Source organism: Rattus rattus, chromosome 10 (genome assembly GCF_011064425.1).
Source record: "Rattus rattus isolate New Zealand chromosome 10, Rrattus_CSIRO_v1, whole genome shotgun sequence".
Lineage (NCBI taxonomy): Eukaryota > Metazoa > Chordata > Mammalia > Rodentia > Muridae > Rattus > Rattus rattus.
Window position 1 is genome coordinate 60,755,890 of NC_046163.1, and position 60,077 is coordinate 60,815,966.

A 60,077-nucleotide genomic window follows, 5' to 3' on the forward strand; every position below is an offset into this window, starting at 1 on the left:
AAGGCAGTATGTCTGTATGATTGCTAGCATTTTCCCCAGACCATGAAGCCAGCTTGGTTGTTTTAAGAAGGATCTTCTGAGCCCTGTTCTCCCAAGCCGTAGGCACTGTCCCTGGGGTTGTATCACGATTTTCTTTCAGATGGCAGACCTGGCTCAGTTGGTCAGTCAAATGATCTCATTACTCGCTACTTGTAAGACTTCAATGTCTAAGGCCAAATATGGTCAAGGACTTGAGTTTAAGAGGGTTTGCTGTTCACAAAGGTGTATAAAAACCATCTTTTGTTAGAACCAAATGATGGAAACATGCCTTTTTTTTTTAATTGACATTTATTTTTTGAGATCAGGTCTTGCTAGGTAGCCCAGGTTGGCCTTGTGTCAGATACTCCTGGCTCCTGGATTCTTTAGATACCTCCATCAGACTGGATTTTTTAGATGCCTCCATCAGACTGGATTCTTTAGATGCCTCCATCAGACTGGATTCTTTAGATGCCTCCATCAGACTGGATTCTTTAGATGCCTCCATCAGACTGGATTCTCTAGAAGCCTCCATCAGACTACTTTATCATTGTATTTCCCAGTTTGCTGAGGGCAAGCGGCAGTCTCTGGCCTGCTGTGGCAGATGTCACAACTGCATTTTAAACTTTTAAATTTCTTTAAATATTCCCATCAAGGCCTTGTGGCCTCTGAGATCGATTTGCTATTTGCCCAATTACTTAAACCTCTCAACAGTCCTTCCTGGTTTAATATTGCTATGAAGAGACGATGTGTAGAAGTAGAAAGGATATACTATGTACAGGCATAAAGCTCTCTCTGACCTTACCGAGGGTTATGCAATTCATTTGCATTTGGTTAATGGTATGCAGATCCGTTACTCTGATATGTGAAAGTTCATCCACCTCCGACGGTTAGAGCTTCAGTTACAATCACCCGATGAAGTAAATGCTCCCGTACGTTCAAGGTCCAGATACAAAGTGTTTAAGTGTAGGCATTGGCTGTTTTCTTCCACCAGAAATCTTCAGGCATGTAACTTCAGAGTACTGAAAAACTCAGCCACTGCATGAAGAAAAAGAACCGAACGGCCATTCAGGGATGGTGTTAAAATGAAAGACCTTATAGGCGGTTTTGAGTTATTCTGGAAGATGGCTGGATCTGAAAGCTTACCAAGGACTAAGACAGCAGTGCCCTAGCGGTTTATTCTGCCAACATTCTGGAGTCTACATTTAGAAGTGTGAGGATTTGGGTGACTTGAACCAGCAGCTGTTGTAGTATTGAATACACGAAGGGTGGCATCCGGATAACATGTGAACCAGCTTTTCATACCTCTGCCTCAACACACCACATCAGAGGTTCATTTGGGGCTAGTGTGGTGGTGCATACCTTGAGTTCTAGGGAGGCAGAGGCAGGCAGATTACTGTGAATTTGAGGCTAGCCTGGTTTACATAGAGAATTCTGGGACAGACAGGGGTCCATAGTGAGAACCTGCCCCCCTCCCCCTCAAAAAATGGTTTGAGATGTGGACACTGTTTTCAGCCTTGGTTCTATTTTTGGTTCTATATTGAAATAACAGGAACTCTGGCAGACTCTAAATTGATTGGAAAAGACCTCCGGGGTGATGTAACCCACAACTGAGGTTGAAATCATGAAAGTCACTGCATAATTAAGGGGCAACTTTCTAGACATGGCTCCTCCTTGGCAACGTCTCCTAAGGATCTTTAGGATCCTGGGAAGGTAAGTGAAATGGAGGGTATGTGTTCCTTAGGAGATAGGAGGGGGCTGATTGCAGACAGGCCAGTATGTGTGAGCAGGGACTGGGTGGGGACCCAGAATTGGCTATCCAGCAGGAATGAGAAACAGACCAGTTTCTGGAACCTAGCCTGGCATGTTTCATATTCTAGTTGTACCGATTTCCCTTTAAATTGCTGGCTCAGGCTAAGGATGCTTTCCAGGTGATAAAACATATAAAGCTCTAAGCAGCTGGGCATTTGTAACTGGTTAAAAGGTTTCCACTCAGATACGTGTACTTTACAACATATAACAGAGCAGTGAGCAGCTGTTTGAGCTCCGGAGTTCAAAATTCAAGAAAACCAAACAAATGGCTAACCCTGCCTCCCTGCCATTCGGCTCTCCTGGGTGACATGGAGAAGTAACGAACAGAAGTACTATTCCCACCCAGTACTTCATCCTTCTGTGCAATGCCCGGCCAGGCTCTAGGACCAATTGGACTCTCTGCTGATGTTGATGTTTTCTGCAGGGCTGGGACTTGAACCTGGGGCCTTATAAGTGCTCAGCAGGCTCTCTGCTACCCAGCTACTTCTCTGTGTGTGAGCCTTCTGTTAGCAGGACTAAAGGGGATGTCCTCTGCTTCGTTTTTGGTGAAGTGGCCTACCATACTGCCTTAGATTGATCTCAGAGATGTGTTGTGTTCCAGACACATAAGCCTATCATGACCTGTGACAAATATATGCACAGTTGTCAGTTTGCTTTCAAAGGGGAGAGAGAGTAGAGAGGAGTATTTGTCCTAGAAAATGCTTTAAGTAGGTATGTCCTATGAATGTCCCAGAAGTCAGCCTGGATTCTACACTAAGGGTTTCATTCTACAAGCACACTCCTTCAAACGCTGACCATTTCTTTCCTCAGCCATCTGGTATACCCAACCTTAGTTTAGCCCAGCGCTACGCTCCAGTCAAAGCTCATGGGACAAGAGAGCCAGGTGTGTTTTCCTAGGTTGGAGAATCAGCAAGTAGTTCAGAAATAGCAACTCAAAGTGCATCGTGGGACCTCCCAACCATTTACAGACCTATTCCCAACAGACCAGAAAAAATCCAGAAGCAAGTTTTCAAAAGAACGTTATCCTAGGAGCAGCCTATTTAGGTCGCCCTAGGAACAGTCTGTTCAGGTCAGTTACCCCAGGAACAGTTTGTTCAGATAGCCCCCAAAATAGCCTGTTCTAACCCATCTTGCAGCAGCCTTTTCGGGAGTCAGGGTTGGTGTTGACTTACCGAGATAAGGTCGAGCTGTATCGTTCCAGTGTTCTCAGGGTCCAGCTCCTTGAATATCTCTGTGGAGGGAGGTCAGGATGTGAGAAACGAGGGAGCAGGGCTGCAGCAGTGTCCAGGGCTGCAGCTGACTTTTGTGGGATGCCACAAGCTACTTACTCTTTCCTGCTTTCCCCGTTTAAGGAAAGGGAAATCTATTCTCAATTCACAGACACATCAATGACTACTGCACCCCCGGTGAAGGACAAGATAGGTCAATGGGTCTCAAGCACCCTAACTCTGCCACCCTTTAATACAGTTCCTCATGGTGTGGTAACCCTGGCCATAAAATTATTTTCGTTGTTACTTCACAATCGGAAGTTTGCTACTGTTATGAATTGTAATGTAAAAAAAAAAATCCGTGCTTTCCTATGGTCTCAGGCGAGACGTGTGAAAAGGTCATTAAACCCCAAACAGGTTGGGAACCACAGGTTGAGAACCACCGAGAGAGTCCTTAACTCCAAGTAAATGTTTAAAGCCACGTACTGAATAGTGTTTCCAGCCGAACCAAACACCGCACAAAGTTGTCAAAGTCGATGATGAGTTCGTCATCTGCAAACCGGGCAACGATGACTTGATGGAGTTGACAGGGCAGCTTGAAACCTGGAGGAGAGTGGACAAGGGACATCTGTGAGTTGTCAGGCCCACTGCTTGGCTCTGTCAGTGTCAGGCCTGCCATCTAGCTCTTCTCACGTGCTGTGGAACCAACGTGACTCTCTCTCTGTCTCTCTGTCTCTGTCTCTGTCTTCATTACTTTATTTTAATATTTTTATCATGTATATGCGTGCACCTGCTTTTCTATATGCACACCGCCTGTATGCAGTGCCTGCAGAAGCCAGAAGAGGGTGCTGGATCCCTAAGAGCTGGAGCTGTGCTTGTGAGCTGCCCAGTGTGGGTGTGGGTAACCAGTCAGTCCTCTGTAAGAGCAGCAAATACTCTAACTACTGAGCCATCTTTCCAGCTCCCGCACCACGTGACACTTTACACCTGCTATTGCTCTTGTCCATGGGCGGCGGCTGGTTGAACTTGCAATGCAGCCCCTTCTGATGTTTCTTTCGTTTCTAAGTTATTCCGTCACCCTGGTCTATTTCCTCGATAGCAAGTGAAGCTCTGGGTCTGCTTTTCTGCAGTGGTCTTGCCACTCTGTATTGATAACCATGATCCCATCTTTTGTAGTTAGTTCTAAATCAGCTTGGAGATTAGTCTTAGGAAGATTTAGCTCTCCCAGAGGACTGATTGTGACAGACTAATTAATTTTAAATCTTCCTTATGAACTGAAAAGGAACTTCAACAGGCCCGTGGCTGTTGGCAGCATTTCCCAGCTTCCCTTGCTGTATGAGACCCTGAGAGCAAGTTCTGGCCGATAGTGTGTGAGCAGAAGTCATGTTGTCCCAGATCCCTAAGCAGTAGACAGGAGGAGCCTGGGATGCTAACAGTAGAGGCTCCACCCCAACCTTGAATGCCTGAGGGAAAGATGCATCCTGTTTCAAACCACTGTTGTTTGGAGTCTCCTGTAGTCAGATTTGTCCTCAGAGCACAGAAGTCTCCTGTGTTGGTCTTTGCTAGGTTCACACCCTAGTCACCAACATCTGTTCTCCTAGGACTTTCCTGGGGCTGAGCTGATACAGTCAGAGTCTACCACATCAACTTTGCAGGGAAGAGTGTGAGGAATATAGACACACACACACACCAGACAGACACATACACACACAGACACACATATACACACATACACACAAACACACACACACACCACACACACATATACACACCACACACACACACCACACACATATATATATATACCACACACACATACATACCCACACATACCCCACACACACACCAGACAGATACACACATAGACACAGACACACACACAGACACATACACACGCACACTAGACAGACAGACACACACACCCCACACACATACTCTCACACACAAACCACACACACCACACACACATAACACACATACATACATATATACACACACACAAGACACACACACCCCATACACATACACACACACCCCTCATACACACACACACACACCAGACAGACACACACACACACAAACACACCACACACATACACGTAGACACACCAGACACACACATACACATACACACCACACACACACACCAGACAGACATACACACCAAACAGACACACACACATACACCATACACACACACACACACACACACACACACACACACACACACACACAGACACATCAAGAAAGACACACACACCTGAAAGCTGACTGGCTTCACCTGCTTGCTCTGCCAGGCTGTTCCCGGGGATAGAACTTAGGGCCTTGTGTATGGTGTAAGAGCTCTACCTCTGAGCTCCATTTCCAGACCCAGAAGCAAAGCATCGTTATGCAGTATGCAGGAGCTCAGCAGAAAACACGGGCTGGGAGGTGTGGGTCTAAAGCATTACCTGCTTCTTCCAAAGCCTTCCGCATCTCATAGGAATTCATGGTTCCCGACCCGTCCACGTCGATCTCTCGGTAAATTTTCTGGAACACGAAAAATGCTTATTAGAACTGTGACCCAAAGCAAAACAGGTGAGGTGTCAAGGTGCCTGTTAGGTGTGTGCTGTGGGCTCGAAGGACTTCTTTCTACACAGCCTTCTCGGGAAACTCCTGACAGTGACCTCATTTCTGGTCACCAATCAGGCAAATGATAGGACAAGGCTATGTTACTTCCTAAGTCCTCGCTTTGCCTGGTTGGTCAGCATACAAGCAAACTTCACCTCTGCTGAGTTCCACGAAGTTCAATTCCCTTGGAAATGTGCCCCTACTCTCCAGAACCATTACACCTTAAAGCATATGCCTAAATGTCCCCCAGCACTGACCTACCCACCCCGGGGTACCCAGGGCCCTACTTGGTATTTCTGAATCTTCGTCCAGAGGATGTAGAACTCCTTCAGCCCCAGCTTGCCGCTCCCGTCTTCCTGCCCTCGGTTAAGAAAAGCTCTGCAGTAAGCGGTCCCTGGATACAATGCCATCTGGTTGGCCTACAGGCTGGGCCTGCTGGTCTTCCCAAAGCAAGCACAGGGGGGTTTCACTGAAGGATCTGCCTTTTGCTTTTCACACCCTTGAGTTTCCTCAAAAGGGAGCAGCAGGAAGTGTGTGTGTGTGTGTGTGTGTGTGTGTGTGTGTGTGTGTGTGTGTATACGCTGTCTGCTGACCGAGGGGCTATAGGGCCCCCAGATCTTGATAACAGTTTGTTATGAGGTGACAGATAGATCTGGGCCCTTGAACATTATTCGAGTATTTTGAATGGGCATCTTGTGAAGGGAGTGGTGTCATAGGTACATGCCGTGTGGCCAGTAGACACAGTGTCATAGAAGTTTGGACTGTTCATTAGAAATGGAGAGAGAGTATGATCAGTCTGCTCCATGGACAGGTGGGCATCCCCGAGAGGCTAGGCCAAAGAGAAGGAATAACAATGGAGGCGAACCTTCATCTTCAGGTCTAGAAACTTTTCCGTTTGCTTGTTTGTCTGAGAGGATTTTTCTATGTAGCCCAGGCTGGCCTTAAACTGGAAATCTTCCCGCCTTGGCCCCAACCATGTGCTGGAATTAACAGAAGTGTTCCACCACACATGGCTTTAAAAGGAAATCTTGCTAAGGACACAGATTCCTGTCAGGCCCACTGTGGTTTAGGGAAGCTCTGCTTAGGAAAAGTTGGAGAACGATGTCACCCAGGAAGTCACTGAGTCTGCTCTGGGCAGAGATGGCAGGTGTAGGGTCCAGGTTTCTAGCCCCAGACCTGACAGGCTGCCTGTCCACAAATCAAGCCTCTGAAGGCAGGTGGGGAGTGGACTCCTTTCCTTTATCTGAGGAGGCAGGCTCCACTCTCTGGAGCGCACGAAAGGATACATCCAGCATGTCCACCATGATCTTACAGGTCTCGATGCTGAAGCCATCTGACTTGATGTCTTGGCCTAAAAGATAAAATAAAGAGTATAAGGAGCCTCCCAGACCAGCACTGTCTCCCAGAACTTCCTGCAAAGATAGACATGTCCTTCCTTTCTGCAGGCCACTACGACAGCAAATCGGATTACTTTAGCCATGTGTGACTGGCTGTCAAACGGGAACACACAGAGGGTGTTAAATGTACTTGATCTCTTTGTATAACTGCCACGGACAAACAGGGTTTAATATTAAAGTAATATTATTCTTTTAGAATAAGAAAGTGACTGGACTTTTTAAGCTTTGCGATGGAGTTTGGCAGGCTTCAAAGTCAACACTTCTGCCTCCCAAGTGGTGGGACCGTAGGCATGTGCCAGCACGCCTGGTTACAGCTGAACCTTTAAACGCTGACAGGGTGGAAAACTGCCTATGGTCACACACAGCCAGAGAGCACGTGCGTTCATTGTAGGCTCTGAGCAGAGAGAGGAAGGCCGAGGGTCCACTGGTCCATCTGCAGACTGGTGTGTCTCTGTCTGAGGTGACAGAGAGATTGGAGGACTCAGAACCTACTCCACTTGACTAGGTTAGCTCTGTGTCATTGGTGGTGGCATGTGGTCTGAGACTCTCGTCACGCTCCCTACGGACTTCACAAGGAGCAGCTCTGCGTGTGTGTGTGTGTGTGTGTGTGTGTGTGTGTGTGTGTGTGTGTGTGTGTAATGAGGGTGATAGTGATGTGTATGTATGATGTATATGCATGCGTGTGAGTATGGACGGGTTTGTACCATGACACATGGTACAAGTCAGGACAGCCTGGGGTGTCAGTCCTCACCTTTCACCTTGTTTGAGACAGGGTCTCTTTGTCGTTAGCCGCTGTGGGTGCTAGACTGAGATACCCACAAGCTTCTTGGGTCTCTTGCCTCCATCTCCCATCTGATCATAGGAACACTGGGGCACAGGTGCATGCTACTGTGCCTGGCTTTATAGAGGTTCCAGGGATTCAAACTCAGGTCCTCATAGCAGCATGGCAAGCACTTGAGCCCCATAGCCATTTCTGCAGGCCACAAGGAATAACACTTTTGGTGATGTCTTTGTAGAATATTTGGGCCTACACTGTATTAAACTTATTCCACTAGACAGCAACCCATTGTTCCATGTAGGGTCATGAGGCTGTGTGAGGACACTTGGGCAGAAGGCTGGAGTCACCAGACAGGCAGGGGAGGGGCCTGAGCTCAGCAGCCCACGCTTTCCCTCAACTGGGAGCAGGCTGGACCAAGCATGGCTTAGCTCTTCTGCATCCCAGCTGTGAGAGACAAAGAGACTGTCTTCTGCATACACTGCAGCCAGCAGAGGAGCCCTCTGACCATCCTTGGGTCTGGCAGTCACTATTCTCCTGTTTTAGAAGAGGAGCGTGGAGCCCAGCCCTGGCGAAGCCCTGTCTGGATGCTGGCTCCAGCCACCCTCACTGACTGCTGAGTGATCTATGAAGCACAAATGCTCTCCTATAGCTGTTTGTTCAGGAGCCACAGGCTGTGACCCATTGTCTCCCATATCTGCAAGGGACACACACCATGTCTGGAATACCCTCCAGACCTTGGGCTATTCTTTAGCTCTAAAACACGGATTTCTTTTATCCCGAGGGGTCGAGCGGGAGGTCGTCTGGTCTGGCGTCAGATGGAACGGCAGCCCCTGGAGGTCACGAACGTCCCTGATGACTGATAGAGCTGATACTCAGGATGTCACAGTGTGTGTGTGTGTGTGTGTGTGTGTGTGTGTGTGTGTGTGTATGTGTGTGTGTGTGTGTGTGTGTTTGTGGTCCGCATGACTTCAGGCACTACACGCTAGCTAACTACTCCACTATCATGTCAGGACCATCGTGACTTGTAAGGGTTGAGGTGGGAGAGGTTTATTTCCCCTCTTCTCTAGGGATGAGCAGCAGGGGAAGTGAGCATCAGTCTTTGGATAATTTCTTACTTAAGGAACAGCTAGCAGAGCTGGCATGGTTGATCACACCCATAACCTCAGGACTCAGGAGCCTAAGGCCGGAAGATTGCTGTGAGATCAAGACCAGCCTGGGTTACACACTGAGTTCAAGGAGGTAATTCTAGGCTACAGAATGAGAGAGACCCTATCTCAAAGCCAAAGAGGCCATCAAGATGGGTCAACAGGTAAAGTGCTTGTCAGCAAGTCTGATGACCTAAGTTCAATGTCTAGAACCCATACTGTGGAAGGAAAGAACAGCTCCTGCATATTGTCCTCTATGTGTGCAAGGTGGCATTCATGTGCACACACACATATGTGTGCACATACATGTGCACATATATATACATGTAAAAAATAATACCTATGTATTTTAAAAGCAAAAAAATTAAAAAGTAATAGCTATAAGATTAAAAAAAAAAAAAAAAAAAAGCTGACGATAACCTTGACTCTGCCTCATTCTCCGGCCTCTACCCAGTGTTGTTCCCTGCTTTATGGAAGCCTCTGACCTGGGCCTGAGCATGTATTTCCAGAATTAGACACCATTTACCTGGTCCCATTGGCTCAAGTGAATTGAAGCTCGTTTAATTCAAGGTGGGGAGTTGAGACTTTGCAATGTATCTCTCCTAGTCTGTGGGTAAGATGGCATGTTGTCCGCCATTCTGGCCAATCAGTGACAGGTGCCCTCTCCCCTATGTAGACAGAGAACTTAGGAACTCAGGACTCTGGTGCCCACCCTCTGGGCTGACTTAGCCTTTCCTTACCAGCTAGTCATTATAAGAACTTCTATTTACAGCATGCAGGCAGAGTTTTACATGTTATCTCACAAAGTAATATTTACCCACTGGGAAGAGGAAGTCACAGTATGTCTACTTTGCAGATGGGTTGGGGGGAATCAGATGGGTGGTCTAACTGGGTTTAGGTCACAGAGCTCAACCATAGAAGAACTTGGATTTCCTCTGTGATCTCTAGACCCGGGAACCTTTGCTCTAGATTATGACCTCACTCAGAGCCCGCTCCATCCTATTCCTCCCGTGTTGGCAGTGCAAAGGCCATGCTGTTCTAGGAACAGAGAGTGATGGTCTAGCCACAGCTGCTGACTTGTCCCATGTCCCCTCATGTCTAAAGTGGGAAGAGTAGGATGAGGGATTTGTAAAAGGGACACTTACGCTTGGCTAGAACTCTTCTCAAGATGGTCTGCAGCTCAAAGGCAGAGATCTCCGCATCCTGTGGACATATGACCAGAACATCATTATGGGCTTCCCGGTAGGCATTGGGCGAACCACTGTGAACACCTTAAGTGGTTAGCATCTTTTTTTTAAAGATTTATTTATTTATTTTATATGAGTGCACTGTTGCTGTCTTCAGACACACCAGAAAAGGGTGTCAGATCTCATTACAGATGGTTGTGAGCCACCATGTGGTTGCTAGGAATTGAACTCAGGACCTGGGGAAGAGCAGCTAGTGCTCTTAACCACTGAACCATTTCTCCAGCCTCCAAGTGGTTAGCATCTTAGCAATGCAATCTTGACTGCATTGTTAACAACCTAAGTGATGTTGGTGCTGCTGTCCCCAACCTACACTAAGTACTTCCCTGGCTTGTTTTTAGCATACTGTGGTAATGTAGGTTAGGTCTAGTCAGTCACCCTTTCTCTGTGGCAGCCTAGTCCCCCTACCTACCTGGCAGGCTTCCTGTAACCTCTACAACTCAGACTTTGGGGTTCCTGAAACTGCTTAGGACCAGCCATTTCCTGGGCCACCTTTTCTGGCCTCTGTGGAGAGGATGCACCAGGTTCTACAGTGACTGGATGTGTAGGAAGAAGGGGAGATACCTGGGGGAGGGGTCCCTCTTTTCAGAGAAGGGGAGGGGAGAATGGGGGAGGATCTGTGTGAGGGAGTACTGGGGGAAAGGGAGGTCTGATAAGGAAGGAAGGAAGGAAGGAAGGAAGGAAGAGAACAGCCATTTCCAAGATGGCTCATCTCCTCTCTGGGGTCACTTGCCAGGGTTCCTCAGTGTCCTATCTCAGGTCCAGCTAACTCTGTTCACTGTGTGTGTGTGGGGGGGGTATGTGTGGTTCAGTCAGTGGGGATAGTAAGTTTCTCTGATGCCCCTTCCCATGAGAAACTGTGGAGAGGGAGACAGAGGGTGCCTTAGCACAAGCAGCATCTGGCTTAGCACTCTGATAAGTCTCTTTCACGGTTACACTAGAGAGAGCTACACAGTGGAGGAGGACACTTTGCTTCTGGAGTTGCTGGGAAGAAAGGGCTGATTGGCTCTGTCGTGAGACTGTAGAGCTAGGGAACTATTTCAAGAAAAAGACAAGCAAGGCTTTGGTGTAAACTCCTTACATTCTGGAGGAATGGGTACCTTCTATCTCAGGTATGTTTATGGAGGCCAAGATTGGGAGTCAAGTTTCCTGTCACCGTTGGCATGGGACAGAGAGGACACAAAACAGCCTCAAAGTGAGGGAGAATTTCACGGAAAGAAGAGCAGAGCCATGGCTGTCCTGGAAGCCAGCAGAGGGCTTGAGAGGATATGAACAAGGGATGCCAAGCTAAGGGTCTGAGCAACCGGTGACAGTTCAGATTTTGCTTGGTTTGCTTCCTTTCCCCTTAGATGGAAGTCTCCGCCAGGAGTCAGCAGGACCTTGATGACACCTACCTCTCCAGCCAGCTGAGCAAACAGCCTTCTGAATCCATCTTCAATGTCCTCCTCATTGGCTTCAATCTAGAAGGTGAGACACAGAAACAGGAAATGGGTTAAAGGGGAGATTGACAGCAAGATCCCAACCCCCAATTTCCAGTCTTCCTGTCCCTCAGGCCAGAATTGAAAGGCTACTGGGCTTACAATGAATGGCACTATGAGGAATTAATGATTTTGTTTTGTTTTGAGACAAGGACTCATATAACACAGGCTGGCCCCAAATTCTTTATGTAGCTGAGGATGGCTATGAGTTCCTGATCCCTCTCCCATGTGCTGGGATTACAGGTGTGTGTCACCACACCTGTCTTTTGAGAATTTTTTTCCTTCTCGAGACAGGGTCTCAAGTAGTCCAGGGTGGCCTTGAACTCACTGTAGAGCCAAAGATGCTTTGAACTCTTCATCCCCCTGCCTCTACCTCTTGTGTGCTGAGATCACAGGTGTGTACCACCATGCCCAGGTAAGGTGTTTTGTTTTGTTTTAGCTAAAGCCCATGAGAGGGGGTGGAAACCACATGGCAGGGAGGTTACCCTTTAACTTCTTGTAATCCCAAGTATCTTTAATATTTAACTAAAATGACCTTGTATGGTCTACTCCAACAGGAGCCCAGTGGAATGTTGTGGAAAGTTTAGTCAATTACAAACCATTTGGTGTTCCACTGGGTACATATGAGAAGCACAGGATTTCAGCAACTATGATCCAATCAGAGTCACCTCAGGGACTCTGAGAGAGGAAGCAAGACCCCCTTCCTTTCTCTAGCCTATGGTACTTTTACTCAGTTTTGCTAAGACTGGGCCTTGGGTGAAATTCCTGAATTACACCTCTAAAGCCCTTCAGGATTTACCACTGAACCATTCTTAGAACTCTCAGAATCTCCTCATCCTTTGAGTCCATTTTCCAAATGATAAAAGTGAGGTTGAGCAAGGGGAATGACCAGAGTCCAGCCTGTTTAGGGCAGCATTAGTGATCTGTCCTTCCCTACTTCCCACTCTCCAACCTCATCCCGATCCCCGTGCACACAAATAATTGGGCTTTAATGAGCAAGAGTCTGATTGGCTGTAGCCTGGCTTTCAAACTGTCTTCACACAGCCCAAGGGGTGCCCAGGCCCCCACAGTGGTTTTGCTCTGTCAACATCCTGTGTGTCCATCCATCAATGAGCAGAGTGAGAGAGTTAAGGAAGAAATACCTCTTCAATGTTGGCCTCGATTTCATCATCGACAGTTCTGGAAACAGAAGGATATTTTGTTACTAGAAGGCTGGGGAGGGTGAGCTAGAAGTATTGCAGAAGTCACTCTTGGAGACAGAACAGCAGTGTTTACAATGAAGCACGCTGTGGCAGAGGGCATCTCTGTACCCGGTTTCTGTGATAACACAGCCTCTTGGCAACAGTAGCCAGGGTAGAGATACTTTGTTGGTTTTGGGTCTTTATCAAACAGCTTCCTACGTGGTCCAGTGCAAGGGCTCTGGGACTCAGCTTCTGGCTGGACAGTTTCTTGACACTTGTTTCATTGCTTTGCTTTTTAAAAAGTGCTGAGGTCTCACAAGGCTGAGTAAGCACCTGCCACTGAGCTACATCCCTAGTCTCAAAGGACAACTTTGAAGTTCCATCTAAAGCATTCTTTGCCAGGAGAAAACTACCTAATAATTGCTTGCATGAACCTGTGACTCTGTCCCACACTGGGCTGGAACAAGCCCTATGGAACCTAAGGGCAAAGTTTGCTTACTTTCACACAGTCCCTTCCATAAGCTGGGTCCTTCAGTGAGGAGACTTAAGCCTAGGAAAGCTTTACTTGGGTGCCTGTAGTCTTAAATTAGGTTACTGAGAGCCCCACCTGCAGGCCTGAATCATCACAGGAGGGTAAAGGGACTTCCAAGTGCTGCTAGCTGGGATCTGCAGTAGGTTGGCCGTCCCAGGTCAGGGCAGCAGCTTTGAGTAGCAGAGAGCTCACACTGGGGGGCCTTTCCCTGGGAGAAAGGCAGCATAGGGTTTGACCAGAGCAGGCTGGACACACCAGGATTCCCAAGTGAAATGACTCAGCCCTTTCCCTGCAGCGAGCTTCAATAAAACAGGAGGACCTGTCATGCAGGGAGCCACCACCATGCTCTAGTGGCATTTACTGGTTCACAGCTGTTGGGAACTGAAGCTTTTTCTCTTGTCATGGAGTGTCTTGAAGCAAAGATTCCATGGTCTCTCTCCCAATGCCTCTTTCCTTTCACAGGAGGTAATGGGTAGAGACTGGCCCATGCCCATCCCATCAAACACAATCTATGGGACCTTTGGGTCTTAGGCAAAGGTTGTCCCAACTGTGGTCCCCCAGAGTACCCTTGTTCCTGTCTTTCCAATTTTGTCTCTACTGCTGGGGTCCCTACAGTCTTTCCGTGACCCTCCTTTGGTTTACGGTGTCCAGGGGTGGTTCTGTCTGCTGGCTAAATGATTTACATGGTGACAGGGGTGGCAGACGCTACTGTGAACTGAGGCCACAGGGACAATGGTGGGAACTTGTCATATCTGCCTAAAAGGTTCCACCAGAGACTTCCTGACTAAAACTGGGAAGGTTTTGGACATCAATACTATCGATTATACATAACCTGGGAAAGCCAGGGTTATGCCAGGAGTGGGCTCACAGAGGGTATACATGGGCCATTAAAATTATATTAACAATTGGTAATTCATAACAGACTGTGACACTGGACTGCAAGCCACTCACTTCCCCAGCTTCCCTGTTCCAACTTAGCTGCCCTGAGTGCCTTTTCCCTTTGCTTCCTTGAGTAGAACTTTCAGAGTTCTCCAGCCCTACACTGACCTGCCAAGTAGGTTGGTGTTAGAGAAAAAGAAAAGTGAAGGGCAGACCACGGCCAGAAACAGGGAGAGGTAGCAGAACCTACTGGTAGTCAGCCTTCTTCTCTGAGAAGACTCGGATGCAGAAATCGCCATTCTTGTGGGGCTCGAAGGTGGAAGGAACAAGGACATATTCTCCCGGGGGCAGCTTGAAGCGGTTGAGGACCTCCCGGAGGTTGATGAAGGTATCTGACCGCTCCCTGGCTCGGGTTGTCAGGAAAAAGTTCTTGCTGAGGTGGATGTTGGTCTGCCCTGTTAGCTGATGGTTAAACAAAGCAATGAGGAAGGAGCTTGCACTTGTGTCACGTTCACTCCCAGAGGAATAGTGGGGACGATGCCTGGATCATTTTAGATGGGAAGTGAAATTTCCACCCCGAGCATCACATGACTGGTAAGGAGCTCAGGCATGATCAGGTATGATGGGAACACCCCTTTCCCATCCACCTCGCTCTAGGTGACAATCAGGGTGCCAGAGGTCCCTCCCTCACAACGGATCCAGGTCAGTTCTATGTTGTGTTTCACAGGCCAACAAAAGGAAAGACAAAGCAGAGAAAGGAGCCTGGCTGTCAAACTAGATGGAACCCAAGGCTGGGTTCGGGCACCTGGTATGGCCATTTAATAAATGATCTTTTGAGTCCCCTGGTTCCTAGGCATTTTATTACTGTTAACTGTGGCCTACTGAACCCAGTTCATGCCCACAGTGCCCAGAGTGGGTGATGGTTAATTTCTTACACTGGAAAAGAAAGCAAAGCTCAGAGAGAGTATGTCAGGCATAGAAGGTCACATAGCCTGAGAGCTGCTTCTCCCCGACCCCCACCCCAACCCCACCTCTGCTTGTTCTCAGGGCTGTGGGGGAAACAGTAAGCACTAATGAACTCTCTGGATACTTAGCCCTGAGCTTACTCCAGTCGGCCCCAGAATTGGAGCCACTTCCACGTGGCCTCTGCAGGGTCAAGGGCTCATCCCCAGCCACCAGCCCCCTCCGAAGCTCCCACTACTCCTTGAATCAGGTTGGCTAAGCCTCAATCTTGGTGGCAGCTGGAGGCTTGGGGACGGGGACTGACACATGTCAGACGTACCTCCTCTGGGACCTGAAAAATAAAGGAAGACTGGTTCAGATTTGGAGAGCTGAGAGCGAACACATTAGCACTGTGCCCGACTCTTCACCAAGGGTTTTCTAGGTAGCTCCGGTGCTATTAACTAGGTCATCACTGTAACTCAAAGTAGCACATTGGAAGGAAACTCTTTTAGGATCCGATGATATGGTGGATGGGCCCTTACTATCATTCAGGCATGTGGTGACTTGTTTTTGGTCACCAGCTGTCTGTGTGGATGCCCACACCCACCTCTTGCTCAGGGAAAGTAGGGCTGGCTACAGGTGGAGGAAGCAACAGGCCAGGGCAAGCCACACCCAGTCTGTATCTCCTCCACTAAGCCACTTTCCCTTATTGGCCTTAGTTTTCTTACATGTGGAATGGGACTGATAACTGCCAACATCCTGCCCAACTCTGAAAGCGCATGACTGGACTTCTAAGTGCATGCATGAGCAGACACAGTTCACGTGGCATTTCTGAGCTATTCCGCCCAAATCCTGAGCTTCCGCCATTTCAGAGGCTGAGAGTCCGGGGATACTTTGCAACTGATGTTTTTTGTCCAACCCCGTTTCTCAGGTTGGTGGGTGGGGCTCAGATTGTCAGCCAATCAGAAGCTGCCATGTTGCCAGTGCGGAGCATAGGAGCTACACTGCCTCCCTGACACCTAGTCTGGTTTCCGCAGTGTTCTGGGAGTGTGCTTGGAGTTTATGGGTAGAGGTCTGGCTTGGTAATGTTTACCATTTCCCAAAGTCACGTTCAGGCTACCACGTGACCATGGAACTGAGGGAATGATGGGTAGCAGGGCTTGCAGAACCAGGAAGAGTCCAGCAAATGCCGGATTTCACTCACTAAGCAAAAAGGCATCCCTGAGGTCTTCCATGATCTGCTCATCTGCCAAGCAACGCCATGTTTTTGTGCAGCTGAGCCCTCACATGGAGTCAGGTCTCTTAGCTCTATCCCTTAGCTTGAAGAAGAGATGGCCTTGACAAGGCTGCCCTTCTGGCGCAGTTGAACAGGCAGGGCTTTTCTTTGGCTTGGAATGACACCGAGTCCCTTGAGCAGTAAAGGACCTGTGAGAGCACAGCTGCAGCCAGCCAGCCCCTGGGGAGCCTAATGGCCCTTCTTTATCCTGTTGTGGGCTCTTGTTCATCCAGGCCAAAGACTTGGCTGGTCTCTGGCCATTAGGACCTGTTGGCTGAGCTCAGCCCTCTCAATACTTCTTGGTGTGCTCTAGAATATTCTGTTCTATTCTTTTTGAGTTTGCCGGGCTAACCAGAATGCCAGGACTAGGGGATATGAACGGGGACACGGAGGTCTTTTCCAAGCACGGAACTCCCAAGAGGGTAGCTATGGGAGCCCAAGAAAGAGCCAGGAGGTCCCTGGGGACACAAACAGCTGTATAGACCTTGGGTCAATTACTGCTAAGTCTGGCTATGCTGGCTTCTTTATTTTGACTTGGCTAAGTTCCCTGTCCTCTGTCTTATTCCAAGTCTTGCCTGTGGGGTCTATGTGGGGCCTGGGAGAAGGGAAGGGAAGGGAAGGGAAGGGAAGGGAAGAAAAGGGAAGGGAAGGGAAGAAAAGGGAAGGGAAGGGAAGGGAAGAAGGGAAGGGAAGGGAAGGCAGAGCTCCACCCATCCTCTGCCCATACCTCATAGATGCCAAAGCCAATCGTGTGCATGTCCTCGCCCATCTTCCTCTGCCGCCGCCGATGCTTCTGGATGAGGCCCACCAGGAAGGTACAGCCTCTCTCCCCATCCTCATCATCTTCATCTTCTTCCTCCAGCTTGATTAGGTACTGAGGGTTCATCCAGAAGGTATCTGTGGAACAGGGTCAGAGGAACCCAGCCCTGAATAAATTTCTAGGAGCTGAGAACTGCTGTGTCTGGCCTTGTGGCTGGAGGTGGTGGGTCAAGGATGAGGAAAAAGGAGCTGGTGGGAGAAGAGGAAGCACGGAAGAGGCCAAAGGCAACCTCTTAGATGGAGTGGCTACTGACAGAGGTGGGCTATGGAGGCAGATCTGCTTGTAGCTATTGTGAGGAGACAGCTTCCTTGGGTTCTCTCCTCTGGCACAAGGGTTCTTACAACTCAAGCTGGCCTCAAACTCGCTTATGTGTCTGAGGATGAGCTTGAGTTTCTGTTCCTCCTGACTCTTTACCTCCTCAGTGCAGGGATGGCAAGTACTAGAACCAGGGATTCACTCCCATCAGAGTTACATTCTTGGTCCCCTTACGAAGTCTTCACAAAGGCTTATCACCCACGTCATAGCCAATGGAGGGCCACTGGGCTCCTGGCACAGTGTGCTCCTCAGGAGGACCTAAAGCAGGAATGGTACTTTTTTGCCCTTAGGCTGGCTTGCCTTGGTGCTCCCTAAGGACATCTTTGCACACTGTGCCTGTCTTCCCCCTCACCCTGCCGTCCCTTTGCAAATGCAGAGGCCAGAAAACATCTTATGGTGCCTCTGCAACCCACACTTCCAAACCCCATCTGCAGCAAAATACTGAGTCCCTCCTGTCCGAGTGCCTCCCATCCTTCACGCAATGGCCTCTGGGGTGGAATTGGAAGCACGGTCTCGCAGTGTTGGCAGCCATGACACAACTGCTTCTTTAATCTCAGTTGTACTGGCACATACTCATTTGTGTACGAAGCTCTAGGCTACCTCAGTGTCACTGAGTAAGTACTGTTGAGTTAGGGCGTCCCCAAGGGCAAGAGCATTCGCTCGGAGGTCCTTGAGAGAGTGTTTGCAGACTCCCCACCTAGGGGGTACAGGGTGTTTTTGTAAGTAAAGGTGTTTCTCAGTGGTGGCCTCTAGAGCTGCACTGGGGGACTGCATGCTGGGACTGGAGGGGCTGGCCGGCTAGTCTGCTTGCTCTGTTGGCCTGGTGTACGACCTACAGCCTCTGTTTCCTCATCCGCAACAGAGAGTCAAAATATGGCCATGATCTGCCACCAGAGTAAGAGTGACTTCATAGCCGTACTGCCTGGGTTCAAACCCCAGAAAGCTCTGTGACCTTGGGCCAGCCACTTCCCATGTCCCATCATCCTCGGTTGGAAATGAAAATAGTTGAGTTCATTGAGAAGATTAATACACAGATGAAGCTCTTTGGGACAGTTCCCAGTACTCTCTGTACACCCCACCCTATCACTGGCAGTGTCATGGAGATCAGACAGTGTCTATGGGACAGAGTAGGAGAAGACTGAGCCGTCAAAACAGAAGAGATCAGCAAAGAATCAACAGAGCAGAACAGAGGAGAAGAAGCCCTCTCCTGCTTCCTTCCTTCCTTCCTCCCTTCCTTCCTTCCTTCCTTCTGGTCTGTCTGTCTGTCTGTCTTTTTGAGACAGCATTTCTCTGTGTAGGCTGTCCTAGAACTCACTCTGTACAGCACAATGGCTTTCAGCTCTCAAATCTGCCTGTCTCTGCCTCCTGAGTGCTGGGATTAAAGGCATGCAGGTACCAACACCCAGCTATAAACATTTTATAACTAAACTTGACACACAAGAGGGTGACAGACTACAGCGAGAGGCTGGTGTGTCCCAGGATGCAATGCATGAGGGCCTGGGGTGGCTCGTTATGAACTGGGACTTAGCATTGCCTCCATAAACCGGATGAAGGCCACCAGTGGATGTGGGGTCCAAAGGGTACCAGAGCAAACGAATGCAGGAAGTAGTAAGGCTGAGAAAATGGAAAAAAGATGCTGAGACAAAGGCTGGTGGTGAAGGAAGAGAATGAGGGCCTGGGTGAGTGGGAGCCAACTCCCCCAGGCTTTCAGGCTGATGTGGCGTCTCTCTCCAGGTAGGAGGCCATGGGACTGCAACCACACATGGTCATAACACTTACTTGGGTAATTCCTGCAGCCCCCTGCAGTGGAGCCTCGCCTCCAGTTCCCATCCATCTTGGTGAGTTTCCACTTCTTGTAGGAGTCACAGGTGAGGGTGTCCGGGGTCAGGTTGCAGATCTCCAGACGAGAGTAGTGCCTGAGGAAGTCACTGAAGGACATCCTAGCAAAGCAGAGACAAGGCGTCCTGAGTTACAGACCACACAGGGTCACCCTTAAACTTCTACCTGGTCAGGTGAGGGACCGCCTAAGACCCGGGAGTGGGCACTATGGCCAGACTCAGAGGGCCCTACATGTAGTCCTGTAACAGCCACTTTCTAAGGGGTGATTTTAGGCAAATTGATGAGTTCTCTTTGCACCCCAGGGTTCTCATATGTGAAATGAGAGCCATGAATAGATATGAACAGAGACAACATCTGGGCTCACAGAGCAAACAATGACCAATGTAGGTGTTCTGTGGGGCAATGCATACATGAGGGACCCTCTCTGCTCACTAAGGAGCTAGCCTCTTTCTATTTATTTTATTAAAATTATGTGTGTTTTCGTCAATAAGTTTTTGTACCCTGCACACAAGCAGGAGCCCGAGGAAGCCAGATCCCCTGGAATTAGAGTTACAGGCAACTATAAGCTACCATGTGGGGTTGGGAACTGAACTCAGACTTGCATGAGCAGAGAGCACCCTTAACCACTGAGCCATCCCTTCCTTGGTGTTGGTTTTTTAATGAGCCAAGATGTCTATTTAGAGACTGGTGGGAGGAAAGGTCCCATCTTTCTCTGTGCTTTCTCTTGGGGTGTGAACATTTCTGAAGGAATTTCTTTCAGCCTTGGTGAGGTTGCCCAGGGTGTCAACCCCACAGTTGAGATGGACACATTGAAGAGATTTAAGAGTTGTTTAGAATCATAAAGAGATTTTTTTCCTTTGTTGGAGACAGGTTTTTTCTGGATAGCTGAGGCTGTGCAGCTTGGTCTCTGATGTGTGAGCCCTCTTCCTCAATTTCTAGAGAGCATAGAGGTGTACCATCTGCTTGGCACTTAGATGCATTAAAAGCAGCAAAGCCACGGTGCCCTACCACACCCTCTCAGCGTGATGGATGCATTTTTTTTTTTTTTTTTTTTTTTTTTTTTTTTTTTTTTTTTGGAGCTGGGGACCAACCCAGGCCTTGCGCCTGCTAGGCAAGCGCTCTACCACTGAGCTAAATCCCCAACCCCGATGGATGCATTTCTGACTGGTTCCCTGGCTATTGACTTCCCTGGAGCCTCCGCTGCCTTACCAGAATTCTCCGTCCTCCTGCCGTTCTGTTAGATTTGCCCTTACTTCTGGGTCAACCGTGTTCCAGCTGGGGCAGCTGAAAAGCAAAGCAATAAGAGAGGCTTTAGGAACCAATGTGTGATAAAGACCATTTCTCTCTCCAGTCCCCAAAGGCTGAGGCACGGAACACAGCCTCTTTGACTACCTACCAGGGGCCCAGGCCTCAGAAAGGAAGGGATTCTCCCACCTGGATCCAGACCCCGTGGAGAAACACAAAGCATAATCTAAGAAGCACAGAGCAAGGGAGACGTCTTGCTCTCCTGGACCATGGTGGATAGAAGAGTAGGAAATGAGCAAGGCCCACCATCAAGGGACGAAGGAGCATTGCCTGTGTCAGGGGAGATGCTCCTGGAAGATCTTTTAGGGGCAACAACTGGACATCCACCAAGGACCACCCCCAGAGCAACCTGGAAGGAAGTCTGCCCATAGGTGTTCCTCTGCTGAGGCCAGGGCTGCTTAGAACAAGCCAGGAAACCGGTAGAGGAAGGGGACATGCACCTGGGGAAGAGTGGGGGGACCCAGCAGAGAGGCTCAATGGATCACTTGCCCCAGAGGGTTGAAGTTTAACCGGAAAGCCCTGGGGATCAATGGGTTAATCTCTGCTCTTGGCACACTGTTCATGCCTCGATGTATTAGGATGACGGTGCCTTTTCTTTTTTTTTTTTTTCTTTTCTTTTTCCTGTTTACATTTATTATTTTGTGCGTGCGTGTGTGCTCGCTCGAATAGTCTAGCGGGGTGATGGACGCTCTGCCATGGTGCCTTTGTGAAGGTCAGAGGGTAGCTTGTGGTTAACTGGTTCTTTCATTCCTCCACGTGGGTCCCAGGGATCAGAAACTCATGTCATCAGGCTTGGTACCAAGCACCTTTGCCTGCTAAGCCATCTCACTGGTCTGTGGGGTGTATTTTCCCCAGAGGGCCCAGTAGCAGAGTGAGCGTGAGCTGGAAAAGAACAGTCGGTCGGGCCACTGACTGTGAGGTAGGGAAAGAATGTAGCCGGCTGGAGGCCTGGGCAAGGCCAGGGCTGCTCAGTGCTGAGAGTAGTGATCTGATTGCGAAACCCTTTAGCACAGGCCTGGGGCCCACGCGGTGTGAGGAGGGACCTCAGAACCTCATTTTTTTTTTGGCCTCACCCACAGTGCCTCCTCCCTGAGCTGCATTCAGCGCTCCTTGGCCCTCCTCTGCCCTCCCTGTAGGATGCACATGCTCCCTGGACCTCCTCAGCTGACCCTCCCTGTAGGATGCGCACGCACCCTGGCCCGCCCACTCTGTTCCCTTCTCACTTGTCATTCCACTTCCCGGTCCACTCCACTTGTCCCCAGGGGTTCCTGATCCGTATCAATTTCTGCAGGCTTCCTGAGCTTTCAACCTGAAGGATCCAATGAAAGAAAGTTGAAGAGGCTGAGGGCCACGCAGGCTTGGGGAGGTGGGGGAGCTTGGACCCTCCCTACCCCGCTTCAGATAAGTGGGTGGAGGAGGATCATGGAAGCTGGAAAGGGCTTGACCCTCAGATCACTGCCGGCCAGTCTTGGAATAATCAGAATTAAACTCCAAGCACCTAGGTCTCTCCCCCAAGGTTCAGGGAAGCCAGTGAGACTCCATCACAAACAAAACAAAGCAAAACAAATACCACCACCTCCCCGAAAACAAAGGAAATGAGAATTAAAGCTCCCAGGAGCTGGCTCTAAAGACTGGGCCCTTTAATCTTTGTCAGCAGTGGGAGGGAGGCGCAACCGGCCTAGCTCAACCTGGTGTCGTGCTTGGGGTGTTACAGCTACACCCCAGTTAACTAACTATAACAGGTTGTACTTTCGTTACAGGCTCTCAGAGGCGCTTTCTTAGCTGCTTAACGGTGTTGGGTAGAAAGAAAGATGCGGTTTGGGTTTCTGCTGTTGTTTTTTGTTTCGTCAAGGTTTCATTGGGTTACCCAGGCTAACCCCTGAGCACACGGACTCGAATGACCCTCCTGTCTAGGCTCCAAAGTATCTGGGACGACAGTCCCACCGTACCTGTAGCTTACTTGTAAATAGCTGGGGGAAAAAAACCCAGCCACTTATTTGGAGACAGCCTGTGTGGCGAACTTAGCCAAGTTAAAATACACATTTTTAAAAAGTCTTTAAAAAAAAAATCCTAGGACTTGAGAAACAGGGGCTAGGATTTCAGGTGTGAGCCACCACGCCCCACGAACAGTAATTTGAAGAGTATAAAACAGGAAGTGCTGTGTTTGGGGTTTGTTTTTAAAGCTGATCCGAAGAGTAAGAGAAGAACGCCTGCAGCCGCCGCTGTGACCAGCAGAGGGCAGCGCGCGCCAGGCAGCTGCCACCCTGGAGGCCCCACCCCGGACAGCCACGAGCTAGCAGGGGCCGGTACCTCCTCGGCTCCAGTGACGGAGTACGCATGTCCTTTCACCAACTTCTGGTACGTAACGGCCTCAGAATCCGCAGCGCTGGTGATCTGTAAACACAAGGACAATAGGCGGCGGCTGCTCTAGCCCGGATACAAATGGCCCAGAAGGACGCACAAGGCACCCGGGCCCAGCCTGGGGGACTCTGAGCATCCATCCTGCCACCTGGAGGAGCAGCTTTCAGTTGCTGATCACCAAGGCGCAAGTTGGCGCATGTCCCAAAGCCCCCCGAATCATCTTCTGGATGGGGAGGGCGTGCAGGGATTCACCTTCGAGACAAGGGTCTCTGGGAGGCCTAGAGACAGACACCCAACGGGGCAACTGTAGCCAAGATGCTCTAATTCCGCACCCCAACATGCCCAGCTCAGGTGCACAACGATGGCAGTTTTTTAGTTCTACCCTCGCTTCAGAATCCGTGTATTGGGTTGCCAACTCCTTAAAGCCCCTCCTTTCCCATTCTTTGGGCCCAGCTTGGGGAGGCTCCTCGCCAGGACTCGGGTCAGGCTCACTTTCCATTTCCCTGGTGAGGTTTGCCTGCAAAGCTATTTTGAAGAAACAGTTCCTTGCGGTACTCCCTGCAGTCTTAGCCAGGAGCCATGAGCACTGGGACAGAGTGAGGAGAGGCTGCGGGGCTGCTCAAACAGCCCTGCAGGTGGGGGACAAGGTGCTAAAACCAGCAGAAGGGAGATGGGGGACTTTGTGTAACCTGCGCTCTTTGAGTAGAGTGATTCAGCACAGTTAGAATGCAAAGTGGGCTGGGGGGGAAGGGCAGGAATCACTGTTCCTATCTCAAATGCGCCCCCTAGAGAGCTATTGCCTAGTGACCCTGGGCTTCAGGAGCTGAGCGGTGGAATGCACCTTTGTTTTAAAGAGCCCCTCATCCCCAACCCCACCCTCACCCCACCCCTCCCCGGAGCGACAGCAGACTGAAGTGCTTGGAGAGGACTGTGGAGACTTACATCGATAGAGCAGCCAAGCAGAGAACCTTTCTCCAAAGCCTTCTGGATGATCTTGAACAAATTGGGAGGAGGCTTCCTCAGCTCATACCACTCGGCAATGCCTCCTGTGAAGTCTTCAAAGCCCTCAGTGGTGGCACCCCCTGAGAGTGCTTCATAGCACCCATTGATCCTGAAGGAGGGAATTCACACTGCCACTCAGTGCCCTGGATGCTGCGGGGTGCACCTTCATCCCTGAAAATGCCACCCCACTCCAACTCAGATCCCCCTCATGGGCTCATGGGGTCCCCTGCTTTCATTCTCCTTGTCTTTGTCTCCAACTCGGGGTACCCAGGAAGGCAAGGCACTATCTCTGTAGTTACTTTTCCTCTGCAGCTATGACATGTTTTAGAATTTGTACCGAACCCTGGAGCTGGAAAGACTTAGTTCTGATCCAGCCTCTGGTGTTGACTCTAGCCTTGACACAGAGGTTGACACTAAAGTAATGAATCCAGCTTCCCGAGAAACACACAGCAGGTTCCTGTGGTCATGCCCTGAGCTCTATGCCCCAAATTCTCTTGGCTAAGGACAGGGAGTCCCTACACCCCATTTCTAGCCTGGGGCTGTAGGGATCCTAAACCCACTCACTCCCATCTTAATGCAGCGAGAGCACCAGCACCTGAGACCTCCACTTCAGAGGGCTGACATCCTGGGTGGACCTGGCACAACTTCGGGCCATCTGAGTGAGGCCCAGCTAGGATTAGAACTGGGAAACCATTCTTACCAGCTGCATGATTTATTCTGGGTGAGTTTCCACTATTTCCCTACCTTTGCGATGGGCAGATTTGCCCATCGGTAGAAGGTTTTGGTCTTTTTGGTTAAGAGGCAATGGGGCCCACCAAAGAAGCAGAGTTCTTAAGGCCAGAGCAGTTAGCCTCAGCATGTTCCAGTTCCCTTGCTCAAAAACAATGACTGTTCTGTACCAGTGCATCATGTGAACAACTCCCATGCCCACATTGCCTCCTTGAACTGAGAGCCCAATTTGGGCCAAAGTCATCCTTTTATAGAACAGAATGTCTACTCAAAACAGTCCCCAAAATAGCTCCTGTTTTAGAGTCCAGGGCAGCAGGGGCAAGATGGGGTGTTGGGGAAGGGCGTGGTTACTTACTTGGCATAGGCCTTCTCCAGAAGGGCACTCCAGAACTCGCTCCCCTCAGCTGAATGTACAAAGAGCAGCTCCCCGTCCTTAGTGGGCAGTCTGTCGTCCACCACCACCTCCACCCATTCGCCATATTGCCAGAACTGCAGGGCATGGGGGACAAGAGAGGGTGGCGCTGGGACTCCGAGCCTTGGTTTCATCCGGCCCAGCCCTTGTTGTAAGTTCCCATGATTCTCTTCAGTGTCTTATGTTAAGCGTGCCCCTCACCAAGCAAGAGGCCAGTGGGGCTCAATGTAGGTCTCCAAAGCCACACACACTTAAAAAAATACCATCTCTCATTTGCTATCAGGAAGCTTTTTAACCTTTTATCTCAAACCTCAAATAATAAACTTAAAAACTTAGGGGATTACTTCCTGAACACATTACTTTCTGTACACCATGATCTACCTCCATGGACTCTCCCCACCCCCAACCCCCAGCCATTCTGATGATGGGACTCCACATGGTGGACAGGTTGGGAAAATTTCTCTCTTCCAGCATCCTTTGCAGAACAGAACTGACCCCCGGAGTTCTCAAACCACCAGGGACCAGGAAGCTGAGGAGCAAAGTCAAGCTGGAGGAATCTGCTGAGTCCCTGAGCCAGGACGGGGAGGCGCCTTGGCCAACCGTTAAGTTACCTGGAAGTGGAAGATGCCTGCATAGTTTTCCTGGAAGCTCTGGTCGAGAGGCACAACGCGAGCCAGGACTTCTTCATTCAAGGTGAGGGAGGCGATGGCAGCCAGAAGCCAGCAGTCCCCTGAGAAGGCAAAGCCATGAGCTCTGGTCAGGTCTTAGCTCCCGGAGGATGCGAAAGTCTTGTTCCTGCAGCTGGGTGCTTAAAACCCAACCTTACCCTGGAGTAGACGGAGCAGTGTTTCAGACAGTCTTCAACTACGGGATAGGTCACCTGGTCTGGTGGATATTTTGATGGAGAAACGCCATGTGTGGATGGCTAGATACAAGAGAGGTTCATTGTCTGAGAAACTCAGAACTCTGCGATGGCTAAACTGTGTCGTTAGAGCCCGGCCCTGTGCTCACACACAGGAACTATGCCCATCTATGGGCGAACTGAACTTGACAGGGCAACAAGAGGCCTCAGTGAAAAGAGGTTTCCGAGGGGAGTTTGAATGAGAGAGAGAAAATGCAGCAATCGACAAGGAGGGGCTGAACACTGCCCATCTCCTACAAGAATTCGGAGACAAGGAGAGAGATGCCTGGGCAGGGACGGGGACAGTGTGGTCGCAGGAATGTGCAACAATGCAGACAGAAGAGCCATGAGCCAGTATGCATGAACTTGGGCTGGCCGGGGTTTCCTGGGGTAGAGGCAGAGCTCACCTCTGGGATGTGGACATGGGAGGGAAGGGACAGGGACAACCAGATGAGGCTCTCTGATCGTCAGGCCCGTTCTTTGTGAAGGAGGATGTGTGTCTAAAGCATGCAGTCCTCCTTGGGGACCATTGCAGGAACTCCATGTAGGAAGCACTAGGTCAATCCCGCACTTAGAAACAACCTGGTCCAGCACCAGCTCAAGACAGTTTGCAGACAGGGACATTGTTGAGCACAAAAACAAAACAAAGAAACAAAACCAGCAACAAAAGGGAACTAGGAAGAGAATGAAGATGTTTACTACAGTAGAAGTTGTCTTGGCAACCACAGGGCATGGCTTGGTTAATTAGAATCCTTGCAGCCTTTACGGAGTTCTGAATTCTGGTGGCTACTGGGCAAATCCTGATATAGCCTGAGCTACGTGACCCTTCTGACAGGACTGCACTCAGCTCCTCAGGTTGTGCTGTATGACAAATGATGGCAACGGGTGGTGAGTGAACACACAGCCTCCCTGATTAGTCAGCAGGTCACCAAAAGAAAGCAAAACTTCTGGACTTGGGTGAGCAGTAGAGCAATGCAGATTTTTGTAGTTTTCCACCACAACCATTTGCCGTTCTCCTAGTAACACCAGGGCCTTCCCGGGACTCTGTCTCAAGGTTCAGTAGCTATAGCCCTGTCCCCAATTCCAGATGACTGGAACACTGGGGCATTGCCTGACTTCAGGAACAAAGTGTAATGACCCCCCCCCTTTCCCCCAGTTGAACTTCAGGGGTGGGGCAGGCGGCCTCTGCATTGCATCTATAAAGATGTGTGGTCTGAAGGGCTCTGACATCATGCTGCCTCCATGAAACCCTGCCAATGCTGATGAAGAAAGGCTGAGAGATGCGGAAGGTAGATTCCCGAGTGGAGCCGTCCATGAAGCCAGACCTGGCTTGAAGTATTTCCTTCACATGAACTGATCATTTCCCCCATTTCCTGACCCAGTGCACTGGGTTGCAAGTCCCTGCGGCTTACTGCTGGGAGAAGGTGGACAAGAGCCATTGCTTATTCAGACCTCCTGCATGCTGCCCACTGTTCTGGGAGATCCAAATTCTTCTCATTACTCCTAACAGCTCCAGGAGGGCATGCAGCACACTTGCTGTCTCCACTTTAAAGAGTTGCAAGGCTTAGCAAGCCTCTGTGTCCACTGCACACACACACTCAAACAGCTGCCTGCCCAAGTTTTAAAGGTAGGGCTTTATTGGCTGTCAGGATCCAAGCTTTCGGGTCATTGAGGCCACTATATTGTCCAAACCGGAGACTCTGACTGGGGACCCAGGAGAAATTTGGTAGTGATCCTTTCTAGCTCTGGACAGCAGATAGATCTGAGGATTAGCAAGGATGGATACCTATCTGGGAGTGCTTTTCCTACCTATCTCCCCCTTGTACCTTGGATGGACCTGTGGACGCAGTGTTAAGAAAGACCTGCCAGTTTCCAGAGATCGGCCGCTTGCCCATCCAAGACATTCAGACTCCCCATAACTAAAGGGCTAGTGCTCTAGGCACCAGCTGCTTCTGGGGTAATAGGAGCCCCCCTCTTTTTATACCATCTCTCCTCTCCTTTAGGCCTCTTTAGGAGCCTGGCAATGGTTGTGATTCTAGATTAGTTTGAACTTATTACATTTTCTAGGACTCTTGCAAACTGCCTAGATTGTAGCCTATTCACCACATTTGGAGGACACAGCCTGGGGTGTGAAAATGGACCCACCGTGTGGGGTCAGACCTGAGCTGGGACTTGCATGGATTCTGTGTAAGGTTCCATCAAATCTGAGGATCTGCTTAGGGGAGGCCTGGTGAGCCCATTGGTGACCACCCTGACGTCCTCCCTCCCTGCCTCCGGATCCCCTCAGCCCCAGCGACCAATGCTCGCACATCAGCATGCACACGGAAGCACAGGCATACGTGCAATGCCAGGCCTTTATAATCTCAGAGGTCACTGTGGACCAGCGTGCTGTTCAGTGAACAATGACTGAGTGCGTGAAGGACTGGCCTTGGAAAGTGACATGTTTGTATTTCCGTATTTGTATTCATATTAGGTCGGCACACCTGTCTTGAATCACCACTAGCAGTGCAGTGTGCTCTTGCCACATCCCGGAAATCAGTGGCCACGCTTTGTGGCTTCCGGTTTTCTCCATGTCTCAGAAGCACATATCCATCCTAGACAGGCAAGAATTAGGCCTCTTCTCAAGCCGCCTTTGGAGAGGACCATTTTCCTCACCAGCTTCTTCTGAAAGGGTCACAATGCTAGAGGGTCCCCTGGGCTTTAAGACAGGTGCTTTTTTTTTTTTTTTTTTTTTTTTTGGTTTTTTTTTTTGGGAGTTTGGGGCCGAACCCAGGGCCTTGCGCCCCCTAGGAAAGCGCTCTCCCACTGGTCTAAATCCCCAACCCCAAGACAGGTGCTTTAAGGTAGGCTTAGCTCCTCCATCCTGGAAGGGGCACAGCTCAGACCCCCTCCCCCTCTAGTCCGTGTTCTTCCTACCAGCAGGAATTTAAAAACAAACAGGTGTCTAACACTTGCACAACACTTTAACGCTGACAAAGAATAGTCTGCATTTTTCTAGAACTTCTCATAGGGCTCAGGTCATCCCTAACACCTCTCTTATCTCCAAAGGTCAGGAGGTCTGTGGAGTAGATATTTGTCAGATCTCACACACACAGTCTCTGAGTCCAAATCCTAGGACGTTTCTTGTTTTGTTTTCTTGAGACACAGTCTCACTATGGAGCTCTGGCTGGTTTGGAACTCGATATGTAGACCAGGCTGATTTTGAACTCACAGAGCTCTCTGACTGCCTCTGCCTATCTAGTGCTGTAGTCAAAGGTGTGTGCTATCCTACCCAGCCAAGTCTTGGGTTTTGTTTCAGAATAACACATGTCAGTAATTTCTTTTCATCAAGAGTATCCTGTTCCCACTAGGAACGCGCAACTGTAAATTCGAACTCAACACTTTGGAAGGATACACTAACAGTCAACAAGGTTCAATAGTCCACTTCCACTAACAAGGATACACCTCCTAATCGTTGTAATCCTTTCAAATAGCAACCAAGCATCCAAATATATTCAAATACAGGGGCCCACGGGGGTCATTAGTATGCAAACTGCCACATTTATGAAATATTAAAGCCTATAATCTCTTCAGTGCAAGGTAATTCACCAAGACAACGTGAAAGCTTAGCATTACACAGCCAAGACAACCCTACAGTCAAAGCCAAGGCGGGAAGCAGCGAATGCTGTACACTTTGGATCTGTGGGTGCGTGGAAACAAGGTCTCACTGCGTAGCATAGGCTATCCAGAACCTCAAAACTTCTCCCGCCCAAGACTCCTATGTGCTGGGATTACATGTGTGCTTACAACCACACATTCAACTTTTCTAACTCTCGAGCCCAGTGAGGAAGCCTTAGAGGAAGGAGAATATTTTGGGTTTTAATAAGTTGGAAACACCTGAAATCACATTTTATATTTGATTCCTTCATGTTCTCTCTTAGCCCAATCAGAATATTTAGAGATAAGTAAGGAAGCTCCATTAAACCCTCCCCCCCCGCCTTTTTTAAATATCTATTCCTACAAAATGTATTGGCACCAATCTCTACCCAGTGATTGTGCAGTTGACACGCTCAAAGGCCTGCCATGTGCCAGGCCTGTGCGAGCATTTGCATACGTGTTCACAGTATCACGTCCTTTCACGGTCACTAAACAGTGCCCATTTCATGGCGGAAACCAGTTTCAGCAGGCGCAGTCTGGGTTCCTGAACACTGACCACAGCTGTCTGCTAATTTAAACTCTTTCTTGCACACCCTCCACGCCCCTGCTTTGCAGATAGGTTGGTGCCTCTTTCAGATTGGCCTCAGAGCAGTGTTGGGAGACCCGGATCTTCGAGAGGTGACCTGAGACTCTGCAGAGCGCTCACGCCACCTGTAAGCCCCAAGTGCAGTGGACGGTTTCTCGCCAAGACACCTGCGCTACAACTGTATCAACCATGGCCTCTTCCCTCAGCCCCACCCATTCCTGACTTATCCCCCTCCAAGGTCAGAATCCACCTCCTCTGTAGCATTTATGGAAATATGTCCCTTCTGGATAATCACGAGGACCTGTTCGTGGGCAGGTAGCCTAGTTGGAGATGTCCCCGGGGTTCCCGCTAAGCAAAACTTGCTTGGGGCAGTTACAGGCTGGGCTGGTAATAAGTCAGCCAGCTAGTTTGGGAGGGTCTGATAAGTGGATTAACTACCACGAAGGGATTCAGCTAATCTGTTTTAGCGCCAGCCGAAAGGATGCCTGTAGGGTCCAGGGCGGAGGCCCTGGAATGTGTCACGTGGGTGCGGCTTGAGAAAAGAAATGTACAGGTTTTAACTGGCAGCGGTAAGAGATTCAAGACTAGAAGGCTCTGCTCCCCAGTGGCACACTTTTGGCTCTGCTTGCCAGTTACAACAGGACGACGCTGGTGGGAGGGACCACTCAGACCTTGGCCCACGCCGTGGGGAGCGGGGGAGAGGACTGTCTCTCCTGGTAGTCATCACTGTTGTTACACAGGTACAAAGGTTCTTTGTGCATCATCTTCTGTGGACTATTTTTGGGTCCCCAAATTACTCTATTTACCTCAAGCAGAAACACTTGTCCCCAGAGTCTGATGCTGGACTATGGCTGGCTGCGGTTAGGAGCCTGGCAACCTTTTGCTTGCCTCTGTGTTTAGTTTGTAGCCTCCAGCCTGGTTTCTGCTTAGAAGCCCCCTGATCAGCGGACGCTATGGCTGCTGGTGTGGTTTAGCCAGTGGAGGACCTGTAGACCAATGGTCAGGGCATGTTTTCCCTGCTTCCTCTGATGGTGGCTCTCTCTTGGTAGGTAGCATTGTACAAGTCCCACTCCAGGTTCTAGAATTCTGTCAATTGCTCCCAACCTGCAGAACGAGACGAAGAAAAGAGCCCCCGGCAGCTGCTGACCTGTATTAATAAAGTTGCACAGACCCCTGCCTGTGGGGCTGAGGCAATTGTCTACCCTGTGTTTTTTAAAGTAGTCCATATTCTCAGCTACAAAGATTTATTATCATAAAAACGTCTTTTCCTCCTAAATTGGCCTATAAATGCGATCTCAATAAAAATAGCAATAAAAATCGGAATCTGTCCACACCTATGTTTATGGGGGAATTAAGCATGAGGCCCAGGCAGACAGCAGTATCTAAGAGGCCCATGTCGTGGTGTACCCCGTCATTCGAGCACTTTGGAACTTAGGAAGAGTTCCCCAGGCCCTGGGACTCACGCCTGGCACAAGCTCCAGGCCATGCTCCCCCAACCCCCTCAAACCACCCTAAACAGCAGAGCAAAGTGACAAAGCGACCATGAGTAAGAATGTCTAAAACCATGGGCAGAAGAGCAGGCTGTGGGTTGGATCTTAGGCTCTGCCCCTAAGGTCTGGGTTTGAGCCCCCGAACTCAGAAGGTAGAAGGAGAGAGCTGACTCCTGCAGGTTGTGCTCTGACCTTACTTGTGGAGGGCACTCAGAAGGAATGATGAATGGTTTGACATTCATGTGTAAACAGTCATATTATCAACTTAAATTTATATCTATACATACCATGTATACAGTCCTAACTGCAACAAACCATCCATTTATACATTTGTCCTCTTATGTGTTTGCATATTTTATATTATGGTGATATTTGACATCGTCTGTGAATCCACGAAAATTCTAGGAAAAGTGGGGGAATTCTATTGCAATCGTAGAGTAAAAATTAGCTATCTAAAGAACCCATGAAACTTTAAAGTCATAAGTTAAAAATGTTTAAATCTAAAATAGTAAATTTAACTACATTCAAGAATTACATGGTAAAAGTCACAATAAATAAAACCAAAGTAAATGAATGAGAATACAAAAAAAAATGGTGAAAAATGAATGTTGTTCAGACCTAGACCACAGGTCACTTTTTTTTTTAATATGTAAAGAGCAAAACACCAAACTTACTAGAAAAATATAGTTAATAGAAAAAGGAAAAACTGGTGTGTGTGTGTGTGTGTGTGTGTGTGTGTGCGCGCGCGCGTGCCTGGGTATATGTCTTCATGTGTGTGCATATACACAAGAGCAGAAGGCTCTGCCTGTGTGCATGTGTGTGTATGTGTATATGTGTTATGTGACATACACAAAAGCAGGAGGCTATGGTTGTGTTATGTGTGTGACTGCATGCATACAGGAGAGCAGGAGGCCATTCACGTCTATGCATATACACAAGAGCAGGAGAGTGTGCCTATGTATGTGCACATGTGTGTGTTCGTGTGTGTGTGTGTGTGTGTGTGTTATGTGCATGTATAGGATCATGTGGCTGTGCATGTGTGAATGTATGTGATTGTGTACATACAGGAGAGCAGGAGTGTTAATGTGTGTGCATATACACAAGAGCAGGAGAGTGTGCCTATGTGTGTGTGTGTGTCTGTGTGTGTGTGTGTGTGTGATGTGCATACACAAGAGCAGGAGGCTGTGCATGTGTGTGCGGTTCGGCCTCAGGAGTGTTCCTCAGATGCCACTCTGCTTTTGAGACAGGGTTTCTCACTGGGCTGCTCAGGCTAGGCTAGCTGGCCAGCAGGGAGCCAGAGGCCCTCGGTGCCCTCAGCACAGGGCTCTCTGCTACAGTGAGTGCCCTCGACCGTACTTATCCTTTTCTCTCTGGGTTAGGGCTCCCTCTTCCTCTTGACATCTCTTTTTCTCTGTTAAGACAGGGTCTCAGTCTGTAAGACTGAGGCTCAGGCTGACCGGGAACTCCTTAATAGTCTAGACTGGTCTCAAATTTACAGCAGTCCTCCTGCCTCAGCCTCCCATGTGCAGAGATTACAGGTGTCTATAATCTGGCTGGCTCTGGACTGTATTTTCTTTTTTTTTTTTTTTTTCTTTTTTTTTTTTTTTTTTTTTTTTTGGAGCTGGGGACCAAACCCAGGGCCTCTACCAGCTGAGCTAAATCCCCAACCACGGACTGTATTTTCTTTGTAACTGCTTGGTTTTCTTTAAAGGCTATCACAGCTTGTACTGTCTATATTTACACTGTTGTCAGTGTTACCCTGGGAAGGAGGAGAGGCCATGTATATATAAACCCCTCCTTGGCTGCTGTGCAACTATGACATATCGTCTCTAGTCTGCCTTTCTTGCCCGGGAAGCCTCATACTGGCTTCTGTCCAGCACCCGGACTGAGAGCAAGGACAAGGGTCAGAGATGGGTCACTGTAGCATTTATCACTCATGAGAGTCCCCAAGGCTGTGCCTCCCCAGGGTGGGAGCTGGCAGCTGTGAACACGTCCGTGGTTAGCCCAGAGGTTACTGAGCTGCCCCGTGACCACTGTTCACAGAATGCCAATCTGTCACCCAGGCTACCCCACATCAGTCAGACATCCAGGAAGACACTGAAGCTGCAGACTGAGCCACGGGGGCCTCCCGTGCCCTCTCTGTCACCTACTCCCACTGGACTTTGTTTCTGTGATAACACAGAGAGCTAGAATATCCCACTCCAAATAAAGAGGCCAGACTTGGGCTACCGATACCTATAGAGGGGAAGTCTATGGATCACTAAACTCTGAGGTAAAATGACTGACAGTTTGAGGAAGGCCCAGCACTGAAAGGACGTTACTGTGGCCAGGGGAGTCACCGAGGGTCTCGCAGCAAACCTGACACCTTCATCTTTTGCTTGGAGACACACTGAGAAATCCTGCTTTCCCCTGTTGAGGTCCTCCAGGGTTCCCGTCCAGGGTGTGACCTGCTGCTGTAGGCAGAGCTCATGCTCTTAGTTCAGAGACCTGGCCTACCCAGTTCTGCGTCTATTTTTTCACCCCTCCAGCATGTTCCACATACCCCTTTTTCTTCCAGCACCAGAAGACACCATTAACCGTAACACCACCCTCCCAAGACTCTAGGTTCTTTACTCTCTCAGCCCCCTGTAGCTTCAGCTCACTTTGTTCCTCGGCCCAGGCTCTCCCTTCCTGTGGCCTTTCCTTCCCTGGGTGTGAGCCACCCTCCTTGCATTGTCCTAAGCACCACTTGTCCCATTTGCTTAATAGGTAAACAAAATGGACATGACAGTTGCCCACTGGGCCCATGACCCGGGAGCCTTGGACACTAAGGCTGGAGGGGCAGCAGTCACTTCGGGCAGGGGCACTGGCCCAGCCTGGGTGGCGAGAAGCTAATCAAGTGAGACCCGAGAGGCCCACCCGAGGCTGAGGCCGAGGCCGAGGCCGACAGATACACACAATTGTGGTTAGAAACCTAGGTCTGGTCCTGATGCTGCTGCCACTTGACTTTGGGTGAACCTTGCTGCCTTTCTTTTTGTCCTGTGCAAACCTTAGTCACCTTTGGCAGTTTTGTTCCGGGAGGTGTGAGGCTGGCAGAGGGGCTTGGGGAGGAGAAGGACAGATTGTCACTAAGGTGGGAGGGAGGGGACAGTGGTGTTCGTAGCTCTGTCTCATGGTTCTGAGCTTTTGGGGGTGCTTCCAAAGTTGCAGAAAATGCTGCTGTCCAAACAAAGGAGGTCAAGGTCAGCACTGAGGTCAAGGTCACTATGGAGGTCAAGGTCAGCACTGAGGTCAAAGCCATGTTTGCACAATTGCTTAAGAGGTAAGAGTGGCCCCTACAGAGAAAGCCCGCACACCCTGCTTCATCAGACTAAATTTTCAGGGGAAACCTAATTTCTCTTTAGGCCATCTAGAGCTGGGCCCTGGACCTGAGAATTGCAGGCGTTTTGGAGGTCCCTTCTCTGCTTGGTGCCCTGACAGAGCACAAGGCTGCAAGGCTCTCAGAAGCCAGCATCTTCCTCTTCCTGAGTCCATGGTTGTGCTCACGGTTTCTTCCCCTGATGGGCTCTCCCAGAGACTCCTGCCTCGACAGACCAGTGTCTACTGCTTGGTTTATCTATTCCTCAACAATTCAGTGATATTCTCTCTAGCCTGGGGCAGCTGAGAAGGCCTTTTATCCATGGGCCCTTAGGGTCTCTATGAATTCAGACTTTCTCTACCCATTTTAATTTGCTTGGCCAAAGCCAGTCAAAGCTGGAGTCTGGGCTTTTCCACACCTTGGACTCAGCCTTGGAGACTCACTTCATTTTCCTGGATGAAAGGGCTAATTATTTCCTGTTGCTCCAGCCTCAGTGAGCACCCCTAGACCCCCACGGCCTTCCTGCCACACCCAAGCCTGCAGACTGGTCCCCGTTGGCACCCCAGATCCCGCCTTAGGTAGGACAGGCCTTATGAATGGTTCCTTTAATCTTCAGGGCTCTCTCCTGAAAAGATAAATTCATTCAGGACTATGCCAGTAAATTTCCAGAGCTGTACTCCTGGTCCCTGCACCCTGTGCGGCAGCCCCGTGTGCAGACCAGGGTCACCTGTACCACCGTGGGGAATGTCTGTGGCTAGCTGACTCATCTGCAGCTGCTTACTAAGGGAAAGATGACATACTTGTTGGGTGTTTTCTCTCCCGTGTCCTCCAGCCGTCAACACCTTTCCTTCCCAAACAGGAAAGTGAGGCAGAGTGGCGAAGCACCCAGGGGACCTAGGGCAAGCTGGGTTCTGCACATCTTCACCAGAAAGCAATAGCCTGGGGATAAACCCTGACCAGGCCCTGCGTCAGCTTAGCCCTACCATGGCTATGAGTGAGTTATAAGCCCAGGGAAGGGAGACACCCATCGTTCATAAACTTCAACCACAGGCCAAGGCAGTGCTTAAGCTCGAGGGGGAAGGGGTGGGGGTGGGGGAAAGGGAGACAGGACACAGCCCAGCCAACTCCATCACTCCTGAAAGCTCTCCTTGTGCCTGGAAAGTTTTGATGATTTTCTCTCATTTGTGCTTAACTTACTGTGGTTCTTCTGCCTTTACACACACACACACACACACACCCCTGTGCTGTGCATGCAGGCCAGAGGGCACCATCACCCTCTAATCTAGCCTTAGGCAATGTCAAGACACTTGGGCAGCTAACTCGCCATGGAGACTGGATCCCAGTGATGGTGGTGCACACAGGTCTGGGCAGGGACGAGGCCGTGGGGTGAGCTTAGCAGAGGGGCAGCTGGGACTGAGTGAGGAGAGTCGGGGAGAGGGAAGGGTCAAAGGCGTGGAGAATAGGCACAGCTCAGGGTAGAAAGGTCAATCGGTTTGGAATCTGAAGGGCACCCCTCATCCTGGGGGTGGGGGGGCAGTGAGGGGGATCGAGACCGAGGCTCTGTCTTAATGCTTCACTTTCTGATACTAGGCTGTCCCACCCTGTCAGCCCCTCCAGGCACGTCAAAGCCATTTGCATTTTAGCTGCACCAGCTGACTGAGTCTCTAAGGGTTTGAGAGGCTATTGTCCGGATGTCCAGGACATCCGGCCACTTCGCAGGTCACACACGGGACACCCTGGTCTCCAGATACATTCCCACACACTTCCAATGAGTGCTTTAGGATGGACCCAGAGCTGGGAAACTGAAGAAACTGGTAGAGACGAGCCTGACAGAAACTCAAGAGAAGTCTTCCCCACCTTCTCCTTTTTGAAGCTCCTCCCAGTGCTGGGGGGAAGCCTGGTCCTCCTCCCCCACGTGCTCAAATATCCCAACAATGCTGAACCCCTGTGCAAGCTGCCCCGTGGCTCCAATGTTACTGTAGGCATGATCTTGCCTCAGTTAGGCTGCTGCAATGCGGGAGGTGTGTGGGGCTGTCTTTGGCAAGTACCATCAGAGCACTGCCACCCGTCTGGGGAGCCTCCTCGATGGCCAACCCAGTGTGGTGTGACCCTCTGTGGCCTTGTGTCCGAGACCCTGTGCTCCTTTGCCAGTGGCTCCGACTGGGACGTTTCCGTCCTCCCCACACTACGACCATCTCAACCCATCTGAGGGAGTGTTCCTGGCAAGTGTGGGGTAGCAGTGGCCTAGAATGCTGCTGACTTCTCAAGAACACACCCTCTCCTGCCTCCCCCCACTGAAGGGCTCTTTAGCAGGCCTAAGTACTGTAGGCTGGCCTTGCCCACCCTCCTTCCCTCTCCCTTGCTAGACAGTTAGATTACATCCCCGAAGCTAGGCCCCCAGGTTCTATTTCCTTATTTAGCCACTGACTCATTCCCGAGACTAAACATCAAGGTCCAACGATCATTATTTGGTGACACGGGCTAATCTGTCCAATCAGGATTTACCAATTCATCCTAGCACAAACTCTCCCCCTTTCTTCTTGAAAATCCACTCCTGCGAAAACCACCTGCTGCTTCTTGCCTTTTCCCAGTCCAGAGGCAGCTCTGCCCTCCAACCCCCCAATCTCTGGTCCCTCCATGGTAATACATCTCCTTTTTGCTGAGCACTTGGTGTGGGGATTTGTCCTGAACAGACTCTGAAGGGACTCCCAACCCCTTCACCAACCAAGAATTCTCTGCCCCAAATGGCACCCAGGAGAAAGCCTGCTTCCTGTCCTGCTGGTTTTGTGGCTCCGTCCTATGCTGGCCCCCTTCCTCCCCTCACTGGTCCAGCTGGATGGATAAAAAGGAACGCGGAAGCAGCTCCTGGCTACATTCCTGCCTTCAACATCACCTTCAGTCTCCACCCCATCTGGCACCTCGTGGGGGAAGGGACAAGCCAAGCTCCTGTCCTAGGCAGCCCAGAGAGGGAGGGAACCCCAGTTCTCAGGGAGCTGAAGGTCATGACTTTAAAGGGGATAAGAAGGAATGATCCTAATGACAGTCGAGGGTCCCTGTGGAGCTAGCCTTGTGGTTTCCTCTAGAGGAAGCACCCAGCCCAGAGCCAGGCCTGTGTCAGGGTGATAAGTCACTCTAGGCCTGGCCTCCTGTTAGTCATTCCACAGCCTGGCAGCAAACCAGAAGAGGCTTCCCCTAATGGGAGTTCCCAACATAACATGCATGCCATCTTATCTTCATCTGCGTGGGGAGGGCAGGAACCTGAGCTGGAGAGCATCAACCCTTCCTCTTCAGCATAAGGGCAGCCCCTCCTCTTCAGCATAAGGGCAGCCCCTCCTCATCAGCATAAGGGCAGCCCCTCCTCATCAGCATAAGGGCAGCCCCTCCTCATCAGCATAAGGGCAGCCCTTCCTCTTCAGCATAAGGGCAGCCCCTCCTCATCAGCATAAGGGCAGCCCCTCCTCTTCAGCATAAGGGCAGCCCCTCCTCTTCAGCATAAGGTCAGCCCCTCCTCATCAGCATAAGGGCAGCCCCTCCTCATCAGCATAAGGGCAGCCCCTCCTCTTCAGCATAAGGGCAGCCCCTCCTCATCAGCATAAGGGCAGCCCCTCCTCATCAGCATAAGGGCAGCCCCTCCTCATCAGCATAAGGGCAGCCCCTCCTCATCAGCATAAGGGCAGCCCCTCCTCTTCAGCATAAGGGCAGCCCCTCCTCTTCAGCATAAGGGCAGCCCCTCCTCATCAGCATAAGGGCAGCCCCTCCTCTTCAGCATAAGGGCAGCCCCTCCTCATCAGCATAAGGGCAGCCCCTCCTCATCAGCATAAGGGCAGCCCCTCCTCATCAGCATAAGGGCAGCCCCTCCTCATCAGCATAAGGGCAGCCCCTCCTCTTCAGCATAAGGGCAGCCCCTCCTCTTCAGCATAAGGGCAGCCCCTCCTCTTCAGCATAAGGGCAGCCCCTCCTCTTCAGCATAAGGGCAGCCCCTCCTCTTCAGCATAAGGGCAGCCCCTCCTCTTCAGCATAAGGGCAGCCCCTCCTCTTCAGCATAAGGGCAGCCCCTCCTCTTCAGCATAAGGGCAGCCCCTCCTCTTCAGCATAAGGGCAGCCCCTCCTCATCAGCATAAGGGCAGCCCCTCCTCATCAGCATAAGGGCAGCCCCTCCTCATCAGCATAAGGGCAGCCCCTCCTCATCAGCATAAGGGCAGCCCCTCCTCTTCAGCATAAGGCCAGCGCCTCCTCTTCAGCATAAGGGCAGCCCCTCCTCTTCAGCATAAGGGCAGCCCCTCCTCTTCAGCATAAGGGCAGCCCCTCCTCTTCAGCATAAGGGCAGCCCCTCCTCTTCAGCATAAGGGCAGCCCCTCCTCTTCAGCATAAGGGCAGCCCCTCCTCATCAGCATAAGGGCAGCCCCTCCTCTTCAGCATAAGGGCAGCCCCTCCTCATCAGCATAAGGGTGTCAGTCTCTTGTACAGAAAAAGACCCAATTTCCCTCGTCTTTCTCTCTCCTGCTGTGGGGACTCCCTGAAAGAGGCGGTGGGGGTGAGGGGGAGGCTGCAGGGGCTCACACCCCTTCCCCAGCTCACTGCCTCCCACACCCACAGAAGAGGAGAGAGGGAGGCTCCTGTCCACTGAGGCGCCTGCTCTCCAGCAGCCACCCTTCCTCGCCCTCTGCAGGAGCCTGAGGGATGCAAAGGGATTGAGCTGAGGCAACTAGATGGAGGAGTAACACCAGAAGGAAGGTTGGCTTGACAAGAAATGGTGAAGGTGTGGGTTCCCTCTGATCTCCAGAGGGAGAAAGGAATCCCCAGAGGCCCTGGGGTCTCAAGAGCACCTTAGAGTCAGAAGTCTCGAGATGCTCCATGGTGTGGGAAAAGGAAAGAGGACTCCAATGTCCTTATGGTTCCCATTTCATAGGCGGGTAATTGAAAACTGATGACCAACATTACCAGGGTGTTGGGGGCAAGCACAGGCTGTGTGGTATAGGAGCCTAGGCTATGCGGTGCAGGGACCCGGGCTGTGTGGCATTAATGGCCTTTGGCTCTGGGGAGGAAATAGCAGGAAGTTTTGACCATCACAACTCCAAGGCACGGGAGCAGAGGAATCTGGAACTTTCCCCAGTGTTACGCCCCTCAGTCACTTCTCTCTCTGACAGCATCATGGTCACCACACTAGGTGCTAAGGCTGGTCCTATTCAGGCATGGAAGATGGGCAGGGTGATGGAACCTCGTCTGAGCATGCTCCCCTCTGACATTCTGTCCCCGGAGACCTTACTAAACCTTTCCACGGCTCACCCTCTTGCACACTGAGCCTCTGTAAGTCATTCCATTTCATCTTCAGGGTTGTCAAACCCAGTATATGGAAGGGCACTCCTGCTGTTCAAAGTGACGGAGCTAAGAGGCCTCTAATCACCGGGCACCAAAACCCAGCACTATCTGCTGCCACAGACACATTTAGTGGGATTTAAATAAAACCTACAAGTTAAGTTCCCCCACCCGTCATGACGGTGCACACTTAGCATCCACGTGTGTGGGAAGCCAAGGCAGGAAGAGCTCCTTGAATCAGGGAGTGGGCCATGGAGTGAGACCTCACTTCAGAAAACAAAACACCAAGTTCAGTTCCTCAGTTGCACACCTCACACTTTGAGTGTCGCTCAGGGACATGACTGGCGGTTAGCCTACTGGGTAGTATAGCTGGACATTTATATCATTGCTAAGTGCTCTCCTGGGACAGAGCTGGTCTAGCCTGCTTCATTGCACACCTGCCTTCTAGGCCACCTCATCCTGGGGCTCATCTTCCACACAACATTGTGGCCAGGACCCCCCTGGACCTCATAGGATATGAAGTCCTTACTGCTAGAACCCTGGAGAGGAGCTTCCCAGAGTTCATACTGTTGGGAGCTAAGCTAAGCTAAGCAAGGCTCCACTAACTTAGGACTCTGCTCTTAAGCATAGTTGAACTGACAGATTTTAAAGTCACAGAATGTCGCAAGTGTAGGTCTTAGGAAAATCCGGCCCAACCCTTTCTACTCAGATGTGGTGACTGGGTCGATATAGGGGTGTGGTGTGGCTCCTAGGTACAGACAGCTGGTGGGAAGGTCGAGGGACTACCCAGACAAACCAAAGATTACATCCTGACCCACAGACCTAGAACCCTGTCACCCTGCTACCTGCTGGGCTTGTCACGGCTTCAGAGGAGAATCCATAGAGAGCTGGAAGCTCTGATGGCTTCCCACCACTTCTACTCCCACAGTCAAGCACAGAGCTGCAGACCAGGCAGGGCTGTAGCCTTGCTATCTGATGGCCAAGGCTGGGGTCAGCCAGGACATGACAGGGCTTAGGGGCAAAACAGCAGCTTAGCCCTCCACCAGAGCCGGGTTTCTGCTGCCTTATCTGCAGCAGGAAAAACAACAGGGAGGCTGACAGCAGCTGTGCAAGCGTTTGCATCGGAAAGGAAATCTGCAGAAACCATGACTCATAGATGCTAAAGTGCTCAGGGAGGGGCCTCTACTGAGGGGTGGGGTGGGGTGGGGCAGGATGAGGGATAGGGGCTGGGGGTGGGGCTGGTAGAAGGACCATGAAGAGAGATGGGTTCACTATTAAACCAGCTGACACTTGTTTTCTGGTCACTGTGTGTGTGTGTGTGTGTGTGTGTGTTGTTTTGTTGTTGTTGTTGTGTTTTTTTTTTCTTTAAACTACAGGCTTTTCTTCTTCTTCTCCTTCTCCTCCTTCTCCTTCTCCTTCTCCTTCTCCTTCTCCTTCTCCTTCTCCTTCTCCTTCTCCTCCTCCTCCTCCTCCTTCTTCTCCTCCTCCTCCTCCTCCTCCTTCTTCTTCTGCTGATGCTGCTATTACTACTTCTACTTCTTTTTCTCCTCCCTACTACTATGGTGATTATTATTATTAATTATTATTATTATTATTATTATTATTTAATTTGATGTCTGAGATAAGGTCTTGCAACATAGATCAGGGTAGCCTGGAACCTTTAGCGACCCTCCTGTCTCAGCCTCCTGAGTGCTGGGGTTATAGGCATATGTATATTACTTTAAAAGAGAAGCCTTCAAACCCCAAGAGAAGAGCACTGTGCAAAATTCTTGGCTGGTGCTCTTTGAAACTGGCACATTTAACAAGAAAAATGACAGGACTGAGAAGCCGTCACAGTAGAGAGGTGCACTGGGGGCCACGATAGCGATGCAGTGAGGCATTCTGGAGAGACCCCGAGATGCAAAAGGTCTCTGGATAAACCTGAGGAGTCTCTGCGGACCTCAGGAGAGTGTACCGATACTGGTTCGTCTATGGTAGCAAATGTACCACACTCGTGTGATGGTCATGACTGGAAACTGGTTCTGATTCTATGCAACACCTCCTTGATTTTTCTGTAAATCTAAAATTATTCTAAAAGCACGCAGTTTTATTTATTAAAATGAAAAAAAAACCCAAAAACCCAACAACAAACACTCGCAAAAGACGGGTGGCCTACCCAAGATCATCACTGCTACTCAGTGGTGGAGGAGGTAAGACCAGAAACTACACCTTCAGGGCCATAGGTCCCACAGAGCTGCCTCCCTGCTGCTCTCTGATGAGGCGAGCACTAGGAGGCTGCGCAGAAGGTCCCCCTGTGGCCAAACACCTGCTGGTAGGTGTTCTGGGAGCTCAATGAGGGTGGAGGTGAAGTGGCTCACTTCAATGGCCCAGAGCGCACAGGCCTGCCATTTGAACAGCTGTGTCAGCACTCTCGCCTGGATCTCAGAGGCCTGCTGGGCACAGGATCCATCGCAATCAGCAGTTACAGAGTACAGAGTGGCTGGTCTCCCGGCCGGCCTAACTAAGGCTCGGCCTTTCCTCTCCAGCCTTCCTTGAAGAAGGGCAGATTCCTTTTCTTTGCTGAGTCCATGCCTTGCCCAACCACGTTCTGCAACGCAGGTGGCTCACGGTGGGAGCACCTCTGTGCCTCCGTGTGTGCCCGCGCGCACATACGCACGGGCACAGGCACGGGCGTAGGCACGGGCGTGCGCACACAGCTGTGGTGGTGATGGGGGCATTTGAGGGAGGGCCCGAAGCTGAGCCTTCCAGGAATGCAGGTGAGAGACTGAGTAAAGCCCTGGAGGGCAGCATGGTAATGGGTGTGGGAGAGTGTGGACAGATCAAGAACGTGTACACGTCCAAGGAGGTCATTTACGAAGGCTCACTGGGGCAGTGAACGCATTTGGGTAGGAGGCACAGAGAAAATGAAACATCCTCTCTCAGCTCAGCACTGAGGATTCAGACCCTGTCCGGTTATAAAATGACTTGGCTGGGTTCGGTCCCCAGCTCCGGGGGGGAAAAAATGACTTGGCATCAGACCAGAGCTCTGACAATGACTAGGACACAGCCTTCCATGGACCGTCCTGCCTCTGTGCTTCAGTATTTCGTATCTGCATAGCATGCGTGAAAAACTATCTTCTTGGGATTCGGGATGCCACAGTGCAACCAAACCAAGCAAAACCCAACGCTGCCGTCTGAGTCATGCACTGTTTCTCAGGTGATACGTCTTGCTTACCCACTGGACCAAGGAATGGGAAACAGTCGGCTGGAGACTCACTTGATCTTACTGAGTGACTGGTTGCTGCCACAGGGATTGAACCTGGGACCTCATTCATGCATGCTAGTCAATAACTGCACCACTATCCCGTCCCACAGCAAGAACAGCCTTAGAGGGCTGAATGCCACACATCAGTGGGCTCTGATAACATTTGTTTACCTTCCCTCCTTCTGCAGTTTGGGAAAACTGAGGTCCCCAGGGATGCCTGGGCCAAGGTCTCCCAACTACTGACATTACTGAAACCTGTGTCTTCGCCCCAGTCCTGTTCTGTTGCTTCTCAGCCTTTTGGGAGTTGGAGATGCTGTTACCAACCCTACTGGGAATGTGTGTCTGTCTGCCACAGCCCTTCTATTGCCTCTGAGTCTTTTGGGACTTGGCGATGTCACCACCCCTTCAGGATCTCAAGCCCAGATGTCAAAGTACGGGTGAGAGTTCAGTAAGCCACATTTCACCACCCACAGCCTCGTTAGAATCTCCCAGAATAAGAAGCCGAAAGAAGATAAAATGGCTAATCCGGTACTTCCAGAAACCTTAAACTGATTACTGAGAACGTTTAGGAAGGTCTACATGCCTCTTTCCCATTCAGTTCCGTGCATACAGCAAACAATTTCTCCCAGGAGTTTAACCCTTGTGGCCCCTCCCAAACTGCTTGGTGGAGCCGAAATGGGCCGTAACTCAGGCACTTGTTACATGTGGCTCGGCCATTAGGATGTGGGCAGACTTCTGAAGTAGCTGTGCAGGCTTCGTTAGCACCCAGAAACTGCTGTATTTCCTAGACCCTTCAAATGCTCCCAGGTTGGTCAAAATCTCAATCAACCTCCAACCCCACCCTCTCCATTTCCTTTAAGCAGTGGCTTGTCCCCAAAGGACACTCATCTTAGGCACCCTAGGATGCCAGGTCTGCTCCCTTTCCTGGGCCTGTTTTCTGCAGGTGAGAAAACTCTATGGAATTTTAGGAATCCCCACTCAGCAAAAGTTGTGTCCCGACAGGCCTGGGTCCGGTTCTCTCTGGAGGCTGCTCTATCCTGAGAGTTTGAACAGGCTATCACATCCCCCACACAGTGGTATTTTTGCAGGCCTCTTTCTAGGGAGGCCATCTTGGCACTTAACACACTAGTGCTGGGGTCAGACAAATGTGCCTGTACACTAGGCCTCTCTACTGACGACAGTACGGCAAGGCTCATCTGTAAAACGAGAAGGGTCAGGGGGAATCTTAGAGTGTGGGCAAGCATGGTTTAGTGACTGGCTTACTAAAGAGTGGCTGCCACCAGTATGAGATCAAAACCCCTATGAGGTGGGCACGAGAAGGTGGTGAATTCTAGAGAACCAGTTTTGTTATCGTGGACTTGTTTGGGAAGCCCACTGAGGCAGATAGCAGGTTTCTGGTTTATCAGAGCAAGTAATCTACCCTAAATAATGATAGGCCTATGTTTATTATGTATAAGAAAAAGCGAAGGTGGATTCTCATGGCTGAAATTCACCAGAAGCCTGTGGAGTTTCAGAAGATGGGGACCCTAGAGCCCTAATTCCCAGGCAGGGCCCTCCCGATCCTGATGGATGCTTGGATTAGACTGAATTATGGGATTGCTCACAATCCACACTGCTTTCCCTGGTGAGCTTCTGCAGGGAGCTGCTGCCAGGCAGAGCTGGCCCTAGTGTTTTCCACTTCCTCTCAGCAGTGAAAGGATTCCCCTTCCTTCACACTGAGTCACGCCTCCTCTTGGACCTGACTTGGGTGGCACAGACCTTCCACCTTAGCCTAGTGACCAGTTAGGGGGCATCCCCAGGAGACAAGAAATCCAGGGAGCTTCTGAAAATGGAAGTCACTCATAGCTTGGGGAGAGAAGCCACAGAACTTGCAGTTGACACAGACACAGCACAGCCTGCTCCGGACCCCACTACTTACCAAGGGCTCCTTGGCAGATGTCTGTGCGGGTGGCACCTCCAATAATGAACTGGGGGTCTGCGCAGATCTCCTGGAAACAAACACACGGAGCATGGTCAGCACTGTGGACAGGAGCCTCGGTTCCCTGCGGTTGCCTTGAGCCCCTCCTCCTCATGCTGCTCAGCCCTGAGGAATGGATCGCTGTCAGACCTCCATGCTAGGAAGAGGTCTATGTGACCCCATCTGTGTGTGTGTGGGGCGGGAAGGTTTCCAGGAAGTCACCAGACTCCCCACACTCCAAATTTCCTGCAGCCTGCTCCATTATACTGTTTACCAGGGCCAGGGAAGGCATCCAGCGTCCTCTGCCAGGCTTTGGGATCTTCCACACCAAGTGCCCCCTGCCCACCATTCTGGAAGCTTCTCTTCTGGGCCTGCTTGGGTTTGTACAACATTCTCCCTTTGCCTACATTTCCCAAATTGTTTGTTCACGTTTCAAGATCCTTTCCTTCCCTACTTTCCACATTTGTCCCCACCCTTCCCTTTGAGTTCTGGCCTAGTGTTTCTGAGAACCTAAATCAGTTTGGTGACACTCATGGGCCCTCCACCATCTCCACCATCTTTCTTTTTAATATTTATTTACTTTACGTATTTGAGTACACTGTCACTGTCTTCAGACACACCAGAAGAGGGCATCTGATCCTATTACAGATAGTTGTGAGCCACCACGTGGTTGCTGGGATTTGAACTCAGGACCTCTGGAAGAGCAGTCGGTGTTCTTAACCGCTGAGCCATCTCTCCAGCCTGTTCCTCTATCTCTCCAATATAAGTGCTTCTTGGGGACAGGGGCTGAATGCAGCCCTTCTGCATACACCTTCTGCACCTGCTGCGCAGACACCGCACGGCGCTTTACCTCCTGTAGCTCTTTGGGGACTCAAGATGGAGTCAGCTCCTCCTGTTCGCCAGTGGAGAACACCTCAGGAGGTAAAGTGATTGCTCAAAGCTTCAAGGTTCCCCAATGGTAGAGACTAGTGGGGGGGGAGGTGTTGAACTCATTGGTGTGAAGTGCTAACACCCTAAAGCCTCTGAGGAGGTTGCTCCCTACAGCCAATGTGGAAGGGCTCAGCCCTCCAGCAGGCCCCTGGATGTTTCCGGATTCTGAAGAGCTCCACCCAAAAGCCACAAAGGAAGTCAGGGCCCGAATCTTAGCTGATCAGTAGTAGTGTCGCATCTGCAGTGTGGCTTTGACTCTTGGTACTACTCTGTCTACCAGGAGTCTTCTTCCCCGGGCGAGAGCTGGGTCTATCCTGGCAGTTTCCAGCAGCACAGGAGCTCACAGAGCATGCTCACCTCCTGCTTCCCCATCACTCTGCCTGGCGGATGCAGGGGCAATGAGAAAGCATTTCTGTCTGAGCAGGGAAGTCAACTTTTCCTGAGGCCTGCCAGGCAAGCACTTAACCCCGGGGATGGAGCAGACTGGGCTCAGCTCCAGGAGCCTCTGTCAAACTGATCATCCAGGAGCCAAGCTCTTATCTCAGGAGGGGGCTACCATTATACTTCAGAGACTGCCTCAGGGTCTCCAGAGAAGTCCAAGTTCAGACTTCACAACCCAGAGATACTTTAGAAAACTGAGCCCCAGTCACAGCCTGGGGAGCCTGGAATGAAGCACAATGTAGCAATAGAAGGAGGAAGGGCTTGAGCCTTGGATTCTGATAAGCCACTGAGAATCTCAGCTTTGCCATTTATTGCCTAAGGCCTGGGATGCTGGTGGGCTACTTGACATCCTGAAGCTTGTTCCGAATCTGTACAATGGGTTTGAAGAAGACAAGTGTATCACCACAGAGGACTGTTCTCAGGGTCAGGTGAATGGCCTTGGCAAATACTCTATCATGACAGCTGGGAGGACCTCATGGGCCAGCCTTGGATGATGCTGGGCCACTCGTCACTGTGGCCTGGCATGGCCACTGCCCTCAGTATGGCTGTGGTCATGGTCTATGTCATCTCTTTGCAGTGGAGAGCTCTCTTGCCAGTGCTATGACATTCTCTCAGGAAGAGTTATCAGCTCCCAAGCCCCCAACATGGCTAACCGGCTCCCTTGCCTGTCCTGCTTTCTCTGGAAGTCACCTTTAATCCCTTCCTCTTTCGTGATTCAACCTCTAGCAAACTCAAGTTGTTCACAGCCAAACAACTCTTAAATCAAGCCACGGGTGTTTGACAGGACAGGTCAAGACAGGTAGTCCAGCCATGCCACAGCTCCAGTCCTTATTTGTTTGGAGAAAATTTGACACTCCTAAGCTTTGGTCTCTCCAACTGTACGAAGGTGTGTGGTGCATAGCCTGCTTGCCCTAGGCAGTGTCCCTGAAGTGGCTCTGGAACTCTGTTTTTTCTACTCAGAAGGTCCACGGGCACTGTCACCTGTTGAAGGACATTTCTGCCCTCCGTGGGTTCAGAGACAGAAACTAAGTATACTGTGCCTGGAATAAAAGAGGTGTTCAATCACTGCTCATCGACTGAAGGGAAGGTCCGTGGACTCAGCATGTGTGTGGGTGGTCAACGTGCCTCAGCTTTGAGTTCCTGCTTTGACTTCCCCTTAATGATGAATTGTAGCCTGGAACTGTAAGCCAGCTCTTTCTTCCCCTTAGTTGCTTTTGCTTAGGGTGTCTTATAACCACAGAAATGATACTAGGATAAAAAGTTGTAAAACAATAAGCAAATGTAAGGAACACGTTCTCCTGTCTGTGAGTCGTCTCCCCAGCCGGGATGTCATCTGAGGCTCACAATGACTGTACGTTCGTTTGTTCGTTCGTTCGTTCATTCATTCATTCATTCATTCATTCTCCAATTAGTTGCTGACTTGTTGTTCATGGATGTCCCAATGCCTGGGCTAAAGTAAGCACTCCCTGCATGCTGGTGAGTGATTGAATGAATGAATCAATGAGTGAGTGAGTGAATCCTGAGAAGGGACACTACCCTGGCAAGACACTGAGCGCACATGGCAAATAACACACAGCAGCTCAGCCAAGCAAGAAAACATGTGACTGCATTGGTTCATGGTGACAACTCCAGGCCAGAAATGAGCATTGGACAGAGAACAGCAGGGTGGAAAGGGACTCTCGGAAAGAATGTAAATGAGCCAGACTTGCAGGAAGAGCATGCCTGGGAGATGAGAAGGGCAAGAGAGAAGAACGGGGTCTCCAGGAAGGGGACACAGCCGTGGCAGCTGCCCCAAGGGTGCTAGGGAAGAGAGAAAGCAGAGAGGCCTCGTTTGTTTTATTTTTATTTCATTTAATTTTGAGACACAGTCTTACTTTGTAGCTCAGGTTGGCCTCGAACTTACTAAGCAACCAAAGCTACAAAGTATCAAGGGTGTGGCCCAGCTGAGGTGAGGAAGAGTGAGCCAGTGAGCCACCCAAGGTACCCAGGTGCTCTGGGTCCTGCTCCACAGAGACTTTTAAAATTTGAGTCAAGATCTCATGTAGCCCAGGCTGGCCTCAAATGCACTGCATAACCCAGACCAGTCTTCGTTCTTTTGTTGTTACTATTATTGTGTGTGTGTGTGTGTGTGTGTGTGTGTGTGTGTGTGTGTGCATGCCTGTGAGACTCTGCTTGTGTGCCACAGTGTGCATGTGGAGGTCAGAGAACAATTTTTGGAAGCTGGTTCTCTTTTTCCAGGTGGGTTCTGGGATAGAACCCATCTTTATGGCCCCTGGCTTTGAATCTCTGATCTCCTCCTGTCGCGGCCTCCTGAGTGCTGGGATTACAGGCATACATTACCATACTCCTGATTTTATGTGGTGCTTGGGATAGAACCCAGGGCTTCAGGCGTACTAAGTAAAGACTTTACCAGCTGAGCCACACCCCAGCTAGTCCAGGGTACTTCGGACTGGATTCAGGATAACAAAAGCAGCCTGGGAGAACCAAGAGTATGAAAGCAGGGTATGAATGTCCATTGTCCTAACAGGAATCTAGAAGTTTAGATTTCCTCTCCGATCCCTGGAAAAATCAAGTGGGGGTCCTATGGGATGAGGACCAGCAGGGCTTCTACTGAACGCTTAAACCATAAGGGAAAGGGAAGGGCTCAAGGGCAGAGGCTCTGAGGGTTGGAACAAGAGCATCTAGGAGTCGAGCAGAGGTTACCAGGTGAGGACTCTAGGCCAGCAAAATAATGAGTAACAGGATCATTGGAGCCCTTCGATTCTTTAAGTTACCCGGGCAATATTGGAGGAGGGATCCTCTAACTGCACTTTGAGAAATAGACTAGATCCAAGTTGGATAAATGTAACGTTTTACCTCATGTACTTGAGACCACCTATGTTAGCCAGCGCTAGTCTGTGACCGCTCCTTACCCACGACCCCCAGCAGTTCAGAGTCTTCTACCTAACTCCCATATCCCCCCCCCCACAGCTGACCCATGTCTCCTCCCTCCGTCTCACCACTAAAGTCCAATAAAAGTTTCACCCCAGCGGCCCTGCTGCTGTGTGAAGCCGAAGCCGAAGGCCCAGGGCGTGTCCACTTAATGGGATTTGGGGTCCTGTCCTGCGAAGCGCTCTGGGCGCAGCTTGAGACAGGTCCACTGGGTGGGCCTCAGCCTGCATCTGGAGTCCCCTTAGCAGCAATCGCGGAGCACTACCAAGTCAGGACTACCAAACCCGGTAGCCTGGGGCTCGCAGCCTCCCTCTGGAGCCTCCCGGAGCCCCGAGTGCCCTTCCAGGCCATCCCGGCCCTACCCGTTCCCCTCGCGCTTCCTACCGTGGGCCGCTTCCATTCGATGCCCCGAGTTTTGCTGGAGTAGGGCCCCAACTCCTTGAAGCCCAGGGACGACGGTAGGGCTGGGAAGGAAGGATCCTGGAAGAGCGCCCCGGCCTCCAGGCACTCGTTCCGCAGTGTCTCGTAGTCCTGGTTGAGGTACTTGACGGCTCTCTCGTGAGACCCCAGCCCCTCGGCCGCCTCGCGGTCTTTGGCCAGTTTCATCGCGATGCCCGCCATGGTAGCGATCGGGATGGCGCACAGCACAGAGAGAGGGGTCGCGGAGAGGCGGGGCGCAGCACTCGGCTGGGGCGCGGCCAAGCCCGGGGCGCTGCAGCGGACTGCGGGAGCTGCCGCTGCGGGGATGATTCACCGGCGGGAAGCGCCTGGGCCGCGCGCGGGGTGTGGCCTCCGCCTCTCCAGGCCTGCTCGGCGCTGGGCTCCGGACGCGGCCAGCGGGCGATCTGCACAGCGACAGCCCGACCGTGGAGAACTGAGGGGCCAATGCTGCCACCTTCGGACAGATCCCGGGATGGCGAGGCCCGGTTGCGGTGGAGGGGGGTGGGGGAGGGCGCTTGCAAGTTGGGGTGCGAAAGTTGAGACTCAACGGGAAGAAGGCAGGGTGAAACTCAGCAATGACTGTCCAGGAAACAGCGAATGAGTCAGGAGCGGACGAGGGAGTGAGCGCGCGAAGACCGAGCCAGTTACCACTCACTGGGCTCAGGATCGGAGAGCTCTGCAGGCCTGGGCACATGTGCTAGAGAAATGGCTACCGATGTGTCCATCTTACAGATGAGAAACTGAGCCTCATAGAAGCTCAAAGATGTAACCCCCACGAATTAAAGCTAGTTAGTCATTGGCAACGCACGGATTTTAAGATTCCAGGGCCTCTGTAGTTACTGAACAGCTACTCGTGCATAAGTAGGGCTGTACAATTTGACAGAAAACATCTATGCGTGTTAAATCTAAATTTCAAGAAAAGGGGGAAGATCACTTGAGGCAAACCTATGCTAGAATGATAGTGTGATGCTTAGTTAAAACTCAGATTTACCTGGGAGGGTTTATTGAGTTGCTGCTGGGAGAGCATTTAGAACAGAGGCCCTGCTGGTGGCAGGTACCACCGTACCATTTGTCCAGGGAGAGTTCCGGAGTTGCAGCTCACACACTGAACATAGTTCTGGAATGAATACTGGGTGGGCTTAGTATCTGCTGGTGCTATGAGTGGTTTAAAGCACGGGGTCTCCACTGGAAGCACCCCACACCCACCAGTGTGACCCAAGAGGCTCTTGACCCTAACTGCCGGTCATCTTCATATTGTTGCAACTGGGAAAAAAGAGGGTCCTGGCCTCTACTGGGTGGAAGCTGGGTGCTACTAAAGGCTGAGGGCATCACTCTACAGAGAGAACAGCAAGAAGAATGCAGTTTGCAATGTCTCTGTGCCAGGCTGAGAAACCCTGGTTTGGGCCTCATCTTGGTTCAGTCTTGCATGGTTTCTTAGTTTGTAGCTCTGGAAGCTGCAGGAGACTGTAGCAACTTGAAATATCTATGTGGTATGCAAATGACTCTCTTCCAGGAGGAATCAAAGTGTCTCCCTGTGGCAAGGCCAGGGCTTGTCTGTACTGTCACTTCACTATTCTCTGCTGGGCATGACAAGTGTCTGTCTGCTGTCACCCCCCACTTCCCTTTTGAATCCTGAGCCCAGAAGAAATCAGGGTGGGGCCAAAGGAAATCAGACGGTGGGAAAAAATAAACAGCTTCCGGGGAAAAACTGTGAAGCTTGGAAACCATCACGATGCAAACAAATGCCTAGTGTTGAGCACGGCGGCCATGTCTTTAAATCCCAACACTGGGAGGCAGGGACAGGCAGATCTCCATGAATTCCAGGCCAGCCTGGTCTGCATGGAGAGTTCCAGGCTAGCCTGGGCTACACAGCGAGACCCTGTCTAACAAACAAAACATGATGTGTCTGGTTATTCCATCTGTATTTGTCAAATAAAATCGTTTAAAATGTGTCCATTCTGTATCAATACGACAGCGGTAATATTAGCTCTAAGAACTGTTCATACCTATATTAGCCTTGTAACTGTATCTATTCTTGTCTTTAACCTGGTGTCTACTGTTGCCCAAGGCTGACCCACTGCTTCACTTGCTGTAACTTCATTTGGGGTTCCTTCTTTCTTTCCTGTCTCCACAGCTCTGCCTCTCCCGGGCTGGCACACGCACAAATGAAACAGGGCTTCCAACCCACCTTCGCCAGCTTCTGGGAAGGGGCTGACGATAGCCGGAACATTCCCCTGCTTGGCTAGTCATTCCCAGTGTTTCTCCAGCTTCTCTTCCAGATTCTCCCTGACTCTGTCCCTCTCCTGCCACAGAAAAAGGAGCCTCCTCTCCTTATTCTTCTGTTTGAATCTGAGATGCTTTCAGAGTCCTGAGAGTGGGCCATTCTGCCTAGGATCATGGTCTTTCTTTGAAAAGACAATCTCTTCCTACCTAAATTTGACTTTATTTGATATCCTCTGTCTTCAGGTTTCAACTCCCAGCACATTGCCTGACAGGCGCACTGCTTGTCACCAGGCTCTGCCCTGTCCTGTGTGACTGAAGGAGTAGAAGACTACCACAGTAGTCCTTGGTAGTTCAGGGGGTTCCCAGGCAATGGTTTCAGACGCTTCTCGACCTTTCCTGGGAGCATTTAATTTTTTCCACTATCTCATTTCTATTGGCCCCACCCTGATTTCGTCTGGGCTCAGTGCTCTTGGGGAAAAGTTTGTCCCAATCCTGCTGTAGCAAGAAGTTTGGTTCCCTGATGGAGAAAGTTCCTCCTCCCTGGCAGCTGGAGGCCAGCCCCCCCCAACCCCCCTCCAACCCCCTCCCCGCCTGCTCCAACCCCCCCCCCCACACACACACTTGCCCCAATCCTTTAAGCTACAAATGCCTGGGCAGGCTACACCCATCACTGCCATCAAGTCAGAAACTGGCAGGACTGAAGCTTTGCAAAGCCAAGGCGGAAAAATGTCTCTTCTCACCCAGGACTTCCTCTTCCGGGTTAGTGACCTCCTTCTCCGTGCATTTGGGCAGGGCAGCTGACCTAGCCAACTATGTGCATAGAATCCTGCTCCCCGAAGGCCCCAGACCATCTAGAACTACTGCAATAGATTTGTAGACACACAGAGTAATGACTGACCTCACTCTTTGGACAAGGATCAGTTCGTAACCTGAGTCAACACTGTGCTTTATGTTCCCAAAGCTTCCCTCACCGAGTTTTCTCAGGAGAGCTGGCCCAGTCTTTTCTTTTGGTGGCCACAGGATCCCTGTCAGGGAACCATAGAGACATACACAGATCCCCTCTTTCCAAATGACTCATCCAGCCCAGAAGGGTAGCAGTGAATCAGAAACAGCTGGCATATCTGGAATAAGAGAGAGAGAGAGAGAGAGAGAGAGAGAGAGAGAGAGAGAGAGAGAGAGAGAGAGAGAGAGTTTTTGTTGCACTCACAAACTTAACAGCTGGCCACAGGAAATCCTCCCTCCCTGTTTCGAGAGGGCGGTGGCAGCAGCTGACATGTGCTGGAGTAAACCTTACTCTGAAACCCTAGACCACAGAAGGGCCTCTCTTTCTGGCTTCAGACAGCAAAGGACTAGGCAGGCGGAGCACTAGGCAAGCGTATGCTTTCCTCTTCCCCTCCTTTCAGATCTGTGGCATGATTCCAAAGCGGACCACAGACAATATGAATTCCACAGTGTCACTGAAATCTACCTGGAGCTGTAGTTCACTGGTAGATCAGTTGTCTAGTGTACAGAGGCCCGAGTTCCGTCCCCTGTATCAATGTTCAGGAGACAAAAACAAAGGACCCAGTTTATGTGCCCAGTTTGTTTGAGCATTAATGCCTTTGCAGGCTCGTGGTGAATGCTCCGACCCCAGCTGGTGGCTCTATTTTGAGAAATGACAGAAACTTTAGCACGCAGGGCTTAGTGAGAGGAAGAAGTCACTGGAAAGTGACCTTTGAAGGGTATACGTGGCCTTCAGGTTCTTCCTCTCTGATTGCTTCCTGTCTACAATGAAGTGAACAGCCTTCTCCTCTAGAGACTCCTGCCTCCATGATGTTCAGCCTCACCTCGGCCCTAAATGATGGAGTCAGCTGACCACACACTGGGCTCTCTGAAAACCTGAGCCCACACACGTCATTCCCGCCTTTAATCTATTCTCCCACGTGCCTGTATCACAGCTGTGGAAAGCCGAGGGCCACAGACGAGGCCACACCTTAGGCACCAAATGCCCTCTCTCAGAGGGGCTCTCATAGGAGCTTCTTCTAATGGCAGATTTGCTAAGGAAAAATTACATCTTCACTTGTGGGATCCCTTGCCATTTTCAAAATGCCAGCCTCCTGCCCCATCTTATCTCCTTCCTATACCTGATCATTTGTGCCAACTTGACACCAACTAGAGATAACTGGAGGGTGGGGGGAACCTCTTTGAAGAATTGCCTCCATCAGATTGGCTCCTGGGCATGTCTTGGGGTGTATTTCCTTGATGACTAGTTGATAGAGGAGGACCTATCTTACCATAGTGAGTGCTATCCCCAGACATGTGGGCCTGGGGTTGTATAAATAAGGTGGCTGAGTGTAAGCTTAGAAGCAAGCCAGTGCACAGTGTTTCCATGGGGTCCTGCTTCAGGGGTTGCCTCTAGGTTCCTGCATTGAGCTCCTGCCCTAATTTCCCTCCATGATGTCTGTGATGGTTTGAATGATGTGAGTCCTGTAGACTCAAGTGCTTGAATGCTTGGCCCATAAGGAGTGGTGCTATTAGGAGATGTGGCCTTGTTAGAGGAAGGGCATCACTGCAGAGGTGGGCTTTGAGGTCTCCTATGCTCAAGCTACGATACTGTGCAGTCTCTCTTTGCTGGCTATGAGTCAAGATGTAGAACTCTCAGCTGCTCCTCTATGGTCCTGTCTACTTGCATGCTACTATGTTTCCCTTCGTGATGATAATGGACTAAACTTTTGAAACTGTAAGCCAGCCCTAATTAAATGTTTCCTTTTATGAGGGTTGCCATCACCATGTCTCTTCATAGCAATGAAACCCAAACTAAGACAATGAATCTGTAGGGTGAAATAAGCCCGTTTCTTCCACATTTTGCTTAGTTGGTACTTTATCAGAGCTGCAGAGAAGCAAATTAGGGTGTCTCTTCTCAAGTGGGGACCCACTACCTACTTTGCATAGTCAGAGTTGTTACAAGTATCAGCTCACAGTGTCTTTGAATTGTTTGGGAAACAACAGGACTTTAGGTGTTGCCACCATTGCCACAATCATCGTCACCATCACTGCCAGCACATGGGTACTGCCGCTGGTTCTCCGTCTTCATAGTTCCCGATGAAGGGAACGGATACGGAAAACTACAATGCCCTCTCTATGGGGAGGCGCCACAGGGTACCAGAGAGGTGTGGCCCCAGCCCAGTTTCCATCAGTAGTATCCCAAGTCCTCCAAATCAATGCTTTTAACCAGAACAAGTTGCTCGCTGAGCAAAAATAGCCACAAGGCAGGCCCTAAGGCCATCCCTTGCAACCCCAACTACCATCTGCATTTTTTCAATTTCCAAGCCCCTCCCAAGCAGAAATTCTAAAATTTCTCAGATATATGCTCAAGTTCACATGGCAAGAGGTCAGTGTGCTAATCGGTCACTTGGCTCCTGAGCGTACAGCCTGGATGGTTGGCGTGTAATTTCTCCCAACACGCCAAATACATCCCTGCCAGTTTCCCAGTGCTTCTGGTATCCATCTTCATTGTAAGTATTCCTAGGTATATTAACACCGTGTTACCTTGTGACGAAGTACATGGGAAAGGCCACCCAGGGTCTGTTTTTGGTTCTAGTTTGAGTATCATCCATCCCAGCAGTGGGAACATGAGGTATCTATCACATTGTATCCATGGTCAGGGAGCAGACATGAATTCTGGTGCCCAGGTAGCCCCCTGCTCCTCCAGCTTATCAGTCTAGGACCCAGCCCATGGGAAGGAGCCACCCACATCCAGAGTGGAAGAGTGGGTCCTCCTTCCTCAGTTAAGCCTTTCTGGAACGCACCCTCAGACACATCCCAAAATGCATCCTTGAGGTGCAAATCCATTCAAGTTGACAATGGAGGTTGAGCACTGCCCTGGGCTTGCTCAGTTACGATCTGGGGGCATTTGCAGTTACAGAACATGAGTCTACCTGGTTTCTTCACCCAATTCCATTCCTTTTCTCAGTCAAAGAGTGAATAGGCCCATTGCCAAGAAGAGATACGGAAAACACTGGACAGCTTCTGCAGTGTTGGCTGCTAAGCTAGTGGAGAGGAAGCTGACATTGGTCCTGAAGCAGGAAGTCTGTCAGCTATTAATCATTCAGTGGGTGCTGAACGGAGCATATGGGGGTTGTAGACAAGGGGCCAAGGGGCCAAGGGGCCAAGGGGCCAGGACCCTGTAATAGTAAAGAGACAGGAAGGGGCTGGGAGAGCCAACCACCAAACTAGTGAATCATCTTTCTGCCCTTCTGACAAAGCATCTAAGACAATCGGCTGAAAGGAGAAAGTTTATCATGGCTCCTGGTTTCATAGGCTCAGTTTTGTGGTCACCTGGGCCTGTGGGTTTGAGCTGATGGTGGCATACTATGTCACAGCAGGGGTACGTGGCAGGGCTGTCCATTCACCTCCTGGCCTCCAGGAAGCAGAGAGAGAGGCAGGAGAGGCTGGGCTCTCAATACTCCCTTAAGGTGTATGCTCCCAGTGACCAAGTGTACTAGCTTCTTTTCTGTTGGTGTGATAAATTACCATGACCAAGGCAACGGATAGGAAGAGTTTATTTGGGTTTATGGATACAGAAGGATAAGGGTCCACCTCAGGAGCCATGACAGCAAACAGGCAGCAGGAGCAGGATTCTGAGAGATGGCATCTTCAATTGCAAGCATAAAGTAGCAGAGGGTGCAAATTGGAAGTGGGGTGAACTTATAAACTCAAAGCTTACTCCTCTCCCCAGAGACAATCTACCTCTAGCAAAGGCTCCTAAACCTCCCTGAACGGTGCTGTTGTGCTCACACGTGTGAGCCTATAGGGGATTGTGGTGCTTTTGAATGGGAATATTCACCATAGGCTCATATATTTAAGTGCCTGGTCATTAACAAGTGCTCTCCTCCAGAGGGACTAGGAGGCGTGGCCTTGTTGGAGGAAGTGTGTCACTGGGGGCGGGCTTTGAGGTTTCAGAAGCTCAAGCCAGGCCCACTGTCTCTTTCCTCCAGCCGCTTGCCTCGAGCCAGGCACAGAGCTCTCAGCTGTCTCTCCAGCACCATGTCTGTGCGTGTGCTGCCATGTTTTCTGCCATGATGATAATGGGCTAAGCCTCTGGATGTAAGCAAGCTCCCAACTAAATGCTTTTTTAATGAGTTGCCATGGTTACAGCGTCTCTTCACAACAATACAACATAGACTTACCCAGGGATGTTTCCCAATCAAGCAATCACATCAAATTTCCTCCCACTGGGCCCTGTCTCCTAACTGCTCCAATGTCCTCTAAAAGTCCCGTAGTCTGATAACCAGCTGTTACCCTATAGGCAGGCACTTGATAGTCATTTAAAATCCAAACCAGAGAGGCTGGAGAGATGGCTCAGGTTATGAGTGCTTGTTGCTTTGCAGAGAGCTTGGGCTTGGTTTCCAGAACCCATGGGATGGTCTGCAACCATCCACAACTCCAGCTCAAGGGATATAATGCCTTCTTCTGAATGTATGTATATACATTCAGTGCATATAGTAGTGCATATAGTGCATACACGTAGTGCATATACATACACATAGGCAAAATACTCACGCACATAAAATAAAATGAACGAATCTTAAAAAAGAAAAAAAACCACAAACCACAGCAATCCCCTATTATGTTAGGCCCTACACTCCCTCTGCTCTCTGCTCAATTTGCTTTACGGCCATTGAGACGTGGTTCATGTGCCTCCCCTGCCTTCTGCTGTGGTGTCTCTGGGATCAGGTATTATTCCTTGTTCTTATTGACCTGCCTCAGTGACGTAGCACGATTGCTGAGGCCTCATTAATTCTAGGGGTTTGATTCCAAACCCCTCTCTACTCCAGGCTCCTCATCAGTGGGCCCTTTGGTATCCATCCTCCTGCCGGGGGCAACTCAGTGAGCACAGTAAGAGTTTGTTTGACCATGGATTGAGCCAGTGTCTTTATCTTCTTAGGCCTCAGTTTCTCTCTCTGTGAAAGAGGGACCACAGTGCTGACAACGTGCTCGGTCACTCTCAGTAGACAAAGGCTTGCAGATACAGCTCAGGTTGCTGATGCAATGCACAGGAGAGCTTGAGTTAACTCTGTACAGACATGGCCCCACCTGGGCCATATTTGCCAGGGATGCTTCGAAATGTGAGCTCTGCATCCCAGAAACCAGGTTTGGATGGAACTTTAGAGGTGGTTTGCAATTTGATTCTGTAAAGCAGCCCGAGTCTTTTGAGATGTTGGTGGGAGGTCTCTGTGTGGGTGTGGATCTGTAAATTTTTTTCATGGCCAATTGATTTTGGAAAATGTTTCCTATTCAATTTGCCTCTTGATGATCCATAATGCTGCTTATATATTAAGGGCTCTGATAGGTCCTACAGCATAGAATTATTTAACTTTGTGTGCCCTCTAGACAAAATGTTCCTTTCTAAAAAAAAAAAAAAAAAAAAAGGTAAAAGGTGGAGGTTGTCATCAACTAGATACACCTGGGTTGAAGAACAGCTCCCACCAGAGTGGGTGTTATGCTCTTGATTGCTAATTGATATAGGAGAGCCCAGCCCACCATGAGCAGTTGCCACCCCTAGGTGAGTGGACTAGATTGTCAGAGAAAGGTAACTGAGAAAGCCAGAGGGAGCAAGCTATTCCTGTTTGTGCTTCAACTTCCTGCTGGAGTGCCCGTTTTGGCTTCCCTCTGTGACAGACTGTAACCTTTAAGCCTGTAACCTCTAAGCCAAACAGACCTTGACTTGCCCCAAGTTGCATTTGGTTGTGATTTGTTTCACAGCAACAGAAAGCAAACTGGAACAGAGGTCCAAGCCAGCTAGGCATGGTCATTTACATCTGTGATCTCAACATAGCAGGGGCATTGCTATGAGTTTGTGGCCAGCCTGGATATAGAGTAAAACACTGCTCAAAAAACTCAATAAGAAAAGACACAGGAGGCTTTGGGGGTACTACCTGTGAGAATATTCAGAGCAGGAGGTAGGGTAGTCTTCAGACCCTAAGGAAGATCTTATAAGAACAGGGAAGAGAGAGAAGACAATACCGCAGGGCAAAGGATACAATGTAGCTCAGAGGGAAACACAGTGTAGCTCAGAGGGAACTCAGAGGAAACTCAGAGGGAGACTCCAGAACAAGGAAGACTTGGTGGAGATCTGCCTGGTTTGCAATGGCCATTCTAGAACCTCTGTGTGCTGTCACTGTGGAGCTGGGTTGAGTCCATGTCTCTTTCTCAAAGGCACGACACATAGTCATTCATTAGATCATCACGGTAGCCCAATGGGCTATGTCTTGCTATCTAGTCACATTTGCAGTTGAGAAAATGGATTCATTTGAGTCCTTAGGACCATGCAGCCAGGGTGTTGTGGCTCTGCATTGTGAAGGCAGGCTGCAGCTAGGAACTCT

At 50.3% G+C, this 60,077-nt stretch overlaps 1 protein-coding gene across 1 annotated transcript; it reads right to left on the bottom strand.

Annotated features, from left to right (window-relative positions):
• Positions 1 to 609: 609 nt before the first annotated feature.
• On the bottom strand, positions 610 to 51,090 carry Capn2 (calpain 2). Its single transcript, XM_032915749.1, has 21 exons — positions 50,434 to 51,090; positions 45,709 to 45,778; positions 25,892 to 26,010; positions 25,224 to 25,357; positions 24,080 to 24,248; positions 23,087 to 23,170; positions 22,000 to 22,085; positions 20,681 to 20,755; positions 19,412 to 19,572; positions 17,225 to 17,394; positions 15,562 to 15,573; positions 14,530 to 14,741; positions 12,830 to 12,866; positions 11,604 to 11,669; positions 10,111 to 10,168; positions 6,932 to 6,996; positions 5,933 to 6,001; positions 5,486 to 5,564; positions 3,522 to 3,638; positions 3,000 to 3,058; positions 610 to 1,053 (listed from the first exon to the last, which is right to left on the bottom strand). The coding sequence occupies exons 1-21, from the start codon at positions 50,668 to 50,670 to the stop codon at positions 1,030 to 1,032; spliced, it is 2,103 nt and encodes a 700-aa protein (XP_032771640.1). The 5' UTR covers positions 50,671 to 51,090; the 3' UTR covers positions 610 to 1,029.
• Positions 51,091 to 60,077: the final 8,987 nt, after the last annotated feature.

Bases quoted from the DNA above. Each gene is read 5' to 3' on its own strand.
- Capn2 (XM_032915749.1), bottom strand. From the start codon at position 50,670: ATGGCGGGCATCGCGATGAAACTGGCCAAAGACCGCGAGGCGGCCGAG. The intron at 26,011-45,708 runs GTAAGTAGTGGG...TTGCCTTCTCAG, and splicing joins CATCTGCCAAGGAGCCCTTG to GGGACTGCTGGCTTCTGGCT. The intron at 20,756-21,999 runs GTGAGAAGGGAA...TTTGCTTTTCAG, and splicing joins ACCGGGAAGTGGAATGACAA to CTGCCCCAGCTGGAACACGG.